The sequence below is a fragment of the Carica papaya genome, chromosome 3, assembly GCF_054855325.1.
Source record: "Carica papaya isolate Zhongbai chromosome 3, ASM5485532v1, whole genome shotgun sequence".
Taxonomy (NCBI): domain Eukaryota; kingdom Viridiplantae; phylum Streptophyta; class Magnoliopsida; order Brassicales; family Caricaceae; genus Carica; species Carica papaya.
This window is the reverse complement of record NC_142311.1, coordinates 14665328-14737416: the sequence shown is the minus strand read 5'-3', so window position 1 is coordinate 14737416 and position 72089 is coordinate 14665328. Positions and strand designations below refer to the sequence as shown.

Below are 72089 nucleotides of genomic sequence, written 5' to 3'. Positions count from 1 at the left end.
AGATTACTTACCTCCTTAGTGCGATACTGATCGCTACTAGGTGCTGAAACCACTCAAATAATTACGAATTTAAGGGGTTCAGCTAGCTGCTTGCTATTTCTCCAACATTCAACGGGCTCTATTCAAACGAGTTCAAGACTGCAAATATGCATAGGTACAAAAAAATAAATAAATACTAAGATTTAAATAAAACATAGATTAAACCAATTCAATCTCACAAATACATCACTGGAGTTTACTAAATCTCAACTAGGGAAAGAAAAATAAATCAGTCACTTATTATAGACTTTTTAACACAAATGAATTCTTGGAGAGTAGAATAAAGAAGAAAAGTGAAAAAGAAAAAATTGTAGAAGTAGCAGAAGTTGCTGTATGTGGCCTCAAGAAGAAGAGAGATAACGGATCTGCTTGGTGGTCCCCCTCTTTATAGAAAAAAAGCTAAGGTTTCTTCTTTTATTGATTAGGATCATTTTCCTTGATTTTTGACTTCTCCCAAACTTTTTATAATATTTTTTCCTTGATTTTCGGCTACATATCTTAGCCGAAATGATATTTTTTTCAAATTTAAAAAACATACATTTTAATTTAAATCTGTTGTTGTTCATGACTCTTAGCCTTGTCCAAGGCTAAGTTGTCTGTTTGCTAGACCCAACCTTGCCCAAGGCTTGTTTACGGCCTGATGACTCTTTTTACGAGCTCTTCCTATTTTCATGATGTTTTTTCTCGTTTTATCCTTATATGTTGTCCTACAATAAAATATAGAAAATAGCTCAGATTAAATAGCATAACATCAAGTTTAGCAACCCAAAAATGGATGAAAATGATGTTGTTTTAAGGCACTATTGAAGCGCCCCACACTTATCTTGTGTTTTCTCTCAAGTACTACACTGTACACTCCATCAATCCCTGTCTCTTCACCTTCAACTCACTTACTCCTAATCATTTCATCACAATCTTGCATGTTACACCTCAACCCTCAAATCCCAAGAATAAACCATCAACTAGTAATTTGTAGACTTGCATTTCATGGAACCACACCAATGAATAACTATTTTGACAACATCCAAACACGGCATGAAAGAGTTTTGCAAAGTTAGCACACAAAAATTTCATTAAAGGGACTATCCAATACCTAGTAGAATAGCTATTAAACTTGTCTAAATATAAGGATTCATGCAATTAATTCACGCCAAAAACAAAAAAAGTTGAGCACATTTTGCTTACTTGAAATGTCGCCAACATTTTGGCGTGAAGGCAAACATTTGTGATGAATGTACCCGATTACTCAGTTGGTCCTAGTTTTAAGTGGCTACTAGCACTACTTGTAGTCATTTAATTAGAGGAGTATATTATTATTCATGATTTTTTTGTTTTTTTCTTTCATCATGAGTGCGTTTTATGCTCCATCTCACACTTTTACTTTACCTATTTTTGAAAGTGAGTGCGTTTTATGGTCCATCTCACTCATCACATGATAGTCAAAGCACATAATTCTAGACAAGTTATAGAAGAGTTCTTTTTTAGGATTGATATTCACCGAAAATAAAGGAAAATTATTGTTGTTATTATTATTATTTTGAATAGGCAACTCTCAAACAAGTCATGTTCAATATGTAATCAAAGATAATCATTAATAGTGTGAAAAGATGAAAAACAAGCTACAGTTCTTAAAAGATTACTATAAACGCAATTCAATTTTTGAAATATCTCATTTGAGTTATTTAAAAATAATAGAGAGGCAGTTGTTAAAGTCGGAGTCAAAAATTGTTGGAGGTGCATATGTGATGTAGCAAAAATTAGACAAGACCAAAATATCTCGGATAATATGCCAAAAAGAAAAACTAGCTACTTAAGATTTAGAATGCATAATGTAGAATGCAGAATGCCTCTCCCTCACACTTAAACTACATATTGTCCCCAATGTGATGCAAATAATAAAAATTAAAAATGAAGTGACAGATTAACTCCCCTAGTTAATTAACTTGGAAGTGGGACACGCTGAAGGCAATTGTGTTTGTTCTTCTGCCTCACCAGCAGGTCACAACTATATGTTTTTTGATCAGCCATGCTTGGAGTAGAGGAGACTTAGTTTGGCAGAGGTTGTAAGCAAGCAGAGGGAAATGTGAAGTCGGTTCGATATGAAAGGAAAGTGGGTGTCAGTGTTAAGCGAATAGGGTAATGTGGGCAACTTGGTCATTTGAGGTGTTAGGGCAAAATAAATAGAATAGGTGTTAAGTGGTCGCAGCATAAGCCTTAGGCAAGGCTTATGTAAACATCCCAGATTAAAACCCAAAAATTATGTGTATGTCACCTCTATTAAAAAGCTGCAAATGATCTAAAAACTTCCAGTTATGAAAAATAAGCAAGAAGACGATAGAAAAAAATGAAAAATAATAAAAAAGATGAAATTAAAATTACAAAATCTTAAAAATAAAGGAAAAGAAAACTGAATGAGTTACCTCTCATTTAATGCCCTTATTTAACGTCCTAAGCTAGAGATTGTCAGTTCATAAGCCCTCTAATCAATCTATCTTCTTATAAGCTACTTAGCTCGTTAGAACTTATCATCGAAAGGGTCTCCAATCCTCTCAAGAATACAAATTTCAAATGTTCAAGCGGCAGTTTGAGCTCCAGTTTTGGTAGCTGTAAAATAGAAGGTAAACATTTTATGTTAGAAATAGGAAGGTTAGTGCACGATGCATTACTCCTTTGAGGTTTAAGTACCTCCAATTCGAATACCATATCTTATGAATTCTCTTTAGCAATAAGATCCTCTTCTAAAATTTTTAAGTTATTCACATCAAAGCCATTAGAAAGCACTATGCTCAGCTTATCATCATGGCTTGAATCAAAGTATTTTTTACTTAGAGAATCTATAGTATCAAATCCATACATACAAGGCACATTACTAAGATACTTTGTATCATCATAGATGTTAAATTTTATCGTTTCTCCATCAAATTCCATTGTGAGTGTATCATCATGCACATCTATTTTGTTGGTTATCTTCTTGTATTTGACCAAAAAATTCTCCTATGGTATAAATATGTTGTTGGTTATCTTCTTGAAATGTAGGACACATGTCTGTAAGATGTTCAGGATGCTCACAAATTCTAAAAACCCTTGCTCGATGGTTATTCCTTACAGCCATATTTTTCACCAAATGAGTTAGTTCAGAAATTTGGGATTCAAGAGATGAAATACTTACCTCATTCACCCTCCTTGGGGTGTCTCGCATTTTCCCAAACTGCCGTAAGTGATAGCCACGATTGTTATCATTTCTCTGGATTCTCGAGGTGTTTTGTTCATTATGTCATCATCACTTACTGCATATAACATTCTTCTTTCTATGGGCAACACACCTTCATAAAGATAGCGAATGAGAGATTGGTTTGAGATATCAAATTATGGATAACTTGCGCACAACCGCTTCAATCTTTCCTAATAATCATCGAGACTTTCTGAATCTCTTTGCTTGATTCTGTATATTTCTCTCCTCATTCCAGCAGCTTTGGAGCTGGAAAATTATCTATCTAAAAAATTTTTTATAATATCAGTCAAAGTAATAATCAAACCAGGAGTTAAATAAAACAACCAACGTTTATCTACATCATCCAAAGAAAAAGGGAACACTCTCAATTTTATTTATTCTTCAGAGACTTCTTGTGGCTTCATGGTTGAGCACATAATATGGAATTCCTTGAGATGCTTATGCAGGTCTTCATTCTTCAATCCTTAAAGCTTTGGCAGCAAATGAATCAACCCAGATTTAAGCTCAAACGTATCTTTCAAGGCTGGACAAGTGATGCAAAAGGGTTGTTGGTTGGTAGCTGAGGCTGCTAGCTCCCTTGAGGTGCATTCCTCGACCATTTTCTTAGTTTCTACATCAGTTTCAATAGCTACACTGCTATCTGCAAAATCGTGTCCTATTGACACGTTCTTCTCTTTAGTTAGGTCTGTTTTTTTAAGCGTTTTTTGGTTTTCTCGATTTTTGGATTATAAAAAAAAGGTTTTTTGCTATCAGTCCTGGTCATAAAAAAGAAAAACAATAAGTTAATCTCAATTCCCTAGCACCAGTGCCAAAATTTAGTGGGTATCGAATCCACCAAAAATAGATTCCTAATTAACCAATAAAACAATATTGTACTAGTGATAAGAATTTTCGAATCCATAGAAAATTGGAAACCAATTTTTTTCCTTGACCAATGAATAAAAAGCAAAAAAAAAGGAATTTTGATAGATTTAACATCAAGGCGAAATATGAATAGAAAATAAGCAAGTTGATGCGGAACCCGATGATCAAATATTATATCAAGAACCTCACATATATATTTAGCATAGATAACTTAAAACCCTAAACAAATTCTCCGTACCATACCCACAACTAACATGTAATTGAGAACTTAGGTGATTTGGATGAAAGAAGTAAGAATGAATAAACACCACAAGATAACTTGATAAATTAATTCAATTCTTGATGCAACAAGAAGAATAAGAATTCTCACTTGTCAAAGTTCTATCAAAGGAAATGAAATTCATTTAATAATCGAAGTGTGTCATATTACATAGAAAAGAGATATTTATAGGTTAAAACACCTAGATTCTATTAAAGGATCATAATTAGATGACCTAGGAAAACATGAACATAATTTGAATGATCTAGAAAAACATGGTATTAAATAACCTAAAGGAACATGTTATTAAATGACATAGGAAAACATGATATTAAATTACCTAGGGGAACATAATATTAAATGACATAGGAAAATATGAACATAATTTAATTATTTAGGAAATGACCAAAATGATCTTAGACATTCGTTCTAAATTTTTCCCAAGAAAACATGAACATAATTTAATTATTTAGGAAATGACCAAAATGATCTTAGACATTCGTTCTAAATTTTTCCCACATACTTGGACAAAATTAAAGATCTTCTTTGGCTTTTTTAATTCTTCAAATAGTTCAAATGTGCTAAGTTCTTGTTATATCCATCTTTGTATGAATTCTTGAAATGTATGTTTTAGCTTCTTGGCTTGAAATCTTGTGATTAGACTAACTGCATTGTAATATCTTCTTCATGCTTCTTTTTAATGCCTTTTGAATCCACATCTACATCATTCCCTCATTTTTCAAAAGAATTCGTCCTCGAATCTGCATTCATATCAAATAGAGAAAGATTAGAAATATTAAAAGTAGCGGACTAAGAATACTCATAAGGGAGATTAATCCAATAAGCATTACCATTGATTTTCTCCAACACTTGAAATGGTCCATCGCCTCTCGGATTTAGCTTTAACTTCCTTCGTTTTGGAAACCTTTCCTTGCGCATGTGTACTCAAACCCAATCTCCAGGTTCAAGTACAACTTGTTTTTGCCCTTTATTAGCACTTTGAGCATAAACTTGGTTCTTTTTAATCTGCTCACATGCCTTCTGATGGATAGCTATAACCATTTCATCCTTATTCTTATCATCTAAGCTAGAAATTTCACTTAAAGGTAATGGTATTAAATCTAAAACAGTTAATGGATTAAAACCATACACAATTTTAAAATGTGAAAAATCTATAGAAGAATGAATAGTACGATTATATGTAAACTCAATGAATAGCAAATAATCTTCCTAAGTTTTCAAGTTCTTACCAATAACAGCACACAATAAAGTTCCCAAAGTTCCATTAACAACTTCAGTTTGACCATCAATTTGTGGATGACAAGTAATAGATACAAAAGTTTAATTCCTAACTTATTCCACAAATATTTCTATAAATGACTCAAGAATTTAACATCACGATCAGAAACAATAGTCTTAGGTACACTATGTAACCTTACTATTTCTCTAAAGAATAAATCAGCAACATTTGTTACGTCATCGGTTTTGTGACATGTAATGAAATGTGTCATTTTGCTAAAATTGTCAATTATAACAAATATGTTATCTTTAACTCTTCTACTTTTAGGCAAACCTAACATAAAATCCATATAAATGTCAATCCAAGATTCAGTAGGAACTGGTAATAGAGTGTATAAACCATGCGGTTTGGACTTATATTTATCCTGTCTACATGCAATACAAGATGAACAAAGTTTTTCAACATCCTTACGCATGTTTAGCAAATAAAAATGCTCAGTCAAAATGTCCAAAGTTTTATGCACACCAAAATAACCCATTAATCCCATTTATGAGACTCACAAACAAGCAATTCACGCAATGAGCATGTAGGCACACAATTATTTTCTACGAAATAAAAATCCCTCATACCTATAAAACTTATCCAATTCAGCATGTTCACAAGTAGCATAAACATTGTAAAAATTAGAATTAGTAGCATACATATCTTTGAGTTGCTCTAATCCTAATAACTTAGAACTAAGTGTAGAAATTAAAGCATACTTTATAGATAATGCATATGCCACATCATTGTTTTTACCTTGCTTGCAATGAATCACATAGGAAAAAGTCTCAATGAACTCTATCCACTTTTGCATGCCTTTTATTCAGCTTTCCTTGTCCCTTTAAATGCTTGAGGGACTCATAATCAATATGAATCACAAACTCTTTTGGAAGTATGCAATTGGATATTTATCTTACATCAAAGCAACTCCAATTCCTATTTCAGAAGCATCACATTTAATTACAAAAATTTTAGAAAAATCAGGCAAATAAAGAACATATGTAGAATACAAATTTTCTTTCAAAGTTTTGAATGCATGCTCTTGCTCTTCTCCCCATTTAAGTCCAAACTCTTTTTTAACTACTGTAGTTAAAGGAACAGCAATAGTTGATAAATTTTTCACAAATCTCCTGTAAAAACTAGCCAGCCCGTGAAAAGTCCTCACATCGTATACACTCCTAGGTGTTGGCCATTCTTTTATAGCTTTTACTTTGTCACTGTCAACCTCAACTCCCTTTGTGCTAACAACAAACCCTAAAAACACAACTTGATCAAGGCAAAAAATACACTTTCGTAAATTAGCAAACAATTGTTCCTTTCTCAAAACTTTTATAACAGTTCTAACATGCACAAGATGATTCAAAGACTTGCTATAAATTAGAATATCATCAAAATAAACTACAACAAACTTTCCAAGAAATTCATGCAAGACATGATTCACTACCCTCATGAATGTGCTAGGTGCATCGTTAAATCAAATGGCATAACCATCCACTCATATAAACTATATTTAGTTTTGAATGCAGTCTTTTATTCATCACCTAGTTTCATGCGAATTTCGTGATATCCACTTTTCATATCAATCTTTGTAAAAAATACATGCACCATGAAATTCATCTAACATATCATCTAATTTAGGAATAGGATTGGGATACTTTCCAGTTATTTTATTGACTGCCGACAGTCAACACATATCCTCCATGATCCATCTTTCTTAGGAACTAGCAACACATGAATTGTACATGGAGTTATGCTCTCCCTTACATACCTTTTTGCTTAGAGTTCATCTACTTGCCTTTGGAGTTCTTTTATTTCATCTGGATTACTCCTATATACTGGTTTATTAGGAATTACAAAACCAGAAATGAAATCAATTTGATGCTCAATACCCCTTAAAGGTCGTAATCTATTCGGTAGATCATCAGGCAACACATCTTCAAGCTCCTGCAACAAAGAAATAAACATACTAGGCAGATTTGGATTAAGGTTAGTTTTAGAGAAATAAATTTCTCTAAACTTAATCACTATCAAAGCTCTCTTACTTACATAAGCACTCCTTAATTCTCTTTCTTTTGAATACAAACCTAGTTTTTTTTCACTTTTTTCTTCTCTCATTATACTTTTCTATCTTTTGTTTCCCTCTTTCTTTTTCTCACTAGTGCAATCACTCACTACTAGACTGTTATTTTTTTCTTTTCTTTTCCAGCCTCTTTTTCCTCATTTTTGTTACTTCTCTCACTACCCGAATTCCCATTAAAAGCTTATATTATCTTTATTTGATCCTTATATACTTCTGAATGAGCTAATGGCATAAGTGTGAAATCTCTACCATTCAAATTAAGTGAGTACCTATTTGTGTACCCATAATGTATGGCTTTTCTATCAAATTACCAAGGTCACCCTAAGAACAAATGACCAACTTGCATGGGTACTACATCACATAATACTTCATCAACATATCTCCCAATGGAGAATGGAATTATAACTTGTTTAATCACCTTCACTTTTCCACAATATTCAATCATTGCAACTTGTAGGGTTTTGGGTGCTTTTCACATTTTAAACCTAATTTCCCCATGAAAGTAGTACTATATATATTTGCACAACTCCCTCCATCAATGATCACAACATAAACATTCCTACTTACAAGGCATCTTGTATGGAACATATTTTTCATTTGTTCTAAACTTTCTTCGTTAACTTGCATGTTAAGAGCTCACCTAATAACCAATGATTCTCCACAGGTAGCATACTCAACATCATCATCATAATCTTTTAAAGGTGGTATATTATCACAATCAGAATCAGATTCAAACTCAACATCCCCATTGTCCCTAATAAACATGACCTTCTTATTTGGAAATTGTGAAGTAATATGTCTCACACCCAAACACCTGAAACATTTAATATTTTTATGTTTATTAGTAGATGTAAGATCAAAATTACTTTTAATAGATGATGAGGTACCTTTATCTTTATCTTTATTGAAATCTATGGCTTTCTCCTTGGAACCAAAGCTCTTCTTCTTAGTCTTCTCCTCTTTCTTATACTACTTTGAATTCTAATTGCTATTAGAATCAAATATGACCTTGTTGTCTCCTTACTTTTTAATTGTCTTTCTACTTTCATGGCCATATTAACCATCTCTTCAACTCAACATAGTGATGTAATTCAACTATATCAGCAATTTCTCTATTCAAGCCACTTAGAAATTGTACCATGGTAGCTTCTCTATCCTCATCTATATTTACTCGAATCATGGCTATTTTCATTTCTTTGTGATAAGTTTCAATTGATTTAGACCCTTAAGTGACCTTTTACAATTTTTGATGGAGCTCTCTATAGTAAAATGATGGAACAAACTTTTTTTCTCATGATAGCTTTCATTTGAGTCCAGGTGGTGATGGGTGCCTCTCCATTATGTCTCTTAGATATGAGTAATTGATCTCACCAAACCAAAGCGTAATCAATAAATTCAACGACTACCAACTTCACCTTCTTCTCTTCAGAGTAGTTATGACATTCAAATATCAACTCAACTTTTAGCTCCCATTCTAGATAAGTTTCAGCATTATTTCTACTTTGAAAAAAAGGAATCTTATTCTTAATAGAATTAATTTTACTATCCCTCTTTTTGGGTCTTCTTTGTACTGTTGACTCTTCACTATCTTCATCTATTTTCCTTTTTATCTCGTCATCATTCAATATATTTTCTCTTCCCCTATTTTGCCTATTTTGATTAGGACTACCTTGTCGACCCCGAAGGCTATCTATATCACCCTTCATGTTGTCTATGTCCGTATTATGCTTCTCAAACTGCCTTTGCATTACTTCTAACGCAAAGGTTATGACATTCATGGTTATTTCACGTTTCTCACTTCTAGAATTTGACATGATGTAAAACCTACAAGAAAAATGTTAGTAAAAAAAATTTCTCACAACATTGCCTTATGTGTTTCACTTTTGAACAGATTTGTCACTTCTCTCATGTTTTCACTCAGAATTTTGGCTTTTATCCTCTTCTACACTCACACCCTCAAGCCTTTTACCCATCTATTCTCTTCTTTAAGTTGTACTTCAGAATTGAAAACAGCTCAATCAAGATAAACAAGTAGTTGCTTATGTGACACTTTAAGGAATCATAATGAATGAGAAGGTAAACAATTACTACTAGATACAAATTAGATAAACAAAAACAAAATCTAAACACACGGATTAAGGTGGGTGTGTTTCTTTAAATTCATTAAAGTAATTAAGATGCAATTAGCTACTTTTAGTGTAATAAAAACAAGAGGTACATGAAAAAAAAAACAAAACTAGGAATACAAGAAAATGATTTTTGACTATTAATAATAGAATTCAAATCACTCCTAATGAGAAATCTGAATATGTAAACCTATAATCTATTCCCAATATAAGCTACACTCTACACAATAAAAACTATGCTATTGTGAGACAATATATCTAAAGTGGATGCATTTTAACTAAGATGGGTAGAATTAAAAGTTCAACGAACACACCTTTTCTCTTTTGCAATAGAAGCCGATTTTAATATTTCTTTTTTTCATTTCTTCTTTTTTTTTTAACTTTTCCTTCGATTTTTTTTAACTCCGCTAACAAGAACAAAATATGAAAAGACAAAGAACACATAACTGAAGAATAAGAATAAGGTGCACCCAAAATTAAGAATAACAAAGATAGAAGTTGAACAGTCTAAACAAATAAGAACAAAAAGATAAACATAGATAAATCAAACACAAATGATACCTAGAGATTTATCCAAGGCCAAAGCTCTGATACCAAACTAATGCAGAACCCGATGATCAAAGATTACATCAAGAACCCCACATATATATTTAGCATAGATAACTTAGAACCCTAAACGAATCCTCCCTACCAAACCCACAACTAATCTGTAATTGAGAATTTGGATGATTGAGATGAAAGAAACAAGAATGAATAAATGACACAAGATAACTTAAAAAGTTAATTCAATTCTTGATGCAACAAGAAGAATAAGAATTTTCACTTGAAAAAATTCTACCAAAGCAATGAAATTTATTCAATAATTGAAGTGTGTTATATTACATATAAAAGAAGATGTTTATAGGCTAAAACACCTAGATTCTGCCAAAGGATTATAATTAGATAACCTAGAAAAATATGAACATAATTTAAATGATCTAGTATGGTATTAAATGATCTAGAAAAATATGGTATTAAATGACCTATGGAAATATGGTATTAAATGACCTAGTAGAACTTGGTATTAAATGACTTAGGAAAATATAGTATTAAATGACTAAAGAAAACATGAATATAATTTAATTATCTAGGAAATGACCAAAATGATTGTAGACATTCATTCTAAAATTTTTTCCCACACTTGGATGAAATTAATGATCTTCTTTAGCTTCTTTGATTCTTCAAATAGTTCATATGTACTAAGTTCTTGTTGTATCCATCTTTGTACGAAGCCTTGAAATATATGTTTTAGCTTCTTGGCTTGAAATCTTGTGAGTGGACCAGCTGACATTGTAATTTCTTCTTCATGTTTCTCTTTAATGCGTTTTGAACCCATGTTCGCATTAAATGTAATATAAACCGAAATTTTGGCTGCAAGTTAAAGACTAAAGAGATTATAAAAAGGATTTCTAGTCAACAAAATAGTTAACTCTAGTAACGTAGTTGATCATATATATAAGGATCCATGTTATTTAAATTTTAGCAAACCAGTTATAGTTGTCAAAAATGTTCTGACAACCAATCATTTCTTATTTTTAAAACAATCAAGAAACGTTAATTAGTTGGTTCGTTGCTACCAAACAATCCTAGGAACATCCACAGGATTCAACTTGTCAATGACCTTGAGAACTAGAAGAACCTGATTCAAATTGTCAGATTCATCAGCGTGAATCGATCAATCAGATTATTTGCCTCTCCAGTGTAACACTGATCACTACCATGAGTTGGAACCATTTAAACAATTACGGATTTAAGGGATTCGGCTAGTTGCTTGCTATCTCTCGAATGTTCAATGGGCCTAGTTCAAATGAATTCAAGACCGTAAATATGTGTAGGTACAGAAAAATAAATAAACACCAAAATTTAAATAAAATATATATTAAACCAATTCGACCTCACAAATACATCGTTGAAGTTTACTAAATCTCAACTAGGGAAAGAAAAATAAATCAACTCATGTTGGACTTTTTAACACAAATGAATTCTTGGAGTAGAAGAAGAAAAAAGATGAAAAAGAAAAAAATGCAAAAGCAGTAGAAGCTGCTCCGTGCGACACTAAGAATAAGAGAAATGATGGATCTGCTTGGCAACCGCCCTCATTATAGAAAAGGAATTAAGATTTTTTTCTTTTGTTGATTAGTTCATTTTTTTATTTTTGGCTTGTCCCAAGCTTTTTAGAATATTTTTTCCTTGATCTTTTGTCCCCAAATCTTGGCTAGAATAATATCTTTTTTCATATTTAAAAAGAACAAGTTTTAATTTAAATCTACTACTTTGCACGACTTTTAACCTTGCCCAAGGCTTAATTATCTGTCTGCTAGACCCAAGCCTTACCCAAGGCTTGTTTCTAGACTGATGATTCTTTTTACGAACTTTTCCTCTTTTCATGTTTTTTTCTCGTTTCATCCTTATATCTTGTCTTGCAATAAAAAAAGAAAATAGTTTCAATTATATTGCATACCATCAAGTTTAATAACCCAAAAGTGAGTGATAATGATGTCGCTTTAAGGCACTATCAACAGCTTTTCCTTTCATAAACTTTGCTACTTCCTCCTGGATCGTTTTAGCAAATTTTGCCCTTCATTCTTCATTTACTGCTCCTTTATTCATATCCAATAGTGAATCAACTGCATTTGTATAGTTCTTGCCTTTAGTTTGTGCTCTTTGCTGCTTCTTTTCTTTATCCCGGTGAGAATATTTGTGCAACTTAAAACAATTGTCGTTTATATGACCATCATGATTACAGTGATCATAATGTAAGTCTGATCTCTTCTTGAATGAAGCAAATGCACTAGTTCGAACACGTATTATAATGGTAAATTTAGATATCGTCCTATGAAGACTAATATAAAAATTACTAAAATCTTAACTAATTGATATTATTTGGCCAACGACTAAAAGAATGAGTATAAACTAAAGCTTAACAAAGAAAATGATACATTATGACTAATTAACAATCAAGATATAATGACGGTTAAGATCTTAGAATCCACCATAAGTTCAATTATTAATTTTCTTAATTCAATCTATAACCAGAACTTTCACCCAATTTCATTCAATTATGTAGTAATCTCTTTCTCAAGTTCAACTACCCTACCTACTTCATAATAACACACATATCTTTATGGATTAGTATGAATTGGAGCATTAATATTCAATCATCAAATATATAGATCATGTCAGGTATCTCTACTCACATTCAATCTATTGTGCTAACTTAATATTGTAATGAACAATCAAAATCTCAATTCAATCATTTATCATAAATAAATAAATAGGTGATCAATCTATTTATGCATGAAGCCACAAGATAATACATATGGACTAGAAAAAAGGGCTTTCATAGATTAAATAAAGAAATCACAAAGTATCCCTTAGGTTTTAATCAAAGATCCCAACAAAAAAGTTTAGTTATCCATCCTCAAGAAAATTGCAAGAATCAAATCTAAAGAAAACATGAAACGATTAAGAATAACCCACTAGAAGAAGCTCTTGATTTCTGCAGTCATCTTCTCTTTTCTCCTCCTCCAGTTTCCCTTTTCTTTTTGAGATAATCCCTTTTTTATATAGTTCCAAACCTAATACTTTGATAATGTCCAAATCTAACCTAGCACGTTTCGCAGCCATGTCAAATTGGCACATGGTCGTGTCTTCCTCAAAATAACGTCGATTTCCAGCTTGTAGACATGACACGGTCGTGTCTCTTAGGCACACAATCATGTCTCTCTCACAGAACGAAACAGAAATGTTGGCTTCTCAACACATGGCCATGTGTTAACTCGATATAGGGCACACGGTCGTGTCTCTTTCACTGAACAAAACATAAACGCTGGCTTCTTAACACATGGCCTTGTGTAAACTCGGTATAAGGCACACGGTCGTGTCTCTTTCAATGAATGAAAAAGAAATGCTAGCTTCTTAACACATAGTCGTGTGTCAACTCGACATAGGGCACACGGTCATGTCTTTCAGGAACATGGTTGTGTCTCACTCCTCTTCAGAAATAGAAACGCTAGCTCCTTAATACGTGGTCATATTATGGCCATATCTCTGATATCTTCATGTTTCAACCCTTTTTTTCCCAAATCTTGCTCCAATCCACTCTAATTTGCTTCCAAGTCTCATAATCATTCTTGAAAAGTGTTAAAGACAATCCAACAGTATATGTGGTAAAAATCAATCCAAATTAACTCAAATGAAATAGAAAAATATATATATAATTCAATTATATCAACTCTCCCACACTTGAATTTTTGTTTGTCCTCAAACAATCTTAAATTCATCCCATAGCAAAACCATAAATGAAATCCTCCTCATCAAGATTATATTACCTTAGGATAACATAAAATAATATGTACACAGACACAATCATCTATGGAAGACAATTCAGCAACTTTAAAATATAAACTCCAGCTAGTCCCATCTTAATCTTACAAATTAAGTATCCATAATATTCTATGAGTCATTCAATTATCTGTAATATCCAAGCTTTATAACCCAAAATATAACCAAGCTCAGTTGGCAAAAGAGTAGGCACACATGCAACTTTACTTTTACCTTTTTTTTCAATTTTTTAAACCATACTAGTTTGTCCGAAATGTTAGTCAACCTTTTTACGCAAGTGCAGACATTGGTAATGTCGACCCTCGGTTACTCAGTTAGTCACACTTTCGAATGGCTACTAGCTCTACTCATGACCACCATTTTATTTTTCAAGCTAAATCAATCCACTAAGGAGTAAGCCCTCCCTACCAAAGGCAGCTGCGTTCCCAAAACTCAAATTTGAGACCTCTAATTAAGGTAACATAGCACTGAAATGCTAAACTACACCCATTGGTAGTGTAAAATTAAGTGATTAGTGGAGTAATTGTTTTTTTTTAGCTACTAGTTCTACTCATGAACACCATTTTATTTTTCGAGTCAAATAGGTCCATTAAGAGGTAAGTCCTCCCTACCAAAGGTAGTTGCATTCCCAGGACTCAAAATTGAGACCTCTGGTTAAGCTAGCATAGCGTCAAACCGCTAAGATACGCTCATTAGTGGTGTAAAATTGAGTGATCAGCTGAGTATTTTATTTTTATTTTTATTTTAATTTATTATGTTTTTTGCATACATATATATCTAATCCTATACCAAAATACGCTTTCTTTTGTAAAGAATTATTTAGTTTCAATAAAAGAATGAATTTTATGACTCAAATGATGTAGAGGATTCTAAACTCTTAAAACTTGAATAAACTAAATAAGATCAAATAATTCCATTGCTAAACTGTTTCCACAAACAATCTTATCCCAGAACGTATAGATTTAATGTCATAATTATCATCATAGGTAGTCATGTCACAATAAGACACATCAAGATTAAACCACGAAACTATATAAAGATTTACAAGATAACAACAATTATAAAGAATTAGAATACCACTCCCCCACACTTAAATGCAACTATGTCCCCATAGTTCGCAAAGAAAAAAAAATAAAAGACAATGATAGCAAAAGAAATGAAATTTCCCTGAAATTTTGATGGAGTAACATCCACTGCAGCCTTGGTGAAGTTTGCAAAAAGGAAAAAACACCTAAAAAAATATACTGACAAACACTAAAGAAAAAAAAAAACTAGGCAAGAAAATTAGTGGTAAAGGAGAGAAGGGAACTAAAAGATATAAAAGGTAAAATATACTAAAAAACAAACATAAAAAATAAAATAAAAACAAAAAGGAGACTAATTGTCTGATGGTGGGTCGGGTGGGAGTTGAAATCTTATATGTTGAAAGTACGCTATCATATAATGCTCCTTCGCCTTTCGCGTTCTTTAATTCTTTCTTGTCCCCTACTAAGCTGCTCTAATCTCTCATCTATGATGGAACTTGAACTAGAACATGCTCCTACATTGGTTTGGGGAGAGCTAGGCCCACCTTTATCTATGGAGTCATTGACCACTATATTCCCATCCTCTAAAACCCAAGTATTTCCTCTCTTCTTAACCATCACCATTCTTTGAAGACATGTTATGTCTAGGGGTTCCACATCACAAACCTTTGTTAAGTTATATGCTGCTTCGTCAAAAACACCTAAGTTCTCTGTAAGCATTGTGTAATAGGCCCCTATAACAATAACACCCTTTTTCTCATGTGCAATTTTTTATTTGGTATGCAAACCATGCATCCAAATTCATCTTTTCAATCTTCACCATGCAGCATAAATGGAATAAGTTAGTTTTAGTAATTATCCGAGTATTCTCCTTTCTGCATGAAACACTACATGCAATGTACCTATGAAGATACTTCAATGTATAGCTACTGAGAAGAGTGATCTTGGAGCTACTTGGGTTTTAATGAAGATCTACACGATGAATTTCTAACCGAAATGTAACTAGTATGAATGAATTAGGGAAATCAACATAATTATTTCTATATGCAACAACTATTCATATATTCAGAAGTATAAAAATCACAATGCACTACAAAAGTAGAAATAGGCATGTTAAAGTTCTTATTCATAAGATGTAATTGGATTGCATCCTCATTTTATAAACCATCATCAGAAAGTACAAAAGAGGTTAAGAATTCATAGGTTAATTCCCGATAGGATGGCCTATGGATGTTTACAAGACGTTCCCAGCCTATATTAGAGATCAACCCCATAACTTCATCTCACAATCCAAATTTTTCCAAATCAAAAAAACAAAGATACCTGTGGGGTTTGATTTCTCGCTTCCTGATGTATTGAAATCTTTTTTGATATGTTTCATTATCGAAGGTAATCACTTGGTCAATCACCACTTCTAGGGGTGTAGCAATACTCTTTTGAGCGAACATCTTCGATTGCTTTTTGCTAGTAGCCATTGTCCTACAATTAAAATAAAACTATTTAAAGTGGGGTACAATAGAACAATGAGACTACAAAGCATACCCATAAGAATCATGTTGGTGTTTCTTAAAACATAGAAAAATTAGATTAACATTAGGTATTTTGTATGTAAGAACAACTCCTAAAGCACTAAATAGGATTAATATAACTTCATCAATTAGTTCCATAAACTTAACTTGATTAATAATGTGAAAAGCATCAAGCAGGGCACCTATAATACAACACTACCCAATTCGGGTTCAAGAGCAATTATACAACTTAGAACCCTAAATTTAAATTCATGGCATAATTGGGGCAAAATTAAACATCAGTAACTTTCCCAAACAAAACCCATATCAACTCCACCAACAATGCACAAAATAATTACCCAAAACCATGAGAAATTGAAATTGAAAAGTGAACCCTAGAATTGAAATTCATGGCACAATTGGGGAAAAATCAAACATCAACAACTAATCAAAACAAAACTCATATCAATTCGACCAACAATTCACTTAACAATTACCCAAACCCATGAGAATTCAAAATTGAAAAGTAAACCCTATAAGTGAAGAATAAACATGAGAAAGGGGAAGAAGCTTACCTTATGATGTGAATTCCTCAATTAAGTGCAAAGAGATTGAGTGAGTTTTGAAAAAAAGGGATTTTTTTTTGTGATAAAGTGAAGAACAATGAGAGAGAGATTGGGGTTGGAGAGGGTGCATGGTGGAAAAGAAGAGGAAGATAAAAGGAGGTTTTATACATGGGTTCAAAAGAGCCCGTGTTTTTTTTTTTTAAGAAAACACACGCAACACAACCATGTGTTAAAACGACACGGATGTGTGTAAAACAACATGAGCATGTGTTAGAATGACACAAGTGTGTGTAAAACAACATGAACGTGTGTTAGAATGACACGAGTGTGTGTAAAACAACATGAACGTGTGTTAGAACGACATAGGCATGTATTGCATCTAGGAATTACAGAAACGATAATGGCTTAACCCACGACCGTGTCTTGTTCATATGGGAGACACAAGGACATATGCACTTGACACACGATCATGTGATAAGTATTGTTTACGCTAAAATTCTGTTTCTCCTATCAAAAGTGACTTTAAATTTACTACTTAACAAAAATTCCTAAATAACTAAAGTTTGGGGAAAAAAACAAACATAAATATACATATCTAGGTTGCCTCCCAGTCAGTGCTTGTTTTCTGTCCTTAGCTTGACGTAGCAAGTGTCTTTAAGAGTCAACAAGAGGGATAATAATGGTCATAAGCTTCTGCATTATATGGTTTTAATCGTTGACCATTAACCTTAAAAGTATCTTTATCTAGGTAAGTTACTTCAATCGCTCCATTTTCCACATCTGAGTAATTGTGAATGGACTCGACCTGCAACACACTGCAAAAATTTGTGCTTAATTTGTAATTGTGAATCCTTATTTATTCGGGCCCTAAGACCACTTAAAATCTTTAATTATTTTATAATTTTAATTTTTGGATAAATATCGTATTTCATAATTTAAATTCATATTTTTAATTTATTTAAACAATTCTTAAAATTTATATTTTTATTATTTCATTGTAAAAAAAAAATTTGTCATTGTTATTTAAAAATAAATTTTAAGGAGAAAAAGACAAAGAAAATGTCGAAATCCAGCGAGAAGGGTCCCACCTGCGTGGGCATCCCACGCTGCACTCGCGGCAAGCACAGGACGTACGGACAATGTGCACGTCCCGTTTGCGCAAGGCACAAGGCCCGATTTGTGCGCGCATCCCATCACACACAAACTGGCGTAGTTTGCGTGCGAAGACGGGCGCAGTCCACGCAAAGACGAGCGCAGTCCGTGCGAGTCCCATTGCGCGCAGATAGGCTCATCTCTATGCGCCCTGTGCATGCGCCATCCACGCAGTAGGCCAGCGCGGTAAGCTTGCTCGCATGGGCCTGCACACAGTAGGCCTGTGCACGGCCAACTGGGCCAACATGTTGCTACCTCGAGCAGTGCACGCTACTGATTGGGTGGCGAGCCACCGTCAGCTTGGGTGGTGTACCGCCGTCATTTAGGTGGCGTGCCTCTATTTTTTGCACCGCCACCACGTCACGTCATCTGTCCGTCGGTCACATCCATCAATCATCACATCACCTATTTTCTCATTGACTTTCTCTCTCCTCACCAGATTTTGTCACTTGGCACAGATTCGACGATCCACATTTTTTATAAATAGGGACACTCCCTTCACCATGTCCTCATCACTTCCATTCAATTCTTCCATCCTCCAAGAGCTTAGAGAGAGAGGAAGAAGAGAATAAGAAGAAAAGGTATAGGAAACTTCAAATTTTCAGTAAGAAATTTAGTATTTACTTTTAAACATTCTGAGAAGCATTTCTAGAGCCAAAATTATGAAGCTTGAATTTATAATTTTCATGATTATGTTTAAATGTCTAAAAGAAGTAAAGTTTACTTGATAATGTATGTTATATGATCGTACATAAACTTGATAGGTTGCATGTAATTTAAATGATATAATTCTTGAGATCAATTACTTGAAAAGTGAAAAGGTGATTAAGCATGAAATGGTCTGAGAAAGATGTATGTGTATTGACATGCATAATTTATAAAGTATTTCGTTAGATTTTTATCTTTAAGGAGTTTCTGTTTCTCCCCCGTCTGGTCTGAAAAGATGTGAGAGGATCGCTCTCTGTGGATGATGGTGTACCCTCTGACGAGAGTGGTGACGCAATATTTTTGTAAGGGTTACCTTTGCGAAGTACGACCGTGACCGTAGATTATCTGATAGGACCACTATGGTTGGCACGGCCGTAGTCATAGATCGTATCATGGTTTAAAAAGCCGCAAATGTGTTGTTGCTTTAGCAAGCCACAAATTACTGTTATATCTAAACTGGTCACTCTACATGGGTAGTCAGAAATTCATATTTGCCCTCAGTAAATGGAAGTCGGAACGACTTTGCGAAAAAATGACACGAAAAAATGTGCAAATCATGATTTATTTGATTTTCTCTATTATCAACATGATTGATTTAATTGATATGACCATGACATGATAGATTGATTTCTTCTTTAAGTAAACAAATTGTTTTCATAATTTTAAAAAAGACCCTGATGTGACTCCTGATAATAAGTATTGATGACAAAATTACTCACATTTAAAACCTTATAATATTATTTAAATATTATTTTTTTTACTAAATATATGGAACTCACCCATTTCCATGTCCCACTCCAGATGAGGAAGATAGTGAGGAACCAATCGCTGACCTACCCCTTGAAATTTATGAGGATCTCGTGGATCTATAAACCTTGAGTGCATAACTTATCCCGCACTCTGATGAGTCCTTTCACATAGTGAAAAAAGTAGGTCTTTTTGTATTTTGATATTTTGTATTTGATTACCACTTCTAGCCTCGGTTATATGTGTAATTAGAACTCATTATTTTATAAGAAGTTTGTAATAAATTGCTCCACTGTATAAAATTAACTACTATACATTCGTAATCTGTTTTTATATCTGGCACCCTTATGCCTTAATTAGCATTTGGAATATCACACAACCACCTTAATTGTAACTCGCCCGGAAATAATCTAAGTCGAGAGTTGAAGAGGAACACATATTGCCCAACCTTGAAGTTCTGTTGCAATATGTGTCGATTATGCCACTTCTTTATTCGTTCCTTTTAGATCTTTACATTCTCATATGCATTAAGACACAACTCGTCTAGCTCATTAAGTTGAAGGGCCCGATGTTTACTTGTAATTTTCAAATTGAAGTTTAGAAATTTTAATGCCCAAATGCTTTATGCTCTAACTCTACCGGTAAGTGACATGACTTCCCAAAAGCAATCCTATATGGAGGCATACCAATAGGAGTTTTAAATGCAGTCCTATAAGCCCATAAAGTGTCATCAAGTTTCAATGCTCAATCCTTTCTAGTGTGTACAATAGTTTTCTCAAGGATCCTTTTTAATTCTCTATTAAAGATTTTCACTTGGCCACTAGTTTGAGGGTGATAAGGCGTAGCTAATTTATGTTTCACACAATATTTAGCTAGAAGGTTTTCCAATTGTGTGTTGCAAAAATGTGTACCCCTATCACTAATTAAAGCTCTTGGTGTACCAAACCTAGTGAAAAGTCTTTTTCAAGAATTTGCAGACTATTCTAGCATCACTAGTAGGAGAAGAAGCTTTGACCCATTTAGACACATAATTTACAACAACTAAGATATACTTATTACCATAATAACTAGGAAAGGATCCCATGAAATATATTCCCCACACATCAAAAATCTCACAAACAAGTATGTTGTTTAAAGGTAACTCATGTTTTCTCGAAATATTACATGTTTTTTGGCATTCATCACATGACTGAACATACCTTTAGGCATCTTTAAATACATTAGGCCAATAGAAACCTGATTAGAGCACCTTTGTTGTAGTTCTTGTGGCTCTAAAATGCCCTCCAGCTTCTTTAATGTGACAGAATTTAAGGATCTCTTCAATGTCATGGTCAGGGATGCATCTCCTTATCACTTCATCTGCATATATCTTATACATGAATGGATCCTCCCAAAAGTAATTCTTAATATCATAAAAGACTTTTTTTTTGTTGGTAGAAAAAATTACTTGGGACAATTTTAGCAACAAGGTAATTAGCAAAATCCGCATACCAAGGAGACTTACTTACCTCAACCATGTATAGTTTTTCATTCAAAAAATTATCGTTGAATGCATCTTCATGAATTGTTTTGTCTTTTGGATTCTCCAACCAAGAGAGATGGCCTGTCGTTAAGCTTTTAACTCCCTTCTTGTCCTTGATCTCCAAATCAAATTTTTGAAAAAGTAGAATCCATCTAATTAATCTCGATTTTACATGTTGTTTAGCTAGGAGATGTCTTAATGCTGAATGGTCTGTAAAAACAATCACTTTAGATAAAATAATATAAGATCTAAATTTATTAAAAGCAAAAACTACAGCTAGTAACTCTTTCTCGGTTGTTGTGTAATTCTGTTGGGTGTCTATTAGAGTCTTGCTAGCATAATAAATAGGTTGGAAGTATTTACTCCTTCGTTGTCCTAAAATAGCTCCAATTGCATAGTCACTCGCATCACACATGATTTCAAATGGGAGGTCCCAATCCGGTGCCACCATGATGGGTGCATCGATCAATTTTTTCTTGAGAGTCTCAATGCCTCCATACATTGCTCGAAGAAGTGGAAGGGCACCTCTTTCTGCAAAAGGTTTGTTAATAGGCATGCTATTTTGGAGAAGTCTTTTATGAACCTCCAGTAAAACCCTACATGGCCTAAAAAACTCTTTACTGCTTTGGCTGAAACTGGTGGTGGCAGCTTCTCTATTGTCTCTATCTTTGCCTTTTCCACCTCAATCCCCTTGTGCAACACCTTGTGACCTAAGATTATTCCTTCCCCTACCATGAAATGGCACTTCTCCCAATTGAGCACCAAATTGGTCTCCTCACATCTCCTTAATACCTACTTAAGATTGCCTAAACATACATCAAATCAAGTACCAAAAATAGAAAAATCATCCATGAATACCTCCATAGTTTTCTCCACAATATTGGTGAAGATTGCCATCATACATATCTAAAAATTGGCTGGAGCATTGCATAAGCCAAAGGGCATCCTTCTATAGGCAAAAGTGCCATAAGGACATGTGAATGTTGTCTTCTCTTTATCCTCCGATGCAATGGAAATCTAAAAGTAACCCAAATATCCATCCAGAAAATAGTAGTAAGCATAACCTGAAAGTCTCTCCAATATTTGATTAATGAAAGAAAGTGGAAAGTGATCTTTTCTTATAGCATCATTAAGCTTCCAGTAGTCAATGCATATTCTCCATCCTATCACCGTTCTAGTGAGAATCAACTCATTCTTCTCATTAGGAACTACTATCATTCCTCATTTCTTTAGTACCACTTGAACTGGGCTCACCTAGTTGCTATCCGAGATTTGATAGATGATTCCAGCATCAAGAAGCTTGATCACCTCTGCTTTCACCACCTTTTTCATCTTAGAATTCAACCTCCTTTGGAGCTTCAAACATGGCTTGTGTCCATCCTCAATTAGAATTTTATGAGTGCAAAAAGAGAGGTTTCCCTTTTATGTCAGCAATCTTCCATGCTATGGCAGCTTTGTGATCTCTCAATACCCAAAGTAGCTTCTCTTTTCCCAAGTTTGATAATTCTGAAGAAATAGTCACTGGTAACCTGGAATTCTCCTCCAAGAAGGCATACTCTAAATATGAGGGCAATGGTCTTAACTCCAACTTTAATGGCTCCTTAGTTAATGGCTTGTCTTTTTCTTCACTAAAGCTGCGAATCTCCTCAAATCTGAAATTCCTTGGTGCATTAACTGAGGTCTCACTTCTAGCAAACTTACTTGCCTCTAAACTTCTTCATTCTTCATGTCATTTTTTTTCTCCATTCGTGATACCTTATTCCAATACATCTTTAAAGAAATTTTCTTGAAAAACACCTTGCATGACCGGATCAAGTATGTCAATCATGAAACAAGTATCATCTGAAGTATATGCATATCTCATGGATTCATATGCATAAAACATACACTAAGAGTCAATTTACGATCACGAACATCAATTACAGCTCTAGCAGTTGCAAGAAATGGTCTTCCTAAGATAATTAGTATCTCAAAGTCCTCTTCCATATCTAAGATCACAAAGTCTACTAAAAATATAAACTTATCAACCTTAAATAGCACATCTACTATTATTCCAACCAGAATTTTGATAAACCTATATGCTAATTACAAAGTAATCTTAGTAGGCTTAGGCTTCCACAACCTTAACTTCTTGTAGATATCATATGACATCAAATTAATGCTAACTCCTAAATCAAATAACGTTTTTTTCAATTGAAAGGTCCCCTAAGTTACACGAAATAATAAACTTACTTGGATCCTTCAGCTTTTGTGGCATCTGATTTTGTAGAATAGTTGAACATTCTTTGTTAAGCATCATTATGGCCACGTCTTCCAACTTCCTTTTATTGGAGAGAATATTCTTTAAGAACTTTGCATAGCTAGACATCTGTTTTAAAACTTCAACTAAGGGAATGTTAATATACAATTGTTTAAAAATATTTAAAAACTTATCAAACTGCTTATCCAATTCTTGTTGCTTCAGTCTCCCCATATATGGAATGTTGGAGTGTTCTCCTCCTCGATTGGGTAGCTCTTTCTCTTGATTTTTTTTCTTTTTTCTTCTTCTTCCTTGTTTAGGTTGCTCTCATCTGCTTTTGTTATATTCCTTGGTTCCAACTCCACTAATTGTTTTCCACTCCTCAACACTAGCATTCACATGCTCTATTGGGTTAGTCTTTCTATTGTTTGGCAAAGTTCTTCGAGCACGCTCGTAAATCAACTTTGTCAATTGCCCAGCTTGGTTCTCTAGACTCTTGATGGAGGCTTCATTACTTTACAGCCTAGTTTCCGTTGCTTTCATGAATTTGACAAGCATATCCTCTATGTTTCGCCTTTATTCAATGGGGGCAGAGCTGGTGGGGCAGCTTGTCTCTAATTATTTTGATTGCCCCATTAAAAATTAGGGTGATTCCTCCATCCAGGATTGTAAGTATTAAAACAAGGATTCCCTTGTTGTCTTAGAGCATTACCAACATATTCCACTTGTTCAGTTTGTTGAGACAGATCCCCTTATTGAACTTTAGAATTCTGAACTCGCACCGTTTGCATTGTCACCATATTAATGTTGTCTAACTTTTTAGTTAAGGCCTTAATTTGTGTAGGCCGCCTTAGGTTTTTTATTATTCAATGTTCCTCCAATAGCTGCATCAATCATGGTCTTGATGTTAGCGATGAAACCATTGAAGAATGTTTGCACTTGAAGCCACATAGGTAGACCATGGTGAGGAACTCTCTTTAGCAGATCCCTATAACGATCCCAAAACTCATACAATGATTCTCCATCTATTTGAACGAATATGGTGATGTCATTCCTCAACCTACCTGTCTTTAAACAGAGAAAGTACTTGGCTATAAAATGTTGAGTCATGTCCTCCCAAGTAGTGATGGAACTGGCTGGTAGCGAATTCAACCAAGTCTTGGTGTTATCCTTCAATGAGAAAGGGAAGGTATCACAAATCTCTAGAAAATTAGCGATGTGCTCATTAGGATCTTAAATTGGGAACCTAGAAAATTGTACACTTTGCTAAATCATTTGGATGATGGCTAGCTTAATCTCTAAGTTATTAGCAGCTACAGTCGGCCTTGCGACACTTTGTTCAATTCTAGTAAGAGATAGAATAGTATAATCCATCATTGTGCGCTCTCTTCGCTCTTCTAGTTCGTCACCTATTGTTGTTGTCCTTCTTCTCAATGAATTCTTGACACAAGACAAGAGTTGTCTACTTCTTACTTGTGCTCTCAGTCTACGGCAAGTTCTCTCAATTTTTGGATAAAAAATTAATATTTCTTCGCTGCTTCTGGTCATTCACTACAAAACCCCCTGCAAATAACTAACAAAACAAAACAAACAAGGTCAAACAAGGTAAAAGTACCAAATTAATACAAATCAGTCAACTCTAATTTTGCTAGTATTAGTCCCCAATAATGGCACCAAAAACTTGTTGTGATGTGAACTCACCTAGCAAGTGCACTAGTTTGAACATGTACTATAGCAGTAAATTCAAATATCGTCCCATAAAGACTAATATAACAATTACTAAAATCTTAACTAATTGATATTATTTGGCCAAAGACTAAAAGAATGAGTATAAACTAAAGCTTAACAAAGAAAACAATGAATTAGAACTAATTAACAATCATGATATAATAACGGTTAAAATCTTAGAATTCACCCTAAGTTCAACTATGAATTTCCTTAATTCAATCTATAACCATAACTTTCACCCAATTTCATTCAATTATGTTGTAATCTCTTTCTCAAGATCAATTTTCCTACCTACTTCATAATAACACACATATATCTATGGATTAGTATGAATCGGTGTATTAATATTCAATCATCAAATATATAGATCATGCCAAGTATATCTACTCACATTCAATATATTGTACTAACTTGATATTCTAATGAAAAATCAATCTCTCAATTCAATCATTCATCATAAATCAATAAATAGTTATCAATCTATTTATGCATAAAGTAACAAAATAACACATAGGGATTGGGAAAAAGGACTTTTATTTATTAAATAAAGAAATCACAAAGTATCTCTTAGGGTTTCATAAAAGATCTCAATAGAAAATTTTAGTTATGCATCCTAAAGAAAATTACAAGAATAAAATCTAAAGAAAATATGAAACGATTAAGAATAACCCACTAGAAGAAGCTCTTGATTTCTACAGTTGTCCTCTCTTTTCTCCTCCTCCAGTCTCCCTTTTCTTTTTTAGATAATTCTCCTTTTATATAGTTTCAGACCTAATACTTTGACAAAGTCCAAATCTGACCTAGCACATCTCACGGCCGTATCGAATTGGCACACAGTTGTGTCTTCCTCAGAATCACGTCAATTTCTAACTTGTAGACATGACACAATCGTGTTTCCTAAGCACATGGTCGTGTCTCTCTCACTGAACAAAATAGAAACGTTAGTTTCTCAACACATGGTCGTGTGTTAACTTGGTATAGAGCACACGGTCGTGTCTCCCAGCCACAAGGTCGTGTCTCTTTCACTGAAAGAAACAGAAACGTTGGCTTCTTAACACATGGTTGTATGTTAACTCGGTATAGGGCACACAATCGTGTCTTCCAAAAACATGGCCGTGTCTCACTCCTCATAAACAGAAACACTAGCTCCTTAATACATGACCGTTTGTTATGGCCATGTCTCCGAGATCTTCATGTTTCAACCCTTTTCTACCCAAATCTTGCTCCAATCCACTCTAATTTGCTTCCAAGTCTCAAAATCATTCCTGAAAAGTGCCAAAGACAATCGAAAAGTATATGTGGTAAAAATAATCCAAATTAACTCAAATAAAATAGAAAAATATCTATAAAATTCAATTATATCAACCAGCATTTCCATCTCTTTTATAATTATGTGTTCTTACAAGCATCACATTATGTTCCATAAGTTTTGAATAATTGTTGTGAAATTTGCTTTGTTTTTCCACCCTTAATACTATCGAATAAGCCTTATTGATTGTAGGTAGAGGGTCCACAACTAATATTTGGTTTATGATATTATCATAAGAGTCATTGAGTCCCATCAAGAACTGAATCAATCTATTTGATGTAGTAATATCAGCAACAACCTTTGAAGCACCACATATGTATGATGGAATTGGCATCAACACATTCAATTCATCACATAATCTCTTCAACTTTGTAAAACATTGCACCACAGACATATTATCCTGACTTATAGAAGCAATTTCCCTTTGTAATTGATATAATAAGGGACCATTACATTCTTCAAATCTTTCTTCCAACTCCAACCATAGTTCCCTAGCTAAACTAGTGTAAAGGAAATATTCAACTATATCTTTTGAAATATAATTCAAAATCTACGAGTCACCATACAATATACTCGAATCCATTTCTCATAATCTGTTGAATCAACCTCAGTCATAACATGTCTACCATTAATGAAACCTAGTTTATTTTTTGCACCTAAAACAATATTCATAGCTCGTGTCCAAGAGAGGTAATTATTACCTGTAAGTTGAGTATTTACCAGAATTATCCATGGATTGTCTGAGTTTTGCAACACCAAAGGATTTTGATCTCCTTCTTCATTACTTTTATTTTCAGTTGCTCCTTCGATTTCAACATTAGCATTTAAATCTTGCGTTTTATTTTCCCTCATTATAGAATCAAGTTATCAAAAACCAATAATCAAGAAAGAAATTCAAGAAATTTAATAGAGTCCGATCAACTGCTCTGATACCATGATACATTCAGTATCAGATAAAGAAGAAAAAAATCATCTTTTATTCCTAAAACAGAATCTGTAAAAGTGTTCTTTTTATATACAAAAAAGAGAAGAAGAAAACGATTACTGATATTCCAGCTCAGCAACTCACACACTATACGTAACCATATGTATCCAGTCACATCAGCATGAACACTCTTCATAAACAAAACCCTTATGAAACGAATTGAGAAGACTAAACTAGTTAAATAATCAGTTCGGTTTAACTAGTTGTTCAACTTCTCCAATTTTTTGTGGAATCAGCACCTAACAATAATTATAAAAAAAAAAATGTTGAAGAGAATGTGGATGACTGTATTCCTACTCATACATTCAACTTACGCACATGTGCAGTCAAAAATTGATATAGACATTCTAGAAAAGAAGCTTCAGATTTTGATATAGACATTCCTTTAGATCTAGTTGCACACAAATTTTGTAAATTTCCCATATGGTAGATCATATTTATGGGTCTCCATCTATATTGCAAGAAGGATTGTTCTTGGAGTTGATAATACAACCAAAAAAAATCTAACCTAAAAATGAAGACATGGAAAGAAGTAGCCTACTCTAAATTTTAAAAAAGTCGTGTCATAAGTCATCCCACGTATAAACCAATCAGTCATGATTTATTCCTTGTCATTTTTTCAAAACAACAAATAATTTTTACATTTGAAAACAAGCAACAATATGATCACGCTTCCTACAATCATCTTTTTCAAATATTCCTGCAGTTCCACAAGCAAGCAGTAGTAAAAAGATATAAGCATTCAAAAAATTATCAACACAATACAAAAGGGCCTATACTTCATGCTCAAGCCGTAACAGCCAACAAGAAAATTATAAACTTTATGATTATTTATGGCTCTCATCAGGAAAGAAAAGGAGGAAAGGATGAAGTTTGTGGAACACAGGCTTCGGGTTCTGCGGGAAGCTGTTGCAGAGGAAGATGCGTCAAGTTTCAGATTGCGGAAGAAGATGATTGTTGTAGATGAAGATGCGTTGAGTTGCAGACTACAGAAGAAGATGACTGTTGCAGAGAAAGATGTGATTCTGTGTCAGTTTCAGAAAGAAAAGAAGGAAGAAGAAGCAACCGCCAGGTTTGCAAAGAGAAAAGAAGAAGCTTTTTCGACTGAGGAGAAAAAGGGTATTCCCGCTTTTTTTGCTCTCCACGTGGATGCCACATGAAATTTTGCGTGCCACGTGGCACAACAATTGGCAAACCAAATTCCACGTAGACACGTTATTCATGGTGTTAAATGTTGTTGTCCTAAATACATTTTAAAAATCTGAAGATTAATTTGAAAAACAAAAAGCTAGATGAACTTATTTAAACATTTTTTAAGAGAGAGAAACAATTACATATTTTAGTCAAAATAAAAGAAATAACAAATTCATAAACCTTAATAACTTACTTAATTCATAATTAATAAAATTAAATACTTATTAATTTAATATCAATTGATAATAATTATTTTTTTTTATAATTTTAATCTAGATCAATTACCTTATCAAAAAATTTTAACCAAATTATTTTTAGTTATCAGTTCAATTAAATTTCATATTTAGTAGATAAAAAAATCAATGGAATCAAATTTTAAATCAACAATCACCTTTGTTATAAAGTCAAATATAACAAATATTTGATTAAAATAGTATTTTGAACGTAAAAAAAAAATTTAAAGTCAAATATGTTTTTAAAATTAAATAACTTAATATAGTAAATGTAATAATTAAAATATATATATATAATTTCATTAATAGATCATAGTGATTTAATTAAATATTTAAGTTATAAAAATATATTTATTAAAAATAAAAAAAAAATTATTTAATGAAATTACTTCACGAGAAACAACCAAGCCATTCAATATACATATATATATATATATATGCGTGTTTTAATATAGCTTTTTCTGGCTGTAAATGAAAGGTCGGTTTGAACAGATTCTTGGTTTTAAACGGAGATTAAGATTATGCCAGCTTGGAGCAGTAACCAGTTGGAGCAAGACGTGGCAGGTTCACAGAAAAATGTTGATACTAAACGATGTCGTTTAGGTCTTACTGGTATCCATCTCCCTTTCAATTCAAGCAAAGCACCAACAGAAAGCAACCATCTTCCTACTTACCCTGCAATCTCCCTTAAGGATCCATCCATAAACCTCTTCTTCTTTCAGCAACACCGCGACGAAGGCAAAAGTCATGGCAACTTCAAGCCTCTATCTTCTTCGGCTTCTGCTCCTTTCTTCTATTCTCTTGATGAATCGCCCAGTGTTGGCTGACCATGGTAATGTTCCTTCTTTCCTCACTCTTTCTGCCTCTTTGTCTCAGTCTTTCTGCTTTTCCCATTTATGGTCACTCATTTTATTACGCATTTATGACTCCGGCTTGCTTCTTTCGCCGTTGCTATCATTTTTTAACTATATATATTATATATATATATATAGGCATCTGGTTCTTTATTTGTTTCTTCTAGTGCTCTCTTTCCGGCTTAAGTCTGATATTTGGCTTTTCTGCTTTAATTGTTATTGAAAAATTTATTTGGGTTCACTATACTTTCAAGATCTGATTCTACTTGCTTGATCTGGTTTTTTCTCTTGTTGTCTATCAACTGATTTTATCGGGCGTTTCTCTGTAATCCCTTGACGTCAGATCCACATGCCTATTTTCCTAAATGCATTGTCTGATTTTGCACCATTACCCAATCAAACAAGAGCTAATTGCTAAGGAATTGATTTAAACTTGTAATGGATAAATACACTTTGAGGCCATTGAAAGACCAGAAGTGAGATGAAGTCAGCTAAATACATTGTTTGATTTTGCACCAGTTACCAAGTCAAACAAGAGATAAGAGCTACTGAACAAACCTTTCTTTTTTGGTTTAAATTAGTACTGGATAGGTACAGTTGGAGGTCAATGAAAGACTAGAAGTGAGGTGAAATCAGCTAAACGTTGAGTGTTAAGGGCATTATCCAGTCATTTATTTTCTAAAAAATGTTATCCACTTTCTCTTTCATCCTACCTGATCTTGTACTCTATCCCATTCCTTGATCTTTATGTGGCCTTGCTTATTCTTTTCTTTTTTGTGCTTTCTCGTTGCGTAGACTAGAAACGGCTGAAATAAGAGCGCTTTTGTTAAGGGTAATGGACCTTCTTTTCTGCAGTACATAATGCCACTTTTCTTATTGTAGAATTCAATCCCTGTTTTGTTCACTATGAATTGTCTCTATAATATGTAGAAAGCAGTTTTCTCCTATCTGGAACACATTATCCCATACTCATCGAGTAGTGTACAAAACACTTTGAGCTGTTTTCCCCCGAACTCCCTGCCCCTTTTTTGTACCAATGATACTAAAGGGGTATAATAGTCAATAACAAAAAGATGGAACTCAATATCCAAAGTATCAATAGGCAATTTAATTATCATGCAGAGTGGTGGCAGTTATCTTGCCAAGAATATAATATGTTTCTTAAGCTTGCTTGGAATGAATGGTAGCATCATATGAAGGTTTTGTTCGTTGATTGGTTGTTCTACCAGTATGAATCAAGTGCAAAAAGAGTCCAGCCAGTTTTTAGTTTCTAGAGTGAACCCGCCTTTCATCAGTTTAGAAAAAAGTTGTTACCTAATATTATAGTTTAGGTCTTAGGTTTTGTTATCTTTGCTATGTTGAACTTTTGTGATTGTAATTGGAGAGTGACTTTTTCTTTTTTTTTGGCCAAAGTAATTGGAGGTTGATTTGAACAGTCATTTACAATGTATTTTCTTCCAACAACGGGTATATGACAGCATTCCACTGCCTGTAGGAGATTCTCTTAATTTTAATGCTTAAACTGCTTTTATGATAAGACTGGAGAATGATTTTATTTATGAGGGAATCAAATGTGGATCTATTCCATATTATTACTCATTTGTAATACCACTCAAGCCATCAACATTAGAAAATTAAGGAATTTTTCCTGACAGTCTATCCTGATTAGATTGTCATCCATCCATTTATCTTCATACCATTGTTTTTGTTAGAACGATAGCTTCTTATTGCCAGTAGTTTTCTTTTTGCTCTGACTAAAAGCAGCTCTTTAACCAATTTTTCCAAGGGCTATGATTAGAGAAGGTTCATGAGTTATTGTAATGCTGGACAAGTTCTCTCAGACATTACTAAAATGCTGAAAATTTTGAGGACTAATGAAAAAGAAATTCTAGCAATTAAGATTCAAGAGCAATTGTTATCTTGGAAGTTTCTCATACATTATTAAGAAGCTGATGACCTTAGGTTTTATGTACAAGAAATCTAGTACTTTTATTCCATATTCACTGTTTAATTTGCCCGCTCTTGATTTTATCCCAGCTTTGTTAATGGTCTTTATTAAGATGCTGATGACTTTAAGGTTTTATGTAAACGTTTATTTCCATATTCGCTGTTTAATGTCTGCTCTTGCTTTTATCCCAGATTTGTTAATGGTCTTTATTAAGATACTGATGACTTTAAGGTCTTATGTAAAAGAAATCTAGCACTTTTATTTCCATATTCACTGTTTAATATGCCTGCTCTTGCTTTTATCCCAGCTATGTTAATGGTTGGTTATAAGAACATGTGACAATAAGTCTTTTATTTTACCAAAATATTTCCATGCCATTACCATGATATGTCTTGAGATGAAAAAGATAATTAAGTACTTATCATCAGCAACGCTAAAGCATATCAAGTCTATCAAACAAATGTTAGATGCAGTGGATCAAATACTATGGGAGTGTTGCAGTAGGAAACTAGTAGTTCTTTTGGAAACTGCAGATACCATATTCCTTCCATTATACTACCTGAAACTGAATGTTTCCTTACCTCCATTTTCCTGCAGACAAGGAAGATAATCTTCTTCAAGGGATTAATGCTTATCGAACTTCCTTAAACTTGACCACCTTAACAGCAAATGAGAATGCAGAGTGCCTTGCTAATGAAATAGCTGACCAGTTTAAGAATCAACCCTGTACCAACACTACAGGTGCCAACACAGTACCTGGTACTGAACCTCAGTTCTCCAACTATCCACAGCTTTTAGCCAAATGCGATCTGAATATCTCTAACACAAGAGATGGGGCCATAATGCCTGCTTGTGTTCCTAACCTGGTTCCTAGTCTTGTGCTTTCCAACTTTACACAGTCTCAATACTCAGAAAATCTGAACGACACCAAGTACACAGGAGTTGGGATTGGCTCAGACGGTAATTGGATTGTTGTTGTCACAACTACAAGCACACCCGAAGGCAGTTTCTCTCCATCTCAAGGCACAGATTCAGACAACGCAACAAGTTTGGTTTCTAAGATTGACTTGATCTATCACTTGCTGTTGTTTCTAGGATTTTTCTTCCTGCTGTAAACCAAAATGAACTAACATTTGTTTTCATGGCTGCCCTCCTGTTGTCAAGGATAACTGGGGGATCAAGACATATTGCTGTTACCATATGGAAAGACAAATGACGGATACACATTCATTTTGACAATATTTGCTTTACATAACTATGACTTCATGTTTCATAATGATTTTTGTGAAATACTATAAAGGAGCAGATTCTGTATAAGCCCCCTGGTGTTGTGATTTTCTGCTGTTACTTTTGATTTTGTTCACTATTTTATCATTTTGGGATGAGGACCGCTGAACTGAATGAATGGTGTTTGAAAGTACCTATCTAGTGCTTATGAATAGCTAAAGTACCATGCTGTGATCTTAAGTGTTTGGTAGCATATAAGAGAATTTTTATTTAGTTCTTAAAGATGGAAAATAAGCTTGACTGGTATTTTTGTTAATCTTTTCTTTTCTTATTTATTCATTTTGTTGACTATTTTTTATTTTTAATTATTTATTTATTTCAAATAAGTACTTTATTCAACATAAAACAGGTTATATTTTAAATAAAAACTTATTTATACAAACCTTTGTTTGTTGAATCAACATTTAAGTTAGTTTGCTTTAAATTTTAATTTTATAAAATTATTATACAAATACAAAATAAATAAAAAAAACAGAAATTAAATGACAGTACCATTATAGTAATATTTTTGTGATTCTTGCATTAATGAGCATGAAGATGAATGTAGGAATATAAATCTACCATTGTTTAATTAAAAATAAAACTGAACTCATTTAATTATACATGTAACATGGACACTATAACTAATTTTTACATTACAAACAACTAAAATTTAGAAACCGAATAAAAGTAGAAGGTACTTAGAACCTAACTTCTAAAAATTCCAGCATTTTGAATTGAAGGCAACTGGTTTGACAATTCCCCGAGCTTGAAAACAAGTAGCAGGAATTTATATATATATTTATATTGCATAGAGCGGGATTGGGGCTGCAGAAATTGCTATTTAGGCTGTATTTATTTGTCATTTCAAACAAAAGAATTACAAGTTTTACCCCACTACAAGGCTCTTTTTCAGTTGTCCAAAGAAACAACTATTTTGATATTAAGATCAAACAATGACTTCAACCAAGGCTGGCCAGGCTGTCCCATACAAGAATTTCATTCATATTTGGCTGATGTGAATCCAACCAAATATGTTACTGCTACAAAAGTGTTTGAAATATTTGTTTGGAGGCTAGCATAGGCGGAGACATAATACTTATTAAACTCAGAAAAGTCTTCCCAGTAAGATTTGGGTGTTTCATTTTGGAACCTGGCCGCGGTGCCTGCTGACCGTTATTGTAGCAAAATCTTGCATTAGCTACAAATTTTATTCCTTTGGGCAGACTACTCCGAAGAAAGACTCATTATTTACAAGGACTCCATAACTACACATCTCACCATAATCAAATAGTTTTTAATCTGTGATGGGAAATGGAAAGAAGCCTACTAAGTGCAAGCATTAGGACCCACGTTGTCTTGTAGATCTTCTCCTTTATCATCAAAAGCAAGGCAGAGCTAAGCACAGTTTTCAGGATCTGAGCCTCTATTCCTTTATAAAATCCCAGTAGTCCTTCTCTTTTCCAAATCGCATAGAGTGCACCTGTAACTGTTTTTTCGGATTTTGGTTGACCTTCCTTGCCATTATCTTCATCAGATTCTGCAGCTTGAATCATGACCTTACACCTGTTTCCAATCATTAATTTTAACTGTGAGAATGAAGTCCATAATGGATTTGAGGAGGCTTGAGTTTACCTCCTACCTGATAGCTGGATAAGTCACAAAGGTGGCAATACATTTTGAGACTGCACCCAGCACAAAAGCCGAGAAGGCAGAAAGAACTTCTGAAGAAGAATCTACACCTGCTTTCTTCTTCAGCTGTTCCTTCAGTAATCTTTGTTTCAACTGATCAAATGCAGTGTACTACATAACATGAAAGTAGTAGTTAGTAGTTTCAACTTATTCATAAGGAATATGCTAGCAGAATTTCTCCCACTTTAGAAAGAAAGGAAAAAGTTATGAAAGAGAAAAAAAAAAAACTCTATACAGATGGCCCACTTCAAAAAAAGACCCTCAGATGCAAGAGACTGAACAAAAAATTCACATGATAAATTAACCACTAATGAATCTTTAGATTATGACAATTACAGGAAGTCTTTACTGAGCTAATTGATTAACCAAAACAATTTCTAAGATAGATTTGAGTTATTTGATCTTGGAAGCTTAACAGGATGAACTATTAATTTTCAGGCATGAGATATCCACCATAAACACTATAAGAGCATCCACCATGTTGACAAGTCCATTTTGTAAAAACTTTTAGTAACTAAAAAAGCCATGGATGACTTAATTATCAGTAACTAGAGACCAAGTAAATTTCCAAAAAAAATAATTTTTTTTTATAGAAAAAAGGTACGATTTACAAAGTGAACAATTATATTAAACAATCCATATACTACTAACAAGACTCTTTTACCTGTATGGATGGATTCGATGTCAGGAGTAGAGATATGCCAAGACCATCAAATGCATCGCTCCAAGTGCCCTCTGAAAGGGTTTTCCAAAGTCCTTCAGATTTCCCAAATTCACTTGTTTGCATCCTTGAGGATGCGGTATCCAAAGGCTGCAAGATAAGAAATTTGAATAATATACGGAGGAACAAACCCAAAAGTGAGAAAATATACAAAATAAAAATGGGTGCAAAATGAAAATAATACTCAAAAAATTGCTTCTATGGATACAAAATACTAATTTGTTGTCAACATCATTAGGAATTTGAGAATAGTATCCCCAAATACTTTGGGCACCAATTGGGACTTTTTACAGCTTCCGTCTTATTTGAAACCAACCATCTACTGAAATGAAATGCAATATTGTTACCATGGTAAAATCTCAAAATGCCGCCGACCTGTGTTAGTATGACTGTACAAGCCCCAGCAGCAGCAGCAACAATCAAGTTTGCTTTTGTCCCAATAGTTTTGCTTCCACTTTTCTCCAAGTACAGCCTCTTAAAGAGGCTGTATCCATAGAAGTAGATGAACTGTGAAATAAAGGACTGTAGATTCTTAGTTCCAAGACCCTGGTACAGTGAAAGAACCTGTCCTGTAGATATTGCCTCCCAGAGAACATCAGAAACATTCCTGTATGAAACAAGTCATATTAAAATTGAAAGGCCCATGCTTATTTGGTTAAACTTCTTATGAAAATAACCACCACATCAGAAATTCCAAACTTTAGAACTGTAGCACATTGGTAAATAGAACACTACTATAAGAATTCAGTTCAGAAGATTCTTTTAGAACATTGGGTTTAATGTATAAGGCAGTGAATTGTCTTGTAAAATTCATCTGAAAATATTAGGTCTTGTTTAGTTATTCAAAATTGTTTTGAGTTTCCATTTTTAGATTTATCTATGTTTGTATACAAAACTATGTACAGTGATTAGATATGAAAATAAATAAGAAAATTATAGTTAAAATATGGCAGAAGTTTGGTACTAATACAAAACTTTTTCCAAAGTCATGTCATATTTTCAGTATCAATTTCCAATCTTCTTCATTTTCAAAAGTTATACATGTTTTTGGATTTCAAAAACAAAAACTCAAATTAAGCTCCAAATAAATACTAGAAATAATTGGAACAGTACATAAAAAGATCTAGCAAAACTAATGGACTTTGGAGATGAATAATAATGGTTTAAAGAAAAATTGGTTCATCTGTTTGATTCATATCTTCACAAATCAATTTACAAGATGTTCAATTGTAATGACTTCACAGAGCTAAGATTTCCAATAAATTAGACAAAATATTTGTTTCAATCCAAACATTGCTTAAAGGGAAAAGGTTGTGTCTCATGTAAGATCAGTACGAATTCGTAGAACACTTTGTCCTGCATCTAAGTATTTTTACTGTTTCATGGCAATACAATTATGATAGAGATGAAAGCATAAAAATTAAAGAATCATGAAGCAGAATTCCAGGGAATTTTATGTTTAAGGAGGAAAAGAGAGAGATACTGTCTTTTTCTTTCCAGGGAGAGTTATAATCATATATGTTTAAACACAAAAATTGAAAATGACAGTAAGTTCTGGAAAATAATAGTAAAAATATGACACAACTTTGAAAATAAAATTTTTTATTTTTTTCAAACAAAGTCATAGTTACACTTTTCGTTTCCAAAACTTTGTTTTTATTTTCAACAACTACATTATTTTTATGTATAAACATTATAAATTAGAAAATAAAAACTATAAGATATTCCTCATGTATTAAACAGAGCATAAATCTTTCAAATATACTATTAGTGGCAGCAAAGAGCATACTTGCAATCTAAGAGATCCATATCCAGACCCTTCCCCTACAATTCCCAGAAACGATTCCCAGAAACGATAGAGGCAACAAGTAAGTTGTCAACAACAGTCTCCATTTTGACTTTTCCAACTCAAAAAGGAAAGAGGGAAAAAATAAAGAACCAGGATACCAGATTCAACCGAACACTAAAACTCAAGCAATTCACTAGAGTCGTGTAAACAATCGTAATAGGAAAAGTACACTCCAACCAGGGCAGAATATTCTCTTCAGAATAGATAGATAAGTCCTGACTAAAAAGAAAATTAGAGAAACCACCACTTAGAGAAAGACTACCAGGGCCAATCCATTTTTTTGATTATTTACTGCCCCTAAATCAGCTATGATGCACACCATTGGACGCTACCATTTCTAGACACCCAGTCATGCTGAAAAATCAGGAAACTCAAGGCCTTCTATGAAGAGTTATATATATAATATATAAAATATTAAAATAATCATTCTTGGTTTTAAACAAACATCCATTTGGCGGTCTATGTAATTGTTTGGCTTGCTTAACTTATTCTTAGTCATGGATTACTGTAATCATTTGAGGAGCTCAATTTGTATCGGTGGCTAAGTGGTGTCTCAAATTTTAAGGCGAGGAAGTGCAATTTTTCTGCTGACTTGAATTCCTCCCCCTACTAGTAAAATATACACCAGTCTTCCAAATTATTGAACAATTGCTAACCTCATGTCCAATCAATTTACCATAAGGAAAACAATAGAAAGATATTAGACCAATCATCCACACATCACCGTTGTTCTTTAGACTAATACTAGATAGACACCGAGCCATAATTATAAATTCGTGATCAACAGTAAATTTCAGGCGTATAAGGATTAACATTCATAACAGATCAAAACCACTTCAGACATGAAAAGAAACGAAAAAATCAAATGCACATCTGAAATAGAAACAAGAAAAGCTTACAAGTGAAGTCCGAAAAAGAAGAAAGATTAGATTTCACCTGTACTTCTTTTGGTGGTGAGCTCTAACTTCTGCTTGGTACTTGGTCTTGCATGTGTCTAGAGGATACAAAATGGTGGTGCTAACCAGAGCTCCAATGGCGCCTGACGTTGCTTCTGACAAAGACTGTAGATCAAATCCCATCTTATCTTTTTTCTTTAAGGAAAAAATACAGATACTTATAAAGACATAAAATATAATATCGGCAAAAAAAAATTAAAATTAACAGATATTATATGAGAGAAGGGAGTACGGCATCCATGAATTCGGAAAAGTTTGGTAATGGAGATACTTGTAGTATGGTAGAAGAGGAGCAGGAAAGTGAAAATGACGCAGGCAGATGCCGGTAGGACTGAGAACTGGGTCTTTTTGGGAATCGGAAACGTGAGTGGGCTTCTTACTTTTTGTCTATAATAAACGGTGCGGACCACAGTATCTAGTAACGGCGACCTACGTCCACGCCTTGGTTAAAAAGCCATTAGAAAACAATAGGCTATGTTCAGCAGTTTCAATTATTGCTCTTTTTTTTTTTTTTTTTTTTTTAACACAAAACGGAATAAATAAAAGCGAAAAACAAATAAATAGAGTTAATGTCTGGTTGAATGGGCCCAGATTGTAGTAGAATGATCAAGATAGAGGTGGACATGGAGGTACTCCACAACATGCTAAAGCTTGGTATATTTCATTAGAGTATGGTGTGCCCAATGTGTCAATTAATCTGCACAGTATTACATTTTATGTGCATATGCTAGTTCAGTATAAGAAGAGCTTTGATTTGAGCATCCAATTTTGTGGTCGATAAGTCATACTCATCCTAACTGCAAGAGGTGTTTGATGTATAGAAAATTGATTTTCACTATAGATTTTATGATCTCTTCTTTCTAAATAAGCTTTTGACCTTTAGAAATTCTATGAACTTCAACCAACATCAAACAATCCATGCAATGTTGCACATAAAACTAATAACCTAGTGAACTTCATTATTGTTAGTGAAAATATAAACTATCGTGTTTCTTGAGTTGTCTTGAGATAAGTCGCCAATATTAAACTTGAAGTACCTAGGAAGGTGACACAAATGAATCTAAACTAACCTTCTTATCTAATGTGTGCCTATGAACTACTGTCGTTGATATGATACAAAATCAACATTCTGGTTACATACTTTTGTGTGTTTGATTAAATTGCTTACTATCTAATTTAAGTTATTTTGTCTATTTTTACGCAGGATAGGAGACGGAGTCCAAAATTTAAAAGAACTGCAGAATAATTACTTGTCATGGTTTAATCCTCGAGCAAGGCTTAGACCATGTAGCAACAATAGATTTTGACACACAGACTTAAGTCGCGCTCAAGGCTTACGTCGCAGCAAAAAGGAATAAGCACAAGTAACCATTGGGCACAGCTAGCAGCCAAGGCAGCAAGAGCAAGCTAAGACTCTCAACTAAACTTTGGCCAAGGCTAACCCGAAAGAGATAAGTTCACAAGCCCCGCACGTAATTGAAATAAGTCTTGCCCAAGGCTTGTGTTGAGAGCAACGACTAACTTTAAAAAAAAAAAAAAGAGCGAATTTTTTTAATTTAAAAAAACTCATTCCAGTCGAGATCTGAGAATCGAAAATTAGAAAAATATTATGTTGGAAAGTTGAGGATAAGTTTAAATCTTGGGGAAAGATCTCAATAAAGAAATGAAGAAACCCTAGTCTCCATAGGTTATAAAAAACATCTCTTTTTTTCTTATCGCCGTTGACAGCAACATCCACAGCTTTTGCACCTTCTTTTCATCTTTCTTCTTCTCTTTAATCTTCAAGAAACTTATTTTTATTAAAAGTCCAACACGAGTGCCTAATTTGCTTTTTTTTCCCTAGTTAATAGATTTAAAAAATTCCAGTAACGTGTTGTGATATCAAACTGAGTTAATATAAAATTTTATTTCAATTCTGGGATTTATTTACTTTCTGCACATATACATATTTGCTGTCTTTGAATCAATTTAAATAAGGTTCGTCAGACGCGAGGCAAAATGACAAGCAGCTAGCCGAACTGCTCAAATTCGTAATTGTTTGAGCGATTCCGGCACCTAGCAGCAATTAGTGCGATGCTAAGAAAGTAAGTAATTTGGTTGATCGATTCACGCGGATGAATCCGACAACTTGAATCAGATTTTTTTACCTCTCAAGGCATTGGTAGATTAAATTATGTTGACGTTCCCAAGACTGTTTGCTCAGTAAAGAGCCAGCTAATAAACGTTTCTTAGTTGATTTAGGAATAAGGAATGACTGGTTAGCGGAACGTTTCTGACAACTATAACTAATTTGCAGTGTTTTTAATGAAATTAATCTTGCATCTATGATTTAATACATAACTAGAGCTTAACTATTTCGTTAACTATGAATTTTTATTATAATTGATCTATTTTCTAACTTGTAGATAAAAATTTTGTTAATTGTTATGTTATATTCTTATTTTATAATTTGTATTTTGAGATTAATATTGAATCCTACAAAAACTTCCGTTGTTACTTTTCATTCATTGGTTAAGGAAGAAATTCAATTTTTAATTACTTGTGGATTCGACCCTACTTGTCACTACTACAAATTTGTTTTATTGAATAATTAAGATTTTATTTTTGGTAGATTCGACTACCATCAGTCGTCTCTTTGGTATTCACCATGTCGTGGTGAGGAAGATAACTTTCCAAGTAGCAATTTCATGATCACCTCACTTGTCTTTAAGTTTCTGTGAAAAGGAAGAGAGAAAATAGTATTAAAAATTTTAAATCATTTAAATCTCATCATACATTATAAATAGAGGCAGTTCAAGCCCAAGAGCCACATGAACTAATAAACCTTTTTAGGGACAATAAGAGATCACACAATCCTCTAGTGGACTTAAGAAGAGGTCTTTTTTGGGGAAGCTAAAAGATTATAAATTGATTTCATCAAAGACCTACCATCACTTAAGGGGTACCAAAATAGTATATCTAGATTTTATGGAGATAGTATTAACCATGATATGATAATCTCCAATAAATCAAATTTAAAAGGAGATTAGCAAATTCATTCCACCTCAAAGTCGCATTATGTTTTATATATGAGCTTACTATTCTCTTCAAGCTTGCATTAGGAGTAAAGCAAAGAAGGTGAAAGAATAGAAGCTTATTGCCAACTTGATTTTTTTTTTATCTCCCACCTAATCTCTGCCTTGAACATCTTAATATGTTTGAGCATGGGTTTGAAGGTAATCAACTTGTGACACAATAGAGAGTTGATATTCATCACACCCTAATCCAAAAGGTATTTCACACGAATCACTTTAACCCCCAAACTATTAGGCTTTATGAGAAATTCCATCTAAGCTTCAAGAGGAGGTTGGCAATTTAAGGACTCATATCATGAATCTCACGATAACCTACTTGTTTAGGTTGATATATCATAGCCTATTTAACAAGATGAATTTTTTTTGTCTCCCTCTCCTGATCCCTAAATGAAATCTTTAATTAAACCATCTAATGATGGTTATTGGAAATGGAAGGATGATAATTTTATAAAATATTGGGGGGAATAGCAGTTAGAACAAATTTAGTCAGAGTCTTAAACCTTATAATTGGCTTGGGAGGGGGGGGGGGGGGGGGGGGGGGAGGAGGAAGGGGGGTGTTAGAATAATATTTCTTTTCAAATTTGTTTATATGTAAAAACTAAATATACATCCTTGTACTGAATTAAAGAGAAATATAATTGAAAGCGTACTTGAATCCATCGCAGAAGATTTGTTCACATCTGACAGTAAGATCTTTCGAATCAATACAACACCTTGAAACTAGTTTTTTTCTAGTGACGGAATTTCAGAAAAATAAAATAATAATCCCTTTATTCGGAGACCATAACCGCTTTTTTTATCGACTAACTTTTACAGTTCTCATTTCATCCATCATAAGATGAGAATATTACAAAAATAGTATCTGCACATTATAAGCTCATACTTAAACTCGATGCATTAAGATCCAATATTGTTTAACTATATTTGATCACTTTTAAACGAGTCTACTAAATTGACAGTCTGATATGCATACTAAGGTCCACATTAAGCCCACACGTTAGAAAAACTCAACAATCTCTCACTTGGACTTTTTGTGACATCTTAACTATGCGTTAATAACCATAGGAGTACTCATAACTGTGTTATCAATACCTGAATGCATCACCAAACAATCTCGTCCATAATCATAAAGACATAGGATCAAAGCGGCCTTCACTACAATTGACGTAGCTAAAACCATTAATGGTCACGTATATCAGTATAACCGAATGTCATAGATCAAATATGGATGTGCAGGATGAAAATTACACGTTATGTGATCTAAGCATGTCTATTTTCAACTGGTTCTATCTTAAACTTAGTGAGATCAACTGTAAGAAAATTCAGAGATAATAATATATATAAATATAAATGTAAAAAGCAAAGACTTAAATGAAACCATATATTTATAACTAAACAAAAGTACATAATTTATGACATGTCTTAAAAAATAAATACAACTATGGTACTTGACTCCTACTGAAACTACACATCATCTAGGGATATAACAATCATATGAGCAGTGTGCTCATGAAAGATTTTAATTGGTAATCCCTTAGTGAGCGGATCCACAATCATGGAGTTTATTCTAATTACTATATCGATATCTACTTACTTTAAACTCTTTCTTTAACAAAAAGGAACTTAATATCTATATATTTTGACTTCATCGAACTTTTGCTATTGTTGGAATACATAACTACAGATTTAGTCACAAAATAACTTTAATGGTCTTTCTATGCCATCAACAATACACAGCCCAGTGATAAAATTTTGTGTCCATATTCGATGATTGAATGCCTCATAACAAGCTACAAATTATGTTACCATAGTAGAAGAGGCTATAAGTATTTGTTTAGTACTCTTTCAAGAAATAACTCTCCCAGCAAGGAAGTAAATATAGCTTGATATAGATTTTTGACTGTCTTGACATCCAGCAAAATCAAAATCAAAATAACCAATAATCTCCAACTAATTTGACCTCCCGTATGTGAGCATATAATCATTTGTTCTCTATAGGTACTTCATGACACGTTTGGCTGCTTTTCAATGATCCATACTTGGATTGTTTAAATATCTATCTAACCTCCCAACAATGTACGCAATATCTGGACGCGTACAAATCTGTGTATATATAAGACTCCAAATAGCAGACACATAAGGAATCTTTTCCATCTCCGTAATCTCTAAATCATTCTTAGGGTATTGAGTTAGAGTAAACTTGTCTTTTTTAGACACATGGGTGTCTCTGGTTAACAATTTTGCATGCTAAAACTTTTAAGAACTTTTTCGATATAACTCTTCTATGATAATTCAAGAATACCCCAAAAGCGATCCTGGTATATCTAGATCCTTAATACAAAGAGGCATCCTCAAGATCTTTCATCTCAAATTTCGTTGTCAGAAATTTCTTAATTTCATGCAATAAGCCTATATCACTACTGACAAGCAGTATATCATCGACATATAAAATCATAAAAATATATTTAGTCTCACTAAACTTATGGTATATACAATCTTCTACTAAATTCATCTCAAAATCAAACGAGATAAGGACTTGATGAAATTTATGACATCATTAATGGAAAGCCTGTTTAAGTTTATAGATGAATTTCTTTTGTTTACAAACCATTTGTTGTACATCTCCGGATACAAAATTTTTTAGTTGCATCATATAAATCGTCTCATCAATGTCACCGTTGAAAAATGTTGTCTTAACATCCATTTTATGTAACTCAAGATCAAAATGTGTCACTAAAGTCATTATAGTCTTGAAAGAGTCTTTCAAGAAAATAGGAGAGAAAACCTCTTTACAATCGATATCTTCTTTATGTGTAAAGCCCTTAGCGATAAAACGGATCTTGTATCTCTCCACATTACCTTTCGAATTCCTCTTAGTCTTAAATATCTATTTGCAACCAATAGGTTTTGCATCTATAGGCAATGGGACAAAATCCCAAATGTTATTGTCCTTCATGCGCTATATCTCTTCATTCATGGCATCAATCCACCTGCGAGAGTTAAAAATTTTCATGGCTTGACAGAAGTTGATAGGATCATATTCCACCGTGCCAATCTCAAACTCATGTTCTTAGATATATACAATATAATCATCTAGTATTGCACTTCTCCTCTCTCTTATGGATTTTCTTAATGGCATAAGTTTTTAAGGGTGTGAAGTTTGTGCTTCAAGAACAGTTTCCTGAATAGGAATGGGAGATACTATGACATTATTAGGTATAAGAACCTGACCCTGATCATTGTCAATAACACCTGAGAGAATAGGAATATTAACCCATTCCTCTTTAAAAATAAGGTCACGAAATCTTTCTCTCCCCACAAACTCAACATTCTCAAAGAACTGGGCATTTTCTGTCTCAAAAATTATCTTAACAGTGGGATCATAAAATTTGTAACTTCTAGATCAATCAGAATAACCAACAAAATAACAACTAACAGTTTTGGAATCTAGTTTCTTTTCATGTGGCCAATAAGGCCTAACCTCAGTAGGACATCCCCAAATGTGCAAATATCTCAAATTAGGCTTCTTGCCCATCCAAAACTCATAAGAGGTCTTTGTAGTTGCTTTAGTTAGAACTCTATTGAGTATATATATTGCGGTCTTTAATGCTTCTCCCCAAAGTGATTCAAGTAAATAGAATGACTAATCATACTCCTTACCATATCCTTAAGTGTTTTGTTTTGTCGTTCAGCAACATCATTTATGTTAGGAGAACCTAGCATGGTGTATTGTAGGATGATACCGCATTCTTCTAGGAATCGAGCAAATGGTAATAGACATTGTTCACATGATCCGTCATATCTACCATAATATTCACTATCAGCTCAAATCTAATACATCCAGGGACTAGGACTTTTCATGAATGAGATATAGGTAGTTATATCTTAAATAATTATCTATAAATGTTATGAAATATTGTTAACCATTCCAAGAAGCTGTAGGGAACGGTCCATAAATATCTGTATGAATAAGTTCTAATACGTCTATAACTCTTTTAGTACTTAATCTCTTAATGTTTGTCTGTTTTCTCTTGATACAATGAACATATCTATCAAATTTTAAAAAATTAAGGGGAGTTAGAATACTTTCTGACACAAGTCTTTCAATTTTCCTTTCGAAGATGTGACCTAATCTCTTATGCCATAAAGAAGCAGAATACTCCTCGGTTAATTTTCTCTTTATACCTCTTGTACCAACATGTAAATATTCATTATAAGAAATAATTGTATTAAGCAAATAAAAATTATCATGCATGGATAAAGAACCAGAACCAACTAAATTTAAATTAAGAAAAAGACTAAATTTTTAATTTCCAAATGAAAATGAATAACTAAATTTATCCAATACAGAAACAGAAATCATATTCTGTCTAAATAACGGTACAATAAAAGTCTTTTCTAAATCCAAATAAAATCTAATCCTTAACAACAATCTAAATTTGACAATTGCTTCCACCTCAACTGGTTTGTCATCGCCCACATAAATGAATCTGGCACCATCACTTGGCTTGTGGCAATAGAGCCAACCATGCATAGACACACTGATGTTAGTTGTGGCACCAGAATCTATCTACCAGGGGTGTGTTGATACATAAGTTAAATTAACTTCATAACAAATAAAATTAAAAAACATACATTTCTTTGCGCGTCACACATGATAGTTAGCGCATTGTTTCTTCTGGTGTCCCGGAGCTTTACAAAAGAAATAAATATTTTTTGTCTGAGTCTTTTGTTATTTCTTTATTGTACTGGAACCACAATAGATTTACCTGTTTGTTTTTTCTTGTTTTTTTCATTTTTTTGAGATCACTACTAAATGAGCATTTTTTGTCCTCTCAGACTTGAGTCTTTCCTCCTCTTGAACACAATGTGAAATGAGTTCATTCAGATTCTAAGATTCTTTCTGACAGTTGTATGTCACATTGAAATGATTAAACTGTGGTGGAAGAGAAATTAAAACAAAGTACACAAGTACTTCTTCTGACAATTCCACTCTAAGTGCTTTGAGTTTTGCATGCACATGTAACATCTCCATTATGTGCTCTCTAATGTTTCCATTTCTCTTATACATCATGAAAATAAGAGTAGATAGAAGTGTACATGCTTAGGTCTTATCATTTATGGTGAAACATTATGCTAGAGAATGAAGAAAATCTCTAGTTGTTATGATCTCATTAGACATAGTGCCCCAAAAAATTTCTAAAATGACATGTTCCATGACCAACATACTCATATAATTTGACCGATTTCATATTTCAAACTCCTCCTTTTCCTCAGGAGTGCTGTCAAGAGTAATCAGATCTGGTTGATCAACCCGTAAAGCCCAATCCAGATCCATAACTCCAAGCACAAGTCGAACATTATTCTTCCATTGCTTGAAATTTGTGTCGTTCAACATTGGGATGAAATTAACATTTACGGTGATACTTCCAGTAGAAAAAGAAGTTGAACTGCGAATATACCAAAATAAATTAATTAATACTCACATAAAACTATAAATTATAAAATTTAATAATGAATTCTAAATAAAGGTTTATTTCCATATCAAGATACCGAGCACTTCATTAACACTCTATATTTGAACAGAATATTAACTTGTAAGCGGTACCCTGTAACAGTAATTAAATACAAGTAGTAGAAACACATCAAATAATAAATATTCCTTTCGGCTGATTTAAAGTTCACATGTATACTGAATAATTGTCACATATTTATTACCACAAAAATAAAATGCAGTAATATTAAATATTAACCTTCATTTAGGCCGATTAACAGTCATATAAATTACATTTATACAACTATTTACATTGTAAAATAAATAAATTATCTATAAGAGATATCACTTTAATAACATATTGTGTAAATTAAGTTATTTCAATATGTATATACACATACCAATATTAAAATTTAAAATTAAAACCTAATTTAAAATAAATTATGAAGAAAATCAACCATAAAATAACCAAAAAATATTTTTTAATATTTTTTTTTCAAAAGTTTACCGTTGACCGATCAATTATTGACGGGTCAACTGTTGACCATTGATCGAGTTGGGTCAACACCCGTTGGGTCCGAGGCAGGTTGAGTCTGGACCGGGTTAGCCCATCCCAAACGAGCTTAGATTTTGGGCCAGTCAATTGGACCTTTTCTCTTCTTGTGGATTAAGCCCACATAATTATAATTTTTAGAACTTAAATATAAACAACCCATTAAACCCAAAACGCTTACCCTTTTAATTTTAAATAGAAAATTAAATTCATGCAATCTGTAACGGTTATCTTTTAAATATTTTAAAATTAAATTTAATTTAGCCGTTACGGACTAAATTTGGCAGCCAAATGGTTGTAAACTGCTGAATTTTCTTCCTCATGCAGTGGCGGTCAATCATTGCTTTATTATATTTATATATATAGACATACATGCTTAAAATATATATATATATATATACACAATACTTATTTCTTACTATATATATTTCTTAATTTTCTGCATATATATATATATATATTTGTTCAACTAAACAAAAACGAATCCAAACTCTAAGAATTTGAATCCAAAATCTAAAGTTTTGAATCTAAAATTCAAAATTACATAACAAAAAATAAAAAAAAAACTTTCTCAAAAAATTCAAGACGAAAAATGACTCTGATACCAATTTTTATAACAATTTTTTTTTCAAATCCATATATCTGTAAAAATTAAACATATATCATCGTATTGAATTAAAAAGAAATATAATTGGAAGCGTATCTGAATCCATCGTAGAAAATTTATTCACGTTCGGTAATAGGATCTTTTGAATTAATACGGCGCCTTGAAACTAGTTTCTGGTAACGAGATTTCAAAAAAATAAAATAACAACTCATTTATTCGGAGACCATAACCACCTTTTATATCAACTAACTTTTGCAATTCTTATTTCGTCCATCATAAAATGAAAATATTATAAAAATGGTATTTGCACATTATAAGCTCATATTTAAACCTGATGCATTAAGACCCAATATTATTTAACTATATTTGATCATTTTTAAATGAGCCTATTAAATTGACAGTCTGATACGCATATTAAAGTCCACGTTAAACTCACACATTAAAAAAATCCAATTTGGAAGGGGGGAAGGGGGTTCCACGTTCGTTATAACATAGAATGTGATATAATAAGTCCTAGTATGAATCCATAACCACACCAAGCTATCTTTTAAGATCTGACGTAAAGGGATAGAACTAATGTCACTCAAATTACAAACAACCTCCCTACTTATATTTTGAGAGGAAAAATCCTAAACTTAATTAAGTTAATTTTTTTTATTAAAGCTCATGTAGAAGGACTCATATCAATCATTAGTCATTTTAATTTGCCTCAGATTGGCTTCCGTAATGAGGATAAAATCATCTACAAGAAAAGAAATTGGATAATTTTTTGCCTCTTTAACTAATTTTAATTGACTTATATTTCCCTTCAGAAACTTTCTAAAGAATCATGGGACCTAGTTATTCAATAAGAAGGACAAAAATATATGGAGGAAGCAGATCCCCTTGGTGAATACCATGAATGGATCAAAAATATTCATTATATCACCATTTACGTTGATTTTCATAGAAGGGATTTGAATACAACGCACGGTAGAATGTTTTTAATTATTATGAAGCACGACCACAAAAAGGTGTCTTCACTAAAATCCCAATTAAACTTGTCATAAGATTTTTTTTTATCAACCTTAATCATTGCTTTATTCACTTTTTACCTCTCATAGTGTGAATTTCTTCTTGGACAATAATAACCTTGTCAAGAGTAGCACCTGTATACAAAAACTAGATTGATTCACCTTAGTAAGTTGTTTTATCATTATTTTAAGGCAATTAACAAACTAACCAATCTATAGTCGGTGGAAGTCTTGGTAGAGTCTTTTTTGGGATGAGCATAATGGGACTGTTATTAATTGACCTAATATCAATAGATCCTTCATACACTCTTCACACAAACTCTTTAATTTTAGACCCAAATATGTCCCGATATGTCTAATAGAATAATGAATAAAGGTTGTTTGGTCTAGGTACCTTCGGGGTCAATTGATCCTAAAGCCTTATATCTTCTTCTTTAATTAGATTAGTATTTCATTTTTTTTAACTACTACATTCATTTCAAAATAGGATAGGTGTAAGTCAAGTGGGCCTAGACGTCATCTTTTCTAAGTAACCACTTCTTAGAATTCTTTATTCATATCCTTGATTTTAGTGGTGTCAAGAATAGGGATACCATCCGAATTAACAATGAAAAAATATATAGTATGACTTCTCCTAACTTATATATATAGTGATCAAAACTCATATTCTAGTCTCCTTTACTAATCCATTTAATATGGGCTTTCTGGAACCAAAAAATATCTTCTCTCATGAAGAAATCATTGAGTTAAACTTTAAAGGTGCCTTTTATATATTTTTGAAATTGATAGCTTCTACACTAAAGAGCTTTTTAAATATCCAAAATCCTCTTTAGGAGTCAATTTTTAGATTGACTTATGCAACCAAAAGTATCTATCTTCCATGTTTTAGCTTTATCCATAAAATTAATAATTGGTGTCCATATAAGGTGTTTACTTATGTATGATTGAGTGACAAATTAGGATGTATCTCTTATATCACTTTAAAATAAGAAGGTCTATCTAAACTAATGGGATAATAATAGATACCATACCAACATTAACACCAATAAATTCATTAGGTTATACTCTTTCAATCTCGAGCGGTAATAATCTAAAAAAGCTATAAATCTCACTAATACAACTCTAAGCAGTAGCACCTTAGCACTTTCTAATGAGGTTTTAGATTATATACCTCTAAGAAAGTCTAGATCTTTAAAAGAGCTTTAGGAGTTTAGTATTTTGCTTTACTAATTACATATCCTTCAGCTTATAAAGAAGGAACATAAAAATAAGAGTGAAAAAAATGTAATAAAGGAGAACTCATGGCTACTAGACAATGAGACTTAGAAGTTAATGGGTTTACCTGATGATAAAGATGTTACTAAGTTAAAGTTGTTATTTATAACAAAATGATAGATAGATAAAAGTACATATAAGCAAAATGCTTGCTTGGTTATAAAGGAGTAGTAATAGAAGCAAGGTGTTGATTTCAAAAGAACACTTTTACTTGTTGCTTATTTTGAATAGGTAAGAATTTCCTTTGCTCTATTTCATAATTATAATTGCATGTTTATCAATTTGGCTTTAATCAAACCTTCTCAATATAGTAAATTAAAAAAAAGAAGTTTGTTATATATCCTCAAGGTTTGTGATTAATGGCAAAGAAGAACAAGTGTACAAGTTAAGAAAAAAAAATAATGGTTTAAAACAAGTCTCACATGAGTAGCATAGCTCAATTGATTGATATTTTTTAGAACGTAAGTTCAAAAGAAATGAAAAGGAGTCGTAATTAAACAAATAAAATTAACAACCCGTTTGTACAATCTGCTTACATGTTGATAATATAATTTATATAAGTCCATAACAATTTCTTATAGTTGGATTTAAAACTTAGGATACATTAGATTTGAAGTTCTTAAAATGATCTTGTGTTGTGCTGCTGGATCATTAGATTGTAAAATCCATTTCACCCATTTTTAATGTCAAGCTATATGTTTGAAATGATTTCTTGTCAATCTTCATCAAGAGCCTTGCAATACAAAATTTTGTGACAACAAAGCTTCAATTATAATGGCTAAAAATTCTGCTTTTCATGAACGAAATTGACATTCGTTTTCATTTCATTCGAGAATTAGTGAGAAAAAAATTATTGTTTTAAAGTTTTGCAACACAAATAAACAAAATCTAACTATACTTTTCTTGGGATTTTGTTTCAAATTAGTATTAATATCTGTTTTCTACCCGAGTCTTCTTCATCTGCTCCATTTTTCCCTCCTAAGCTTTCTTGGGTGTATCAGCGGGTGGGTTTTCTCTCTTACTTAACCGAGACCTAAATGAGCACTCCTTAGCTCACCCTTTTTACATTTTACGGCCTACTGGTTTTTTTGATAATTTACATCTAGACGTTATGTAGTTTATTCCTCGCTGTAAGAAAGTATGCTTGACTGAAGATACAATTAAAGATTTCAATCAACTGTTGCAACAACCAAAAACCTCAACTTTGTAGCTGTAGCTCCCGGAGATGCCATTTTAAGTACAATCAACGTATCTCCCCTTAGTTGGTGCCATTCATGGGCATTCATGGATTTGACGCCTGTCATACTAGCTCTACGCCATTGCGGAAAGGTTAAAGCTTTGAAGCATGGAAAATCATTTCACTGTCACTTATTCAAACACGGGTTCTCCCGCGATGTTTTCGTTGCCAACCATTTAATCTTTATGTACAATGAGTTTGCCTTTGTAAATGATGTTCAGAAACTGTTTGATGAAATGCCCGAGAGGAATGTTGTAACATGGACCACAACCTTGTCTGCATATACCAGCAATGGTAGACCCGATAAAGCTATCAGTTTATACAACCATATGTTGCGTTCTCATTTAGAGGTGCCCAATGGGTTCATATACTCTGCTGTTTTGAAAGCATGTAGTCTTGTAGGTGACACTGAACTTGGTAGATTGATTCATGGAAGGATATATAGATACAAATTGGAGGAGGATGTTGTTTTGATGAATACCCTTTCAGACATGTACGTTAAGTGTGGAAGTTTGAGTCTTGCCAAGAAAGCTTTTGGTGAGATTTTGAATGCAAATTCCACTTCATGGAATACAATCATTGCTGGGTATTGTAAAGCAGGTTTGATGGTGGAGGCGGTGCATTTGTTTCGTCGAATGCCTGAACCTAATATTGTGTCTTGGAATAGCATCATTGCTGGCTTTGCAGATAGTGGAAGTCCACAAGGTTTGGAATTTTTGTGTATGATGCATAGGAAAGGACTTAGGCTTGATGAATTCACACTACCATGTGCACTTAAGTCCTGTAGCTATCTTGGTTCATTAGCTACGGGTCAGCAGATTCAGTGCTATGTCCTAAAGTCAGGTTTTGAGTCCAGCTGTTTCATTGCTTCTGCGCTTGTTGATATGTATTCCAATTGCAGTGTCTTAAATGAAGCAGAAAAGCTATTCAATCAGTACATGTCTACTGAAAGGACATACGATAAAGTCTCTCTTCTGAATTCTATGATATCTGGGTATGTTGTCAATGAAGAAAATAGAGCAGCTCTCAATCTGGTTATGCAAATCTATTTTTCTGGTTTGTGCATTGATTCCTATGCTTTCAGTAGTATCTTAAAGATCTGCATCAACTTACTCAATTTGAGACTTGGGCTTCAGGTGCATGGTTTAGTTGTCACAAGTGGATTTGAATTAGACTGTGTCATTGGAAGCATTCTTATAGATCTCTATTCAAAACTAGGAAATGTCAAAGATGCTTTAGCCCTGTTCCATAGGCTCCCAGAGAAAGATAGTGTTACTTGGTCCGGTCTAATAATCAGTTGTGCTAAAATGGGTTTTAACTCATTAGCTTTTTCTCTCTTTACTGATATGGTTAAGATGGACCATAATGTAGATCAGTTTGTCATATCAAGCATTCTGAAAGTATGTTCAAGTTTAGCATCTCTTGGAAGTGGTAGGCAGGTCCATGCTTTCTGTATTAAGATTGGTTACGAATCAGAAGGGGTTATAATGACATCTATGATTGACATGTACTCAAAATGTGGTGAAATTGGGGATAGTTTAGCTTTGTTCATCTGTACATCAGAAAGAGATATTGTTTGTTGGACTGGGATCATAATGGGATGTGCACAAAATGGAAGAGCAAAGGACGCTATTAGGTTTTTTTATGAGATGATACAATCTGGATTAGAACCAAATGAGGTCACCTTTTTAGGAGTTCTTTCTGCCTGTAGACATGCTGGCTTAGTTGAAGATGCATGGACCATATTTAGGTTCATGAAATATAAAAACCAACTGGAGCCCCAATTGGAGCATTATTATTGCATGGTAGATCTTCTTGCTCAAGTTGGCCGTTTCAAAGAGGTGGAGAAATTGATTGATAACATGCCTTTTGAGCCTGATAAAACTATATGGAGCTCCATGCTTGCAGCCTGCGCCATTCACAAGAATATCAAACTGGTTACTGTGATTGCAGAACGCCTACTTGTAACCTCTTCGCGAGACCATTCCGTATATGTGATGCTTTCAAATGTTTATGCAACACTTGGAATGTGGGATCATTTAAGTAAAGTGAGGGAAGCTTCAAAGAAAATGGGCATAAAAGAAGCTGGAAAGAGCTGGATCAAGATTTGAGGTCAACAAACCTGTTTTTTTGTCATAGTTCAGTGATTGAAGCTTGATTTAGAAAGATCAAATTTAGCAATTTTTAATATGTTCTCAAGGTATCAAGAGCAGTGTCTGTCTCAACTGTTCTCAAAGGGCCATACATGTTGGAAAGGTTTCATGAAAATAATGGAGATCAGAAGCATTACATTTTGATGGTTGGAAGGGTTTCAGATTTTCAACAAGTCACCCTTGGATGCAATACATGGAGAATTCTTTCATTTTAATTACATGCGAATCGAATTCCTTCCTTTCCTATCGTTGAATGCAGTTACCATCTCTTGTCAATCTCCATGTCTTCCTCAAGGTTGAAACTGTGCAATTAAACTCTGTTTTCCCTGTTGAGAGAGAAGGAAAGAGAAAGAGGTGAGGAAAGAAAGGAATATAGCTAGTTAACATCTATTTCCTTCATTCCTTCCACTGTTTTTCGTTCTTTCTTCACTTGCTTAATTAATTTCCCATCTTTATCCTTTTCTATTAATTATTTACCTCTGTTCATGTGCAGTTCTCTGAAACAGAAATCTGCACTGGTTATTGCATGGCAGTTTTCACTTGCATTGGTATGTTTGTTCCTTATTAACTAAGTAGTTATTAGTTTTTTTGCTTAAGCCAAACGGAACATGTTTTTTCACATAATCTCTTAGTTGAGCAAAAGACTAAAAGGTGACATGCATGTTCTTTGCAGAATGCTCTGTCATGAACAATTACCATCATTTGATATATTAGACATATGTTAAGCACAGATCAGAATCTTTTCCCGAGTATCACTGTTGTTTGTATTTTGCTGCATATGTTTAATTTTACTATTCTTTTTTTCTTTCATTTTTTTTCCTGAGCTTCCGTGATTTGAGGATTTAGAGATGGTCACTTGAACAATAAAAGATGTTGTTACAAAAGCAATATGATTATAATTGATGCAATTGGTCCTTTGTGCATGAATGATATTTCAATAAAATGGCACCTTGCTGTTAACACTGTTAGATCTTTGGCGTAGCAGTAAATGTTTGAACATTCCTCTGATAAAGCTTCAGTTTGAAATAAATCTTTTAGATCTAAAATTGCAATTTTCTTTTTCTCATTTGATTATTAAAATTGCAGTTTCTCTTTTAATTTAAAAAATACTATTCTTTTTCGTCTACCTATCTGAATCAAACTGAAAATTAGATGATTAATTTGACTTGATAAAGTTAGAAATTCATAACTACATTAAGATCATTATATACAAATTACTAGTATTCTTATTGGTAGGTAAAGTCATATCCTTAAAAAGAAATGAGTAAGAATTTTGTTTTGTGATAAAAGTCCATTCATCTCATTTGAAGAAAAAGAAAAGAAAAAGATGGGTCTGTTAAACTTCAAATATTCAGTTTTACCAATAATATACAAATAACTTTGAGTTGACCATCACTGGAGATTGCATGAACTTTTCTTATTTTCTTTCTTTTGGAGAATTTTATAGGAAGAAATATTTCTTTGCCTCTAGGCAACTCAGTCTTGAAACACAAATGATTTGACTCAAGATGATCAGTGTCCTAGATGCTACACATTCAATGAGATAGTCTTGCATACTATTCGTGATTGTCAAATGTCTAAACAGCATGAAGTGATTTAATTGATAAAAAAATCACTAATTCCTTCTTTTCTCTCCTTTTAGACAGGTAGATCAAATGGAGTATGAGTTCTAAAGACAGTGTATAAGGTATCTGAAGTTGAAAATCCATCTTCCCTGCTACAACTTGGCTCTTGTAAAAGAAGATGAATGAGCTGGTGCACGAGGAAGGGGATGATGATTACAAGATTTCAAGCAATGAGATTTTTAGCATGGCTCTTGAATCTCAGAAGGTCCATATTAGACCTGTCCATCTTGACAATGACAACGAGCTCGTCCGTCACCCACATGTGGAATGGAGCGCCCTTCCTATTGACTAATGCAAGGTCAATACTGATGAATCAGCCTTCATAATCCTAGTGATGCTTCTATCAATGGGCTTATTTGTAATAGCCAGGATAAAAGACTTCAAGTTTGATTGGGGGAAAGAAATCAGAAAGTTCGTCATGTAAGTGGACTTCCAAAATGTTTGTCAGCTCTTTCATCATGCTAGAAGCAAGAGCGCAACTAGCACAAGGGCTGAGAGCCAAATCAGAGAGTATCTTATACGTGACTGGACATTCAGATTTCTGACATCCTCCGTGAAGGTAATACGTGCACCGACCGTCTAGTCCATTGGGCCCATAACTCCTCTGAGGGTATCAGTAGAGTGACTGAGGCTTCAGACAATCTTATCACATATATATGGATAATTGTGACATTACCTAAGCTCGCCTCATAGAGTATTAGTTAGTTCCGCGTTTTTTTTTTTGTTGTTTTTATTTTCTGTTTGTGACCAAAAAATTGGTGAAAGTAAGTTTAAAAACTCATGTTTTACTATTATGTATAATTCTAACAATTCACAAATAAATCCTAGTAATTAGTTTTGATTGGTTTATAAACATCTCTAAATAATAAATTGACTAGTTTTTTTTGTTTAGTTTTATGTTAGTTTATGAATATAGAATACTTTGAGAAAATCTTTTTAAATTTATTGCTCTATTTTAAGAGAGAAATGTAACTCTATTATAAAGGGATAATATGAAAAAAGTATAAGGGCAAAATGGGAGAACTTAAGGAGTTATATTAGAAGGAGATATCATAGACACAATGGTCTAGAGCAGATTGTCTAAAGTAGGAAGATAAAAATATCCATTTTTTCATTCTATTGCAACTCAAAGAAGGCCATGAAACTTCATTAGGTGGTTGAGGGATGAAATTGGGAGGTGGGTGATTGAGTAGAATGATCGAGGCTATGTTTATAGGAGACTTTTATGTTGTGTTTAAGAGTGGGTCAGAAGCCCATATTCATGAGGTAGAGATGGTAGTGAAGCCCAAAGTAAGTGGGGAGATGAACACACAATTGTTGGAGTTGTACTCGATGATGATGTTCATACTGCACTATCACAAATGCACCCTACTAAGGCACCTGATCCCAATGGTATGCCCCTATATTTTTTTGAAAATTTTGGCATATATTTAACTATGATGTTATCACTCATGTTCTTTAAGTTTTAAACACTAATGTCTCCTTTACTAGTATAAATCAGACTTTTAGTACTTTACTTTCAAAAATATTTGGTCCTAAGTCTCTATTAGATTTACATCTAATAACTTTGTATAATGTGGTCATGAATTGGCTACAAAATACATAGTAAACTATTTCAAAATTTCATTGCTAATAACGTGCATGTTTCACAAACTACTTTCATTCTTGATAGGCGTATTATAGATAATGCATTGATTGCTTTTGAATTATTCCACCACATGAAACAAAATTAATGCTCAAGACATAATTCTTTTGCATTTAAAATAGATATCAATAAGGCTTATGATAGTCTCTTAAAACTTTTTGAAGTGTTTGCTTGTTCAACTAGATTTCCATTCTAGGTTCATTTTCTTGATTATGTCATGCATTACAATTATTAATTATTCTATTTTTATTTGTGAAAATTCTCGTGAGTGATCCAACTTGAGAGGGGTCTCTGACAGGGTAAACCTCTCTCTCTTTATCTATTTATTTTACGTCCAAAGACATTTTTAACTATATTAAAAAAAAAACAGGAGACGTGATATTCATGGTTTGGAGAGTGCGAGAGTGACGCCCTACATATCCCATTTGTTATTTGTTGATGACAATTTGATCTTCAGGCATATGCCACACAAGTGTAAATCCAAAGTTCAAGATATTTTGATGAAGTACATTGTTGCCTTGGGGCAATTTATTAATTTTCACAAGTTTGCAATCGCATTCTCCAAATGAATTATTGTATTGATGAGGCAATAATTGGGGGAGATTTTAGGTGTACAATTGGTTGATATGTATGAAAGGTACTTGGATCTCCTAATTATGGTAGGGCATTCTTTATATAACATGTTTGATTTTCTTGTCGCTTTCTTGAATAGAAGATTAAAAGGATGGTGTCCTTCAAAACTATCAAGAAGTGGTAGGGAAGTTATGATAAAGATAGTGGCACAACCAATTTCTATATACTTGATGAATATGTTTCTTCTTCCTAAGTCTATTTGCATGTAGTTGGAGAAGTTAGTCATGGGTTTATGGCATGGTGGGAAAGAAAAGGAAAGAAAAGTACATAAGTTTATATGGTTTTCTTTCTGTTCCTCTAAGTCTATATTGGTTTTAGGTTTCCAAGACGTCGAATGTTTAAAAGAACATTTATTGCAAAGTAAGCTCGACAGTCGGTTGCTAAGCATAAGTCTTTATTGTTTAAACTGTTGCAAACCATGTACTTTATAAATAGTGATTTTCTTAAAATAAGATTGAGGAAGTACCCTAGTCACACTTAGTGGAGTATTTTATAAATAGAGAATTGTTTAAAGAAGAGTTAAACTAGCCTCTTGGGAACGAGTGCGGTGTAAGAGTATAGGAAGATAAGTGAGTCACGAGCCTTATCCTTCGGAGGGTCTGGACAGCTAGACCTTTGTGGTACTATGATGGAAAAAAAGTGTTAGATTTAATTCAATAAGACAAGGAATTTGGAGTAATGCTTTAGTACACTCTTTGTTTTCCAAGAAGCCATTAAAATTTTAGTGCATTCCTTTGGGTTATAGATTGCCTCCAGATAAGCCTATGTGGACATATGAATCAAATGGAACATATTCGGTGAAATCTGGTTAAAATGTGGCTTAGAACATCCAATATGCTTTTATGCCAAGATCTACCTCAATCTATTCCCTATTTAATTGGAAGAAAATATTAATTGCAAATACTTTATTAAGGGTTAAACATACAATGTGCCAATTAATAAGGGATATATTGTCTCTTTGTAAACAATTAATGAAAGAAAGTTTAGTTACTGATCTTATTTTTCTAGTGGATGATGAAGCTGAGGAAGATATAATCCATCTCTTTTATCATTGTTAGTTTGCCAAAAGGCTTGGATGTTAAATCTTTTATGTCTGGCTCATTAACAACATGCACATTTGTATGAATAGTTATTATGAATACTCACAATGTTGAATTAGAGGGACTAACATGGGGACTATACGTATTATGGGGTACTTGATGGGCCTATAATCAATGAGTACATTAGAAGATGTGAGTAACACTTCATGTTTTAATACAAAAACTTTTCATCCATGAACTTGACCTTCTATTGGAGATTGAGGCTCACACTATTGATGTAGGGATAGTAATATGTTGAGGATGTGGTCTCTACCATTGTAGGGCTATTTGAAGCTTAAATGTAATACTTTAGTTAGCAGTGATGGTTGGACAGTGTAATCTTTATAGGAATGAGGTGCATACCTACTCTTATAATATTAATAGTGCAAAGGCTCAAGTTATAATTTATGAAATATAGTTAATTATTTGGACTCATAAACATAAGATTTGAGTGAGATTTGCAATATATTATCAATTTACTTAAGTCATCACTTCATGCTAAAATTAGTCTTATATTAAATAACCTTTATTCTTCAAGTTCTTTTATATTTTGGTTTCTTGAATTCCTATAAAATGTAAATTGATAGCTCATATTATTATAAATGGAGTTTGATTGAAGTCAACTGGTAGTAGTTATATTGTTATGGAAACTCCTATTTCCTTGGTTCCATTATTGTTATAGAATGTTTTTCCTTGATGATGCTCATCATTTTGTCTTTAAAAAAAGCAATCCAAGGTGTAGAGAAACTTCATTTTATTCACAATTTTAGGAGATTTAATTTTTCAACATTTAAAAAATTCTAAAAATTTATAAATAAATTATAAGTTATTTAGTTGTATGTTAGTTTCTGAATATTTTGTAAATTTAGTGTTCTATATTAAGAGAAAAATTCTATTAAGTTATAACTCAACTCTATTAGTAATAACTTATAGGATTTTTATTTTATCACAATTTAAAAAAATTTAATTTTATATCTTTTAAAAAAGATATAATCTTTGACTTAATAAATATTTCAATGCATGAATAATAATAATTCTGGAATTTTTTTGGAAATTAAAAAGAAAAAGAAGAAAATATATTACCATTTACACAATTAATTTTCATTTTTTGTAAAATGATAGATGAAAAGGTAACAAACTTTATGATTCCAGAAATGACTCATTAGTACTGGGGAGTACGTTTGACAAAGTCAAAGTCTTTTTTTTTTCGTTAATAGGATAATTTAATTTTTATAAAAATGTTCTAATATATTTTAAGCATTTATTAAATTTATAAGTAATATAGTTTATAAACTCTTGTTATAAAGTTTTTAGACAGAATTCATAAAATTTAAAGGAGTTCATAAATTTTTAAAAAATATTATTATTAACCAAAAAATACAAATGTCTCTTAAAAATTTACAGAATTCTAATATATATATACACACACACATATATAAGCGCCTTGCAAATGACCATATTCTTATTTTTTCTATTTACATTTTTTACTCATCCACTTTGATCAAGTTATCCCTCAATTAAGTAATAATCTTTAAAAAAAAAGGTAATAACTAATATTTTAAAATTTTATTTTCAAAAATCATATTTTTTTTTAAAATTATTATTAACATAATAAACAATAAAATATAAGTCAGTTTAAAAAAACTTAATACTTTACTCTTACTTTATATTATTTTGTCTAAAAGATATATACATATATATTAAAATTATTACGAAAAATCAAAATTTGATCATTTTATTTATTGAAAATAATCTTATCTGTATATTTTGGATACAATTTATAATTTATAAATTATGTATTTACTAACTCATAAATAAAGTAATAAAACTTAATAAACTTGTATTATCTATTCAGTTCAATAACTTATTTTAAATATATTATATTTAAATATTTGTTCTGTTACATATGGATGGAGGCACAACGCCGACAACTTTCAACAATTACAAGAAACCACCACAAAAGTTAAAAACTCGCCAAATGCAGAACTTTGGACAACTACAAGGGCATAATTGCAAATTTGAAACTACTCTTTGAATTTTCTATTTCTTTATGTTTGAAAAGCATACCCCCTTCCTTTTTCCCTCCTTCAAATTTCTACTGTCTGCCTGCTTCAAACTCTCTCTGCGAATCAGCAAAGCCCTAAACCCAAACGGCCATATTAATGATATAAAAATGCAAGACATCATCGGATCAGTTCGTCGATCCCTCGTTTTCCGGTCTACATCAGGAGATGATGGCGGAGGATTCAGCGGCTTCGTTGAGAAGATTGGTTCCAGCATTCGAAAATCGCGCATCGGCTTCTTCCCCAGGCCGCCGGTACCGGCTTTTCCGTCACTTAAAAAGGATGAAGCACCAGCGATCCGGTGGAGGAAGGGCGAGTTAATCGGTTGTGGCGCGTTTGGCAGAGTCTACATGGGCATGAACCTCGATTCTGGAGAGCTTCTCGCTGTTAAACAGGTCAATTAACTTTGGTATCACCATTCTAGATATTGGAGATATCATTTTCTTTTTTCCTCTAGTTTTGGTTTATTTTGATTTTTTCAATTCAAATTTTGTTTGTCGCTATAGGTCTTGATTGCGGCAAGTAGTGCTTCCAAGGAGAAAACTCAGGTGAGGATTGTATTTTAGCTGTGCTTATTCTGGGTATATTATAGTATTTATTGATTATAGGAAACATATTAATTAGAAATTTCCTTTTCATACTCTTGGTGCAATTTTCGATGCGTTTATGATTTTGCTCCAGAAAGCAAGAGATCTACTCATAATCGACAATGTTAGGCTTTGAATTTAATTGATTTCTTTTACACAACAAAAACTATATCAGGCTCACATAAGAGAGCTCGAGGAAGAAGTTAAGCTCCTGAAGAATCTGTCGCACCCAAACATAGTGGTGAGTGCGATATACCAATTTTCTTGTATGCTACAACTTAAGGATGGTGAAAACAGACAAGCTATTTTTTTTTTCTTTTGGGGATTTCTTAGAGATATTTGGGGACTGCAAGAGAGGATGATTCTTTGAACATCTTGTTGGAATTTGTTCCTGGCGGTTCTATCTCATCATTATTGGGAAAATTCGGATCTTTTCCTGAGTCTGTAAGTGATTGTTGGTTTTTTTTTTTCTTTTTGAAACAAGTGACTGTTGTTTTCGACTATACAGAATGTTTGAGAATTATGGAACTGAAGCTGATGTGCAATTTTCATTTCCTATATAAATAGGTTGTAAGAATGTACACTAAGCAGCTACTGTTGGGACTTGAATACCTACACAAGAATGGCATTATGCATAGGGATATCAAGGTATTTCTCCTTCTCTCTTCTTCTGTATAGAATAAGGCCTGAGTAGCGGCAAGAAACTAGACCTAGATTTTATTTCTGAATTTATATAGATAAAAACATATACCATCTTCTCAATGCTAATTTTCCTTCTTGTTTTTTTTCGTCAACTAAACCTATTTTGCGAATAAATATGTATATAAGTTAGAAATAAAAATCAGAGCACTTTTTGACAAATAATGGGGCCCCAAATATCTCTCACTCAAAGACGGTAAATGCAGTATGAGCTAGTATCTCGGTTTTAATTTGGCAGCAGTACGTGCCAATGTTTATAAATTTCAGTGTTATTTTTGGAATTTACCGTAGTTTATGGTTTGTAGCACATATATAAACTATAATAATTAGTAATATTATTATATTAAAATTAACTTGCAAACTCAATGTAAAATATCAAATAAGATATTATTCTTTTACAACATAAACAATAGAAATGGTGTCTAAATATTTAATATACAAATATATTAACAAAGTAAAACTTATAATTTAGGAATAAAAAAACACAGATAGCATATTAAAACAAATACAAACGAACTTAGCACTATCATCAGGTTGTGGGCCTAGATAAAATGATAATTCTTTTAGCTTCAGTTTTTTTTCTTTTTATTTTGTAATTTTTAAAGAATAAACTTACTAGTTTCATTTCCTTAATTTTTTAAATATTTTATTTTGTTTTATTTTAAAAATTTTGAACTCTAAAAATATTTTGTATTAGAACCAATGGTATTGCTATATTGGCTTTATGATCGGTTTTGACCATTACTTTCGCCAGTGTGAAAATTAGGCACTTTACCTCTGATAGAGGGGTACCGTTCGTACTGATATGTATGGACTTGACTTCGCTGCTCGCCTCTTTATGTATGTTTCTCTAACAGTAAGTCGGCTTCCTTCAGGGAGCAAACATTCTGGTTGATAACAAAGGATGTATTAAACTTGCAGATTTTGGTGCATCAAAAAAAGTTGTGGAGCTGGTATTTCCATTACTCTCCCCTTCTCTCTCATCTTCCTCTATCCACTAGATTAGTTTACATTTCATGGTTTTACGGGCACATCAACTTTTAGATTCTTATTTTTCTGTAGGCTACTATTAACGGTGCGAAGTCAATGAAGGGTACTCCATATTGGATGGCTCCTGAAGTTATTCTCCAGACTGGACATAGCTTGTAAGGAAAATGTTTAAGCATAACGATGATAGATTATAAAATGTATCTCTAATTTCTTTTAGTTTTTGAAACGGTCGGTTATCGGATTATGCTCTTAACGTGAATGACAATAAGCACAACCCTGTGCTGAAATCATGATGTGTAAACTTCAAATTTAGTTTTGACATCAGAGTTTCTGAACTATAGCATCTGGGTTCTATATATGCAAATTGGATATTCGATTTTATTCCACCATGCTGCACATTTCAATGCTTGAGATGCTGGTTAATCTGTTAGGTGTCATCTTAGGAATTTTCCTTTTAATATTTGGTTTTAAATGTTATAAGTCTGAGCATGTAACAAATAAAATTTGGCTAATTTGCTGGTTTACATTGATCTTATGGATTTATTTATTTAATGTCTTTTTGCATAAGATTCTATGTGGAAATGCTTGCAATTCTGTTGCCTCAACTCTATATCGTATTTAGCTATAATGAGGAAAAGATTGTGAGATTAGATGTGCGAGACTTTGACAGAAAAGTGACTCTATCTTTAACCAGTGGTATTTCTTTTGTTTGTCAGAGCTAGTTACAAAGATCATGTTACTTCTGAGCTAGTTATTTCATGAGAACAGTCTAAACTTAGTATATACATGCAGCTAGATATATAGGACTATTCAAACATTTGAATATGTTTCATTTGGAGTGAAGAAGCGGATTAGCAGGGATATTTAGCACCCAAATTATCACAGTTGATCAAAGGAGATTTGGGGAGGGGAAATGTAATTCAGACAGCAATTTTTTTATGAATCAATACCAGCTCAGATGTGGTAGAGGTAACGGATCTATACTCTGCCTCAGTGCATAATCTTGCAACTGATATTTGCATTGCGCCTCTCGGAAATTGGAAAGCTATTGAAGTAGATGATGTGAGCTGAAGTTGAGAGTTCAGAGTTGGCATCACCCGTCCAATCAGCATCCAAGTAAGCAGTTTGAATTGGAGACAAGTCAGAGGACTTGTTGAGAGGAATACCATGAGTAGGAGTGTCTTTGAGACATCGAAGTAGTTGTTTCACAGCAAGCCACTGAATCTCAGTGGGCTTATGCATGAATTGAGCAACAAACAAAATTTCAAGTGAGTAATACACAGATACTACAGGGCGCCAATGGTGTGGTGGTAAATGATGCTTCAATTTCTGCAGTACGATCGTTGAGTAACAATGGTTTTGAAGCAGACATCAGTTTATTTACTGGCTTGGACGCAAGCATGTCATTTTTCGCAATAAGGTCATGAAGGTACTTTTTTTGAGAAAAGAGCAATGAAGAGGAAGTTTTGTTCACTTCTACATCCAAAAGTAATTGCAGTGACTAGGGGTTCTTGAGTGAGACTTCAATGGCTAATGTAACTTGAAATTGTTTCGTGTAAGCACCATAATTGGCTGTTAAGACAAGGTCATCCACATACACAAGGTAGTACATAGTGAATTTATCATCTTTGTGGACAAACAGAGAGTTGCAAAATGGAGCTTATTTAAACAAGGGGTAGAGAGAACAAATCTGCTTATTCTTTCCTACAACAAAACCGTACTTATCACAAACATGACAAAACATATGTAGTTATCAAATGGAAATAGAAGAGATATTCCCAATAAATCAGTATAAACTGGTTCCAAGGCAAGATATTTCAGGGGAGAGGTTGTCATGGACAGGGGGCAAATATCATCAGCATTCGGTTGGTGGGTCAGGAGAGCCCTTGGGTATGAGCCTGTCACCCAAAAAATGGTTAGGAAGAATTCAACAGAAACTTGGACTAGCTTTTCTTAACTGAGACATGAAAATCAAATTCTTCTGCATATATAGTAGATTAACGATGTGAAGTAGAGTAAAAATCTTAGAAAATGATAGTTTTTTAGAACTAGTATTAGTTATTGCTATATGGATCATAATCCTAATGAATGAATAGGTTATAAAGAGCTTGTGTTACATGGGAGGTGGGATCCCAATCCATAAGCCGAGATTTGTCTCAATGAGGTTAAGATGCAACATAATTGACACCATGTTAGAGTTAAAGAACTGCTTCTCTCAGTAGCAGATAACGGCACTATGCTCTATTCCGTCACAAGTTTGGCAGACAGGTCTCTTGGTAGAAGCAACTGGAGATTTTTTTGATGAGGGTTGACTACCTACAGATGACTCGTTCGGAGACCATAATGAGTGACCCTGATTCGGAGGAGTGGTGTTGGTTCTGCAAGTCAAGTGAGCTGATTGCATGATGGTAACACTATCGTTATAGTGGAGTTGTAGCTAATACGCTGTTAACTTTTCATGTTCTTCAACTTAGGGGATTGTCATGGGCTTCAGTGATTGCAATGATTTCTGTGCATCCATTGCCGCGTCCATTAAGGGCGTGTACTACTAAGTCTTCTTCACTGATTGCAGCACCTGCCACATCCAAATCATAAGCCATGGTTTGCATCAGTTGCAAATATTCATTGACTGCCTGTTTCTTGTTGGGTACGAAGTAACTGAGACTTAAGAGGTCCATGATCAGGAAGCTGGACTTATTAGCATGTAACATAGAAAGTCTTTGCCAAACATCATATGAGGTCTTGGCATAGGAGAAATGAATGTCTATGAGGTGCAAGAAACAATGGCATTAAGCAGCAGGCTGTCCTGGTGCAACTGGTGAGTATACTGTGGATTTGGAAAATTCTGCCTATCTTTTTGAATCTATTTGGGAGGAGCGGCTGATGTGCCATTTACATGTCCCATGAGATATAGCCTGTTAGGAAGCCATCGAATTGCACTCTCCACGAAGAGAAATTGAGAGAGTTCAGTTTGACAGGGAGCTGTTCAACATCATCAATGGAGACAAGAGGATTGGTTGGGGTGGTTTGAGAAGGATGATTGGAAAACTGAATGCTGTACTAGAAGAGCTGGAAACTGGTCTTTGAGTAAAATAGAATGATTGTAGAGAAGCTAACTCGTCGAAGTTTGATAGGTCTAATAACATAGAAGATGTTTGCGGATGACTGAGTTTATTCATAGAGGCAAGTAAGTGTACGGGAGTTTGAGCATGCTAGTTGTGAGCTAGTTATCTAATAAGGAAGATTGAAACAATATATATGTAGATGTATATGTATCTAGATGAATAGTAGTATTCAAACATTTGAAAGCCCTACCTTTATCACTGTGAGGGTGCTACTGCTTTTTGCACAATGTAAAGTCTCTCTTTTTACTCTTCTTTTGGACGGAAAGCAGGAACCAATCAAGAATTATACAAGCATAGGTGAAATTTTATACCTTTTGATATTTTAAAGAATTTGTTTACTGTACTACTTACAGAAAGTAAATGATCACTGCACATTTTGTTCTGAAGATTCTCCAAAAGAGAGAGAAAAGAATTCTGAGTGATCCATGATAAATCTTCCAGAGTTCTCTAGTTTGTAAAAGATTTGAAATGCATAAACCTCTATATTTTATTGTATAGGGTAAAGCAGAATCATGTACATGTAGCATTTACTCTTTCTGGTAGCTCACCTGTTTGATTATTGAATTCTGTAGCTCTGCTGATATATGGAGTGTTGCATGTACTATGATTGAAATGGCTACAGGAAAGCCTCCGTGGAGCCAGCAGTATCAGGAGGTACATACTTGTAGCTGCTTATAGACCCTCTTTGCTATGATGCTTCTCTTTTATCTGAGCAGAATGTGATGAATTCAGTTTGTTTTTTCAGTAGTTGGAAGACTAAGAAAAGATGCTTTTTTCCAGGTTGCTGCTCTTTTCCATATTGGGACAACTAAATCTCACCCACCTATCCCTGAACATCTATCCGTGGAGGCAAAAGACTTTTTATTAAAATGTTTACAGAAGTATAGTCCTGACCTAAATTTTTCTTGTCTTTTATGGTTTCAATGCACATACACTCCTTTCACCTAATTTTTCCTATTGGAAAGGTGATATATATATGTATATCTACGCTTATGTTGATGATAATGTCTTCGTCCTTATCCCTTTTATGCATCAATTTTTTGTATCAGAGAACCTGACTTAAGGCCATCTGCATCAGACTTACTGCAGGTGATTCTGAGTTCCAGACTGGTTCCTTCACAAAATATTTATAGAATACATTGCACTAGTTCTACAAACTTGCCTTCTCACTTATAATACGTACTTCTCCTAATTATGTGCAGCATCCATTTGTCACTGGAGAGCACCTGGAAGCTCATCCTGTGTTCTGTAATTCTACTATGGTTAGTTTGTTTGTAGTACGCATTCTTAGTTTGATTGCACTTTCATTTTAACATTTTCTTCTTTATCTATCAGGAACTTGGGAATTTGATTGCAACACCTGGGGTGAATCCTAGGAATTCGTAAGTTTTTCCAATATTGTGGGTTTTGAGCCTTTAATGATTTTCTAGTATCAACTTTTCTTTTTTAACATTTCATGATATTCCATTGTCAATTTTCTTTATCTCTGATACTAGAATTCTGCTGGTACTGCAGAATGAGTCCTGTGATCAGAAGATCATCCTGCATAGTGGGCAGTGTCAGGTGCTCCACCATATGTCCTGAGAATTTATCTCAAACTGGTACCTACTGGGGAGCAGAACATTACGACGATGACATGTGTCAGATAGATGATAAAGATGATTTTTGCAGTGCAGCGGTAAAGTTTCCCTCAGTCTTGGCATCTTCTGATTTGAATAAGGTAATTGATTCTTTGTAGTCCTTTTGCTGGTACAGTTTAGAATTGGGTTGATTTACAATCAATTAATATGTACTTTAAATCAGAGCTTCAACCCTGTGTGTGAACCCATGGATGATTGGCCTTGCAAGTTTGATGAGAGTCCAGAGGTGAAAAGTAATGGATTGAACTTATCTTCTCAATCATTACAAAGTAATGCTGAAAGCCCTGGAGTAACTTGTAAGGAAGAAAGTGATTTCACATTTCCCAGTGGTGTCTCAGCAGCTGAGGATGATGATGAAGTAACAGAGTCCAAAATAAGAGCCTTTTTGGATGAAAAGGTACGATGTCTATCCAATATATATTTTTTAATCAATGAATATGAGATAACCATAACATTTATAATATCTTTTTGTTGGCTTCATTTCAACTTATGAGATTATATTTGATGGAAGTTTAATGTTTCAGTCGCATATTATGTCTATGCTAGGCTCTAGATCTAAAGAAACTACAAACACCTCTGTTTGAGGAGTTCTATAACACAGTGAACGCTGCTGGTCCTCCTAGCGCAATTGGAATTGCCAACAGTGAGAATTTATCAAATTTATGTCCTAAAAGCAGATTGCCGAATCGAGTACCTAGCAGAAGGCTTTCTGCAGCTATTGATGCTGTTGACTCTGCTGGTCATCTGAGTCATTACATGCGTGCATCAAATATAAATGGATTGCACGATAGAGCTCTACAGGAAATTCAGCCACCTCAGCATGGAGAGTGGAAAGAGCTTCTTCTTGGTGAGCAGCAGGCAATAATTCATCCCAGGTGTGTTAACTGGTGCCTCATGTTTGCTTTTATGTAGCACAAATTCTCATTTTTAACCGTATGAATGATGATATCATTGATTCTTCTGCAGCATGAACTTCTCTGAGAGGCAGAGGAAATGGAAAGAAGAGCTTGATGAAGAGCTTGAAAGGAAAAGAGGTAAGTTCCAATTTTAAGCACATGATTTCAGACACTTTGTGCTTGTGCAGTTTGAACTGGTCATAGTTCATGTCACCAGAATCTTGTGCTATTTAAGATTGCACGAAACTTTAAGAGAAAGTGTAACAATGAGGAAAAGTATTTTAGGAAGAGCTTTCAACTCTTTATCAACTTTTTGGCCTATACACACAGAAACTTCTATTTCAGCTCACTGAATGAATGTGCAAGTATAATGGTATGCATGCATGCAGGTATATGTATGCAAGTGTGTGTATGTGAAATGACATAAACTGAATGATTATGCGCTTTAGTTGGGCCTGTTCCTCAGACCTGAAGAGATGGGAAATCAGCTCTGTCATTTATTTTCTTATTTATGGTTTTCTTTCTATTAACATGATAATGAACTCATTAGTTTTATGGTGGGTATGACATTAAGAGTGACTATTGCAGAGATGTTGCGCCAAGCTGGTGTTGGAGGGAGGCCCTCATCTCCAAAGAATCAGATTCTGACTCGACACAGAGAGCGGTTAACGTTTGCATTCCCCGGGAAATAAACTGTATGTTCCTCTCTTCTGTATCAGTGCCTAATCGGAAAAAATATATTATGCTTTTCCATTGGGAGTGTTATGTATGTAGTCATAATTTATATGGTGCATAATAATTCATAGTGCGCATTCTTCCCTCTGCTCAAATGGCAGGGAGTGCAACCTCTCCACCCTTCTGTATTATGTCTTCGTGGTCCTATTAGGACATTTTATATAATGGTATCTATTTATGTTTTTTCTATTTTTTTTTTTTGAAGTTAGAAGTCCTTTTGAGTTTAAGTCGGTGCATGTTGTTGCGGGAGTTTAGACACATATAATATATAAAATATTTTTTGAAGTTGTCTTCAAAGCCTGAGTTATTATTGATGATACAAGTCAGTATATTGTTAACGAAAAGGAAGAATTCTTCCAACCCTGTTGATGTTTTATTTATTTACTGATCGTTAATTATTATTCTTTATCATGGAGGTTTGAATCATTTTTCTAGCAGTACCTTAACCTGTTAATCTTGTAGTTGGATATCAATGGTGTTTACACGTGTTTGCCAAAGCCTCCTTTTTGTTTTTGTTCTTACAAATTTATTTACCATGTCTAAACGACGGGCTGAGCATTTATATTTCAAACCAGTTAGGCCTATGAAACAGAACCGATGTTTCTGATGAGTTCGATTAATTGGTTTGAACTGATACTTTTTCAGTTCCAACTAGGGTTTTAAATTGCTTTTTAGTTCTAAATTTTTAGAACTATAACTGATACAAAAATTAGTCAAGAAAGATACATTTATAGAATTTTAGAAACTATCACTTTAGAACAATTTATTTATTACCCCTCATAATGGATCCTTGGTGCTCTATTTCGATCACCTTCCATATACCACATTCTTAACATCATGTCCATAAATTGTGCCTCTAATTCTTTCTTCTGATTCTCATTTTGTTTATTAAAATGTAGTCTATCTAGCAAAACAACTAAGTTTCCTTAATACTGAAATTGTGTCTCTAATTTTATCCTATTTTCTTATCTCCACCGATCCTCTAGTCTTATCCCATCTAATCCCACAAGTGCAACGTCATTTGTCCTTCATCTAACATTAGTCATTCTATTCTATACAAATATTTGCTATTATGATCATCATCTCTCCACCACTTCATCCTTGCCTTTTGGCTAGTCACCTATTCCTTAATTCTAATCAACCTCCACAATTCACAACTTTTCTCTAAGATTACTCCAAACCCTATCTCAACTGACCTCCTTTCCATCTCCTCGATTGTTCCATCTAACTTCTCCTAAATGCTTTTAACTCTTATGTGTGGCTGACCCTACATTCCCCCTCCACTAAATATTTAAATCCGTTTTAAGCTTCTTCAATTTTTATATCAACCTACCGTTGAAAGTCCTATTTCGTACATCTTCTAGATATCACCAACTCAAATCCTTAACAATCTTCATTTTGATATAACATTAAATATTCTACAAGATTTAGGACTCTAATTTTCTAATTTACCTTAGATCTAGATCTACAGGACAATCATTTGTAATTAAAATAGCAATATTGTATTGTAAAAATTCGGAAACTTCACTAAGATGTTTTCACAAACTAAAAACTTATCCAGCCATCTACAGGACAATCATTTGTAATTAAAATAGCAATATTGTATTGTAAAAATTCGGAAACTTCACTAAGATGTTTTCACAAACTAAAAACTTATCCAGCCTACTCAAAGGATTATCTCTCCTATTACCCTAATTGAACTTCCTCTTTGCCATTGGTAAATATATCACATCCAATTTCATCACAAGATTTAACAAATCAAATTCAGCTGAAACATTGCTCTATACTCTAGATCTCTCATATGAATATAAGATAAAATTAAAGTTTCTATCTTATTATCATAGAACAGAGATTACTTATTTTAAATTCTCAAGATCCCCCAATGCTATACCTACTCTCAATTCTTGACAACCACCCATATATATTCACTAGCCCACCTAAAGTTGTCCTTAACTAATTTACCAAGAATCAACGGACATCTGTCCCTAACCTTGCCTTTACTCACTCGGATTCTATAGACTGAACCCCTAAGGCAAAAGTCCACTCAAAATCTCATCACTCCATATTTATCTGCATTCTCAAGTTTTGACTCATGTAACAACACCACCAACTCAAGATTCAACAATTTGGTTTCTTACCTCCGTTCTTTTCTTCTCTCTTTCTTGTCCCTCGTAATAAACATAGATAATTTCATGTTGGAGTATCAAAAATAAAAAGAAAGAAAGAATTAGAAATATCGATTTGAGATGAAGGAAGGTCATTAAGAAATATAAAACCAATATTATTCTCAAAGATATTCTCCAGAATAATTCTTAAGTAGACATCAAAATGTTTATATTACTAAATTTAGTTAATACACGTATTAATGACCAATACATTACTAAATTGGAGTGCTTATTGGCACTCTACTTTTGTTATTAAGTTAAATAACCTTAACTATTTTTTCATGAATCATAAGTTTACTAATCCCGAGATAAATACTAGGCACTTTTTTTTTTT

At 33.3% G+C, this 72089-nt stretch overlaps 4 protein-coding genes across 6 annotated transcripts; 3 read left to right on the top strand and 1 right to left on the bottom strand.

Annotated features, from left to right (window-relative positions):
* The first annotated feature begins 29813 nt into the window (after positions 1-29813).
* LOC110814532 (putative GPI-anchored protein At3g06035) lies at positions 29814-33300 on the top strand. Its single transcript, XM_022042016.2, has 2 exons — positions 29814-30013; positions 32581-33300. The coding sequence occupies exons 1-2, from the start codon at positions 29929-29931 to the stop codon at positions 33096-33098; spliced, it is 603 nt and encodes a 200-aa protein (XP_021897708.2). The 5' UTR covers positions 29814-29928; the 3' UTR covers positions 33099-33300.
* Positions 33301-34078: 778 nt separating this feature from the next.
* Positions 34079-38874, bottom strand: LOC110814518 (peroxisomal adenine nucleotide carrier 1-like). 2 transcript variants are annotated; one of them, XM_022041995.2, is made up of 5 exons: positions 38448-38865; positions 36038-36269; positions 35606-35752; positions 34892-35052; positions 34079-34815 (listed from the first exon to the last, which is right to left on the bottom strand). In XM_022041995.2, the coding sequence occupies exons 1-5, from the start codon at positions 38588-38590 to the stop codon at positions 34536-34538; spliced, it is 963 nt and encodes a 320-aa protein (XP_021897687.1). In that variant the 5' UTR covers positions 38591-38865; the 3' UTR covers positions 34079-34535. The 2 variants fall into 2 exon arrangements, with proteins under 2 accessions (XP_021897687.1, XP_088072235.1); XM_088216109.1 differs by having other exon boundaries at positions 34752-34815; positions 34926-35052; positions 38448-38874.
* A 12200-nt stretch (positions 38875-51074) lies between these two features.
* LOC110825132 (Pentatricopeptide repeat (PPR-like) superfamily protein) lies at positions 51075-56345 on the top strand. 2 transcript variants are annotated; one of them, XM_088216096.1, is made up of 3 exons: positions 51075-54227; positions 54367-54421; positions 55520-56345. In XM_088216096.1, exon 1 carries the CDS (start codon positions 51768-51770, stop codon positions 53829-53831), a length of 2064 nt encoding a protein of 687 aa, XP_088072222.1. In that variant the 5' UTR covers positions 51075-51767; the 3' UTR covers positions 53832-54227; positions 54367-54421; positions 55520-56345. The 2 variants fall into 2 exon arrangements, with proteins under 2 accessions (XP_088072222.1, XP_088072221.1); XM_088216095.1 differs by having other exon boundaries at positions 55516-56345.
* A 4573-nt stretch (positions 56346-60918) lies between these two features.
* NP3 (NPK1-related protein kinase 3) lies at positions 60919-69779 on the top strand. Its single transcript, XM_022043570.2, has 17 exons — positions 60919-61313; positions 61425-61466; positions 61681-61746; positions 61839-61949; positions 62073-62153; positions 63080-63157; positions 63267-63349; positions 66892-66973; positions 67100-67200; positions 67369-67408; positions 67522-67581; positions 67655-67701; positions 67835-68039; positions 68123-68356; positions 68506-68834; positions 68926-68993; positions 69444-69779. Exons 1-17 carry the CDS (start codon positions 61029-61031, stop codon positions 69545-69547), a joined length of 2016 nt encoding a protein of 671 aa, XP_021899262.2. The 5' UTR covers positions 60919-61028; the 3' UTR covers positions 69548-69779.
* Positions 69780-72089: the final 2310 nt, after the last annotated feature.

Coding starts and splice junctions, on each gene's coding strand:
- LOC110814532 (XM_022042016.2), top strand. CDS start 29,929: ATGGCAACTTCAAGCCTCTATCTTCTTCGGCTTCTGCTCCTTTCTTCT. Junction 30,014..32,580: donor CCCAGTGTTGGCTGACCATG/GTAATGTTCCTT, acceptor ATTTTCCTGCAG/ACAAGGAAGATAATCTTCTT.
- LOC110814518 (XM_022041995.2), bottom strand. CDS start 38,590: ATGGGATTTGATCTACAGTCTTTGTCAGAAGCAACGTCAGGCGCCATT. Junction 35,753..36,037: donor GTACAGTCATACTAACACAG/GTCGGCGGCATT, acceptor CTTATCTTGCAG/CCTTTGGATACCGCATCCTC. Junction 34,816..34,891: donor GTGACTTATCCAGCTATCAG/GTAGGAGGTAAA, acceptor GATTGGAAACAG/GTGTAAGGTCATGATTCAAG.
- LOC110825132 (XM_088216096.1), top strand. CDS start 51,768: ATGGATTTGACGCCTGTCATACTAGCTCTACGCCATTGCGGAAAGGTT.
- NP3 (XM_022043570.2), top strand. CDS start 61,029: ATGCAAGACATCATCGGATCAGTTCGTCGATCCCTCGTTTTCCGGTCT. Junction 68,357..68,505: donor GAGCCTTTTTGGATGAAAAG/GTACGATGTCTA, acceptor TGTCTATGCTAG/GCTCTAGATCTAAAGAAACT. Junction 68,835..68,925: donor CAGGCAATAATTCATCCCAG/GTGTGTTAACTG, acceptor ATTCTTCTGCAG/CATGAACTTCTCTGAGAGGC.